We start from the raw sequence: 72089 nt of genomic DNA, 5'->3' as shown, positions 1-72089 counted from the left end.
CTACTATTCTATCTCCATGGCTAGTTTTGCCTGATCTTGAACCTCATAGATATGGAATCATTCAGCATATGCTGTTTTGTGTCTGTTTTCTTTCACTCACATTATGGTTTTGCAATTTATCCATGTTGTTATGTGTAGCAATAGTTCATTCCTTTTTGTTGCTGGTGATATTCCATTGTGTGAATTCATTCTAATCTATTGATCTATTCTCTTACTGAAAATCACTTAGATTGTTTCCAGTTTGGGGCTATTATGAATGAAGCTACTATAAGCATCCTTGTTCTATGTGTTTTGGTCGATATAGGTACTCATTTATCTTGGGTAATTACTTAGGTATGAAATTGTTTCATGCTGACTGCATGAGGTAGATGGGAGTTTATATACATCCATGAACAAGAAATGCAGGGTAGCAACAATCACCACCCAAAAGGAAGGAAGTGCCAGGCCGGGCAGCTCAGTTGCTGATTTTAGCTCATGTGTTCTCAACAGGTAATATTAAGTGTACGAAAAATATTTTAGCTATTACATTGGTTTGTGGCCCTGACATATGCTGACATACAGTAATGTCATGGAGAAAAGGGCAATTAGGAAAAAATATCTGACACGTCTCCTTAGGGGGGTGATAATGAAAACAGCTTAAGCATATTGGTCGAGCTAAACCTGGACGATGTTCTCATATCTCCAAAATCTGGAACCTAAGGATCACCTTGTCTTTTGGTCAAGGAGGGTAACTTGAGAGTAAACACTACCCAGAGATACCCAGAGGAAAACACAGCTAAGTTCCTGTGTGCATGTGTTGGGAGGTGCTGGGGCTTGTAGGTACAAGGATATAATCATACTCTGAAAGAACAAGTAATTCACCTGAGTCTATACAGCTCTTCCTCTAATCAACACAGCAGCTGACTGGCCCATGAGAGGAAAAGTTTCTTTTATTAGCACCTTTTGTTGAGGGAGGAAGTGATGAATGTCTCCACTGGCCATGCTGGGCGTCATGTAAGATCAGCTCTTGCGTGGAGGAAGCTCAGGAACCACAATACAGCCACCACACTCAAGGCTTCCTCGGCACCTCAGCACCCATTGTTAGCCTCTAACCCGTGCGTGATGTTTCCGCCCTAGCAGACCTTCCCTTGTGAGCAAATGGAAAGAAAGTAAAAAATCTGGAAAGAATGAATGCATCAAAGAGAAAGCAGACACCACGAACCAAGCCAGGGGGTGCAGCACGCAGCCCCTGGACACCAGGCAGGAAGAGGGGGGGCTTTGAGAGAAGCCCCCGGAGTTCTCCTTCACCTGTGTTCTCTGTAACCCAGGTTTCTGGTGGGCAGTTCACCTACACTTGCACCTCAGATAAATGTGGTCGGTGTGAGAAGCGTCACTGGGGCGGCGTACCCCACTAAGCCCAAGGCACTGACTTCAATCCTGAGTTACACACAGGCAGTGTAGTACAGGAGCCAAAACCACTTATCCTGTGTGCTTGTCATAAGTTTTATACCCTTTCTTAAGCTTTCTGTGCCTCAGTCTCCTCGTCTGCAAAATGGGGGGTGGAGTGGGGTGATAATAATGGTACCTACCTCATAAACTAGTGAATATATGTAAAGTGCTCAAAACAGACCTTGGCACACAGTCTCTTCTGAGCTTGGCCTTTAATATTACTTATAATTGATACCTGCCCTCAAGCTGTTCCCATACTAGGAAGGGTACCACCTTCTATTTTCCTATTTAACTAAAAGGCTGACAGGCAAGTATAATTTGAATAATTCTTACCTGTTCCTCTCTAGACTTCAGGCAGGGATATTGCTGCCCCCTTGGGGTTGTCATTTCGTGATTGACTTGCTTTCCCCCTCCTTCTTCCCTCCCACTCAGCAGCCATGCTCCAGAAGGGGGAGGTGGTGCTAACCACTGTCCTTGGGGTGGGGGTGTGGTACATAGCTAAGAGGAAATTCTGATTGAGCTGATGACTCATGAGTCACTGTACATTTCGCTCAGCTGGTGAGGTCACAGCACAGATAGGGAGCCCAAGCTCAGGTCTGCTTGGTCAAGAAATGGCGCTGCTTTCCCATGAAGGATGCTGCAGAGCCATGGAGGTGATCACGGGCCATACACACCACATTCTCCTCCTTTCCATTTAGTTAAAAGGGATATGATGAGACGGGCTCATTCCAGCACAGGTAGGGTCGGTTCATCGGGTTGTTGGCATGGCTTTCAGAGGCCCAGCTTATTCTGTGTCCACTTTCCCAAAGATCCTTCAACATTTCTGGAAAGCCGTTGGATGATTTATTCTGAGCATCAGGTTGAGCTGCCCAGGTACATGGCTCTGCAGTAGAGATTTGTGTGGACAAGGTAAATTGGGGTGTGCTCTCAAGATCAACACCTGTGGGGGGTGGGAAGGAAGCAGGTTGGACAGAGGGGAAACTTGAACTTTAGATGCTGTCACAACAAAGGCTTCGAGGCACTCTGGAGCTAGGATGACCCTTTAAAATTGGAGCCTGAGCAGGCTTTATACCTCCTGACCACTGGATACAGGCTGTTCCACAAAGGGCCAGTGTCCTTGGGTGAGGTGGCTCTCCTTAGGGCAGGGCAAGCCCTGCAGAGGCAGCTGTGAGCCACTGGCTGCTAATACTCCCAGCAGCTGGGTAATGAGCACCCCGTCCTGAGGGGAGATCTGGGCAACATTCCTGAGCATCTACCACACTGAGCATGCACTTTAGACCTTCCTGCCTTTTACCATCTGTTCAAATTCTTCCTGTTCTCTAAAATCTGAGAGTGTAATGGCTGAGGGTATAGGTTTTGGAGTCTGACAGACTCGCGTTTAAACCTATTTCTGCCATTCACTTGACAATATTTATAGCATATATCTCAGGTGCTGTTCAAGGCACTGAGGGTACAAAAATGATAACATGCCAGCCTTTGGAGCTTATATTCTATGCGGGGCAGGGGAACATTGACAAAAAAATAAATAATACATATTTAATATATATTATATATAATTATGATCTGTAGGATACATATAATATATAATGACTAATGACACGGAAAAGATCACACAGGCTGCAGGGGTAAGGAAATGGTGGGAAAGCTATTTTGGGAGGAGGTCAGGGAAGGCTTCCCAGGGAAGGCGGCATCTGAACAGACATATGAAGAGTGGAACGTGTGGCTGTGCAGAGATCTGGGGAGAGTGGGTGTTACGTGGAGGGAACTGCAGTGCACAGGCCCTCAGAAGGGGGTGTGCTGGGAGTGTTCAGGGGGCACCAGGAGGCCAAGGTGTGACGTGTGGGTGGGGGAGGAAGAGGAAGGAGGGGTGGAGAAGGCGGTGGCTGGGCAGCGCAGGATCTCCTTTTGAAATGATGACAGTGTTCTGACGTTCGTTGAGGTGATGACTGCACAACTCTGAGAAGATGCTGAAAGCCACACAATTGTACACTCTAAGTAGGTAAAGTGTATGCTATATGAATTATATCTGAAAAAGCTATTTTAAACATCAGAGCAGTGACTGACAGGAGACTGAATTATGCCGGGCCTGGTACGTCATCATCAGGATTTGTGCTTTTACTCTGGGGTGGAGCACTCCTAGGAGGGTTTAAGCAGAAGAAGGAAAGGATTGGATTTACGTTTGAAAAGACCCTCTCTGCTGCAGTGAGGAGAATTGGCTGGAGGGGGGGCAGCTGTGGAAGTGGGGAGATGATAAAGAGCTTCCCGTGATAATCCAGGTGAGGGGTGCTGGTGGCTCCCAGCAGGTGCTGGAAGCAGGGCAGCAGGTGGTTGAATGTAGACACCCTTTGATGGCAGAGCCAGCAGGAGGTGCCAACAGAACGACCGGTGTGGGTGTATGAAAGAGAGGAGTCAAAGGTTTTTAGTCCTAACTGTAGAGTGGAGTTGCCATTTGCTAGGATGAAGACCACTGTGGGAGCAACACAATTTGGGTTTTGTTTTTGACTACATGAAGCTTGGGAGGTGTATTAGAGGTGCCACATAGGCAGGTGGGAGTTCTGTCTAGATTCAGCAAGAGAACAGTCTGGGCAGGAGATGAAATCTGGGAGTGATGAGCATATTCATGGAATATAGTCTTGAGACTGGTTGAGACCCTAGGGAGGAGTAAAGACACAAGCCATGGCCAAGTGTCTAAACCTTAGACACTTAGTTTTCCAAACTATGCAAAATCTACCTTGTGCAATTGTAGTGAATGTTGGCAGATGCACTGTGGGCAAAGTGCTCAGTGGATTGTAGCTCTCCCACTGCCTTTTCATCTCAGAGTTCCTCAGTCAGACTCACTGTCCACTTCACTTATTCAGTCTTACTATTTAACTATTTTATCCAGTTCAGTACAGAGCACTGACTGCTGGGAACATCAGCTACCTAAAGATCCTGGCTCACACATTTTTTTTTAAAAAACGTTATTTATCTTAAGTGTGTTTTTCCAGGACCCATCAGCTCCAAGTCAAGTAGTTGTTTCAGTCTAGTTGTGGAGGGTGCAGTTCACACTGGCCTATGTGGGAATTGAACTGGTGACCCTGGTGTTAAGAGCACTGTGCTCTAACCAACTGAGCTAAACAGCCGCCTCTAGCTCACACTTTCTATCCTCCAAGGATGTACCTTCCAACGGAGAAAACAGAAAACCCCATCAACCTAATGATAACATGTTAAACAACAGGACTGTAACAGGGGCGGTAACTGGCAGGGGGTGGGGAGACATTAATTCAGGCTGGAGACATTTGTGAGGACCTCACTAAGGAAGCAGAACATGAGCTGGAGGTGGAGAGTTGAAAAGGAATGTGTTTGGGAAAGATGAAAGGAATATGTTAGGGAAAGATGGGGGTGGAAGGGAGGGTACCCCAGGCAGATGTGACAAAAACAGAACCATTGGAGTCCTCTGTGGCTGAAGCATAGTATTCGTGGTGATGGGATAGAGGGAGCTCAGCCTGGCTTGAGTCAGACTGGAGGAGTTGGCAGAGGGCATGCCATTTTAGAAAACCACACCCATAGTCACACCCTGAGTTGTCTGGTTACCCAGAACGGCTCCCCTCTGAACATAGGCCTGGGGCCTTTCGGTTCCTCTCACTCTTAAACCCATCACATCAGCTCATCAGTTTCATTAAGACTGCCATTTTTCTGCCCATGCAACCATGACCTTCTAACCACCTCGTGTTCCCTTCCTGTGGTTCCATCACTATAGCCTGTCTCTTACTAGCATCTTCAACTGATTTGCCTCCTTGGCTCTCTACTGCATCATCTTACAAACTCCCAATCCTGGTCATTTCAACAAACCTTTCTCTTCTATTTCAGGATGTTGAGGTAGCTGGACAACAATTCCGTAACTGCATATTGCAGTAGTTTCGACTTCGTTGTCACCAATCTCGGTTGGGTCTTTAAGAGTCCTGGTCCATAAATTTCCGGTCTTCCACTGTGGCCATGCCAAACCTTTGTTCCTCTTTTCAGCTTATTCTCAGTATGGAACATGGAAAGCTTTGGGGGACATTCTCCCTCAATGTTTACCCTCCATGCATGCAAACTTATCTCCTTCTTATTAGTTATCTGCGTTCAAATTTTCGTGGCTTAAAATAACACACATTTATTATCTTACAGTTCGTGGACTCTGGATGTGGTTTAGTGGGGTACATCTATCTCCTTCAAGGTCTCTCATAAGATTGCAATCAAGCTTTTGGCTGGGGCAGCAGTTGTCCCAAGGCTTGACTGAGGCTGAAGGGGGCACTCCTAAGGTCACTCTTGTGGCCCTTTGGATAGGGCTGCACTACAACATGGCAGCGACTTCCCCCAGAGGGACTGAGTCAAGAGAGAGCAAAGACAAGAGTATCCAGGATGGAAGCCACAGTCCTTTTATAACCAAATGTCAGAAGTGGCATACCATTACTTCTACAGCATTCTATTCATTAGAAGTGAGTCAATACGTCCAGCCCCCACTTATGGGAAGGGGATTACACAGGGCATGAATTCCAGAGACAGAGATCATTGGGGGCCAACTTAGAAGCTGCCTCCCACCACTTTTCTCCTTCCTATATTCCTGCTCCTCGTCTAGGCTAGCTCCTCAAAATGTGCAAATGTTCCTGTCCTCTGGATCTAGCACTAGAAAGTATCTACCATTGTTCCATTGGCTTCTTCCCCTCAACTTTGAGGTACGTTCAGAAATCTCCCAAATTAAATATAAACCTTCCTTCCACCTTGATCTATGAGCCCTGAGCCCTGATCTCTCCCTCCTCCCCCCGCTGCTCTTCTTGAGAATGTGACCTTTATTCCTTGCATTCACTTCCACCTCCACAGCACTGCTCTGCTAAGGTCATCCTAAATGCCAACTCGCATGGCTACCTTTCAATCCTTGTCTTAGTGGACCTCTGCTGTATTTGATGTTGTTAATTTTCCTCTTTAGCATCTCTCGCCTTGCTGATTTTACCTTTTCAGCCCCTTCTTTTTTAACCTACCCCTAAATCTGAGATTGTGTAGACTTTGCCCATACTCTTCAGCTTCACTCCCTCTGAATTCCCACATTCACTCCCAGCACCTCTAATGTTCTGATAACTATTGTTGGAGCCATGAATTACTTAGCCTTCCACATCTCAAGTGAAGGAAATAACACACTTCTTAACTTTGTTTAAATCAACTTTAATCTGACATGGAGTCCCCATTCTACTGAGCTGACAAGAAATTAATCTCAGGAATCGTTGAACGTCCCGCTTCAATCCAGGGCTGTGCCAACATCAGCTCCTCCTGGGAGGCCCCTCTAGGCAAAGCCATTGGTCTTTGGTTCTGGCTGATAATTACTGAGACACTCCCTGGTCTGGCCACATGGTCCCTTCAGGTCCAATGGCCTTGTTTCTTGGAGCAAAGGATTCTTTGGCAAAGTGAGTGCTCCTGGGCCTGGGGTCCAGCCTTTCTAACTATCCTGATCAATCATCCTCTTTGAGGACTTATCACCTCCCTTGAGAGTTGACACAGAGTGGCATCCAGAACCCAGTCCTTGGGGGACCTGCTGATATTTCCCCTTTATCCAGTCCCAGGGTCAAATCTCTTCTCTCTCCTCTTGCAGCTCTCAAAGCCCCACCCCACGATCACCAAGCACAGACAATCAGCGATTGCTTTTTCACCTGCAAAATCATCTTAGGAAAGGAATTACTACAGGCCTGACCACCTGCTTGGAAGGCAAAGGAGGGAATAGTACAGCAAACCAAACATACATTAATATTGTTGGGAGTTTGGCAGTGGTTTCAGTAACTAACACTTTCTCCCTTGTGAGTTTGTAGGAGACAGATGGAGATCAAAACATTTGCTTTATTACTGATAAAGTTGGTTGGAGACCATAGCTTTGCGACTGCTGCAAGTGGGTCACTCTACAGACCAACCCACTACGGTCCCAGAGGAGCCACTCAGCCCAGGGCGGGACAGATCAAGAGGGGATGAGCCCCCAGGGACAGGGCTGTGCACGCTCAGTTCCTTCTTCTAGCTGACTCCTCCCTGTTTCTCTAGTAGGAGAACCTGTCTCATGAGGCTAATCTCCTCCCCACTTCCCCACTAACAAATATCTATATAGACAACACTGCCACACTATGAAATCTGGATTTCCAGCCAAGGCCTCTCTCCTGAGCTTCAGGACATTATTTCCCACTGTTATTGCACAGCTGCACGTGGATGAACTTGAGGCAATCCAAATTCAACACTACCAAACCTGAATTCATAACCCTCTGACCCAATCATCCCCTTATATTTATAGAGGTGATTAATGACAATGCACTCTGTCTTCCAACCCAAGGAAAGTGGGAAATATTCTCTACTCTTTCCTTAATCCAGTTTGTCAGCAGATTCCATCCATTCTACCTCAGAAACCTGTCGAAACATGTCCCCTCTCTTCCACCTTGTTTTTCTCTCTCCCCATTTCTTAGCTGTACCCTAACAAGAACCTCACTGTCTCCCTGCCTCTGCCCCTTCCTTTCCCATCCACAGAGAGTGTGACTCTGCCTACAATTCCAGCTTCTTACACCTTTTCCCTAAATGCTGCCAATACCCCTTCCACATGCTCCTACATCTAATTTTCAGAACCTCTATCCTTTGCACATGCATTTTCCTCTGCATTGCTCTCCACCCTCCTGCGTCTCCCAACCGTTTGTCTGTCGGGAAACCTCCTAATTTCCCTACAACATTCAACCCTGAGGTTATTCTTCCCCAACACCATCCCTGACAAAGGCAGGGGTAACCAAGATGTCAGCCAACTTCCCACCAGTCTGAGGGGTCCTCAGTGTAGAGACAAACCTAATTCTTGTTTGTGTCCTGGGTACCTACCTCAATGCCTGGTGAATGTTAGGGGCTTGATAAACATTTATGGAACGAATGACCTCATGGCTACTGTCCCCCTGGCCCCATCAACTTAGACTTCTCAGACTGATCTCATCCTTTTTTCCATCCTTCCCTTCCTTCCCCACCATCCCCTTTACCTGGTGACCTTGGTGCAGCTAACTGGCTCAGAGCTCACAGGGAATTTAATGGTGCTTTCCCTCTGGTGTGCTCAGCTGGAGGCAGGCAAAGCGGGTGTCTCTGCAGGCTGTGAGTGGGCCTTGTTGGAGGAGTGGCTGCTTTGTGCAACCTCAGGGCCTCCTGCAAATCAGGCTCAATCGCCTTCATTTCCTGTGCTCAGGGAGATTAGATACTGCCTAATCAACGCTGATTTTTTTTTTTCTTAATATTTGAAACTACCAAGTACCAGTTGCCATCCTAGTGGGTGGCTTTCAGAAATCCCCTCTTTTCTGGTGTTTGGCTTCTTGTGAGTTTCAAGAAACCGATCTATTTGGAAAGAACCTGCACTTAGAAGTTCTTTGAATTGTTGTGAAGCCCTGGCAGGAAGTGACTTGGGATCTGGGTTAGACAGTCTTGTCTCACTCCCAGGAGAAGTGGGAGTAATGAGGTATATAGGTGATCTGGGAATGGGTGTGGCTTTAGATCATTCCTGTGGCCGTTCCTCCATTGTGTGGAGTTACAAGGATGCATACTGGTGGTGCACTTGCTCTGCTAGGCATTCTGGGAGTTCTGGGCGGGCTGGGACAGCCTCCACAGGCTTCCTAATCTCAGCCTAACCTGTTGTAACCTTTAAGTAGACTGAAGAACAAGCCAGTGAAACCCTCTTTAAGAATTAGGTGAGTCTCTCCAAATAAAACTGTTCTGGGAAGTATGTTTGGAGAAGGACTTGGTGGCAGGGCAAGAAACACTATTTCCACATCATTGCACGGAAGGTAGTGATCTATTACTTCAGTCAGACTGGGGAGACAGACTCTGGCCTTCTTCCTTGATTCTCCCCATGTTTTTAGGAGAAGGGGATGCCCAGTATGGATCAAGTGCCATGTACTTTGTGTAAACCTCCTAATGCCTCAGAGTTATTTATTGAACTCCATTATGTGCCAGGAATTTCTGGATTATCTCTTTTAATCCATTTAGCAGCTCTTTGAGATAGGTTCTGTTATTATAATCACCTTTTTTTTTTTTTTTTTTAGCAGAAAAATGGAGTACTTTCTACAATTTCTCATAGTAAGAGCTAGAATCTGAACCTAGGCAGTCTGACTATGGAGCCTCTTAACCACTTTACTATATTTCTCTTATGAAATAGATACTGGTATTTCCACTTTACAGATTAGTTATCTGGATCCCAAAGAAGTTAAGCGACTTTCCAAAAGTCCTACAAGCATTAAGAGATGTACCTGAGGGCTATCTGTTCCAAAGTCTACAACATTCTTTCTGTATACTGGTTAGATAGTGGATACACTAGTTTAAAAGTCGAAATGTTCTACAAGTCTTCTTTTAAAAAAGAAAAATGTCCTTTCCTTCTTTCCTCCCCCCATTCTCAATTTCGGCTCCCTAGAGGCAATTATTTTCATTTTAAGACTTTTCTATTATTTACTCTTAATTACAATTTACTTTTCTCCTATTATTTCTAAATAACATGTTTACACTATTCTAGACTTTTCAGTTTTAGAGACTTTTCTATTTACCTCCCCTGAAGATGAGGATTTCGTTTTACCCTGTCCTTCCTCTCTCCATTCCCACCTTCTCAGTATAGTTACAATTTGGGGCTAGTTCAATATTCTCTACTTACATTATTACGACTATGTGAATATTCACAGCTGACCACTGTAGTTATATTTCCTTTTTATTTAGCTTTTTGATTTCCCTGAAATTAATGTGTTATTTTAAAACATTTACTTGGCTATTCTCAAACTCTGACAGAAATGTTAATATCCTTTCACTATGAGCAAGCTTATCAGGTAAACCTTCATTTTTCTTTTTCTTTTCTTGCACTATTTTTCCTGAATGACTTTTCTTCCTGCTCCAACCTAGACTGAGGGCTAAGGAATGTTATATAGCTGTTAACTTTCTATCCATCCTATCTGTAGAACCCTGCTAATCTTTTGGCATACGCGTACTTTCACATCACTGCTTTCTTGTAAGATTTGAAGAGCAAGTGTTTCAGATGGAAGAAAACAAAGCACAGCTGGGCGGGGGGGGGGCGGGGGGGTGAAAGTCAAAATTACACCAATGTAAGTGGCAGAGCAGGGCTCTAACTGGGCTTTCCTCACTCTTAGCCTTGGGCTCTCTGCAGGAAGCCACAGTGCCCCCTGCAGCCTGGCACAAATGACCATTGTTGCTGCTGGACAGGTTCACCTCAAAAGTTCCAGACCCCACAGAAGAATGCAGGGTGGCAGGGATTTGATCCACACCTCCATCTAACCTCTTTCATAAATGGGAGACATGACTGAGCTCTAGGCTTTGAGTCATACTTCCTGCGTCTGCCAGTTAAGTTATGCAATTTTAAGCTGGTCACAAAATCTCTTTAAGCCTTAATTTCCTCATTTGTAAAAACAGTGCTACCTCATAGGATCAATGTAAGTATTAAGTGCCATGTTTTAAAAGGTACATCAAAATGCTTAGTTAATGTTTTATAATTATGGTCTAGAATTTCTCAGGAGATAGTAATACTTTTATTGTTAGACCTGTTTTCTAATATCCCTGAGTTCCTCGACCATGCTGGGGTATTACATGAGAGCTGTGTACAACAGAATTTTCTGACTACTTTATGGGCCTCACATGAGTGACTCTTGGTTAATATGTCTGTTATTCACCCCCAGTCCACCCTCCAGGGATTGATAACATCCCTTGGCCAGCTGAGGTCAACTGACCGATAGTAAAATACCCCCAAAATGTCCCAGTTCCTGCTCTTTGTTGATTTTTGGTTTTTACATTTTAAAAAATTATCGGTTAATGCAAAGCTATTAAGTTTTCTGGGTAACATTTTTCCTTAGGAGAAAGCAGTATCTAAATTTCATCTACTCCCACATGCTTCATACTACTGTCCTTTCCAGTAGTACTTACTGTACCCGTTTACATTCTAGGACAGACTGAATAAAGAAAGATGATCCAAGTTTGAGATGAACTTTTGGGGACAGAACTAATGTCGTGTATTTTCAAACTGTAGGTTATGACTCAGGAGGTTGTGTAATCACCTTAGTGAAATCACAACTAACATTTAAAAAGAAATAAAAAGTATTAACCTGTATTACAGTAAGGGAAAACACTGTTTTGTGACACTTGTTTTATGTATATATACATATATAAATTATACACACATATTTGTGTGTATAAATGTGCTGACTTGCAATTTAAATGTATTTCACTAAGAGTTGAAAAAGCTCGAAAAACATGTCTTAATGAGTTTCACTAAGTTTTGTACGCCTCTGTGTCTTAGTTTTTTCATCAGGCCTCTCTTCTAGGTAATCTATTCAAATTACAAAAAAAAAAAAAAATCAACCAACCAACCAAACAAGACTCATGCATTTCCCTCTTCAGCATTTTCTGGGCACCCACTCATAGATTCTAGGATAAACTTACAACCTCGTCAGGGGGAACAAATAGGTAAACTGAACATTACAAAAATTAGAATTGAAATGTTAAAAGGTACAAGTAACATGTTAGAAAGGTAAAATGATTCACTCTGGCCAAGTTATCATTGAAGGCTTTATGCAGCCACTAGGCCCAAAATGCCAATAATCAGATTGTTAAGGAAGGGCTTGAAAGTATGTCTTTTTAAGGACTTTTGGCTGGATCACATGGTCTGAAAGATAGTTTTAGAACATGTGCTTTGAAAGCAATGAATTCTATTTTGCCCTTAATAAGTTAATGCATTCAGATCCACAAAGAACCTGTTATGATGTTAATTTACTTTAAAATATTTCAGCACAGTGTGATAATTGTGTTATATCGTAGGAGCGGTGAGTTGCCCCAACCAGAAAACCACACTTGAGATGGTCCGTGGGCAATCCAATCAGAAAGACCATGCTTCACAATTACTAGGGCCCCTTTTTTATCCATAGCTCCATCAACGTAGGCAGCTTTGCTAATTAGCTTAATACATGTCAAATGTGTCTCACTGGTGCTATGAGTGGCTTGCTAATAATCTTAATGATGTAGACACAGGCTCTTATTCATTAGTTCAATACTAGTATTCAAGATATGTGGACTGGCTGAGAAGTCACTGTTCATTAACAAGAATGAAACAAGCTCTGTACTTGTTCTTCTGTAGATGGTACCACAGGCATGACTGCTTCAAGGGACCTCTGTCTAGCCATTAGAAGAGGATTCTGGTCACCTGATGTTGACCACAAAGGTGACAGAATTTTGCCCTGAATACTTGAGGCAGATGCTATTGTGCTATTGCTTGCTAATGTTTAATACATCATTCTTGTGAGGCAAACTGAGTATGAGTTTTGCTTTCATATTAAGCAGGTAGTGGATACCATCATATGCCAAAAAAACAGTCTGAGTGGTAAATGACCAAACTGGCTGTCTGTTTGAAAAATAAGTAAAGACGTCTGGTACATTTAAGCTACTCCCAAATAACATCAATCATCAACATCTATTTATCAAAGCAAGTTTATTTTATTACTTATTCCAGACAAATAATGAGGCTCATGTGTACAACTAAGAAATAAGACAATCCAAATAAAAGGCAGGAAAAATTAATATGAACTACACAAATAGCTATCTAGAAAGGAAAAGCAGCTGCATTCATTTTACATAACACTGTGGAGTGATGTAGCACCATTTACTTCAAAGATATCCTAAGTACTTTATAAGGTAATTATGTGGGTCTGTGCTAAAATGTAGCAGTAGCTTAAAAATTATGTTAAGTTTGACGATAATCTTATGTTCAACTAACTTCAAATACAAAATTATATCAGAAAAATTATTTCAGAAAAAATAGGGAATTTGGGAAGGATCTGACCTTGTACAATTCTTTTAAAAAATCCTAAGGAAATACATAATTACCGTAATTGAAACTGGTATTCTTCCGTCATCTGCACTTACTTATCACTATCATCATGAGCTAAATGCTAAGCCTTGGAAGACTTAATAGGTAGTTATTTAAACATACACACAATTTTATTTATAAAAAATATTTTTTAAACCAAAGTTTTATTTATTGGTCTGTTCAGTCTGTTCTGGTCTGGACCACAAACGTGGAGGAACAAGAGAACTTCAAAGCTGCTGAAATCAAAGGATCAGATCTTTGATGATTAATTCTACTTTTTACTATTTCTAATGATCATTCTAAGTTATTCTATTCTGATCAATCTTAGGTTGAAATTTGTTGAACTGAAGTTTGACCCTGCTGATGAATCTAAATTAACATGAGAACATTTATAAACCCAAGAGTAAGCATTTTTCTAAAGACTGATGAAGTTTCATCTGAAAAAATATAAAGAAACTTGGAGAGAAATTTGGTGTTCCAGTGTCCTCCATCAGCCACTTGTTAAGAGCCACAGTACATTTTCAGAAATATACCACAGAAAAATTGTATGGAAAAAATTCCCAAGGGTCCGGGATTATTCAATTTTGGAAAGCTGTGGTTCCTACCTCCCCGCCCCCTTTTTTAGTCATGAACCACTTTGAGAAGATGAAATCTATGAACCCCCCACCCCAAGTAAAATGCATAGTAAACAAAAACTTCTTATATACATTTGCAAAGATTTCCCTAGGATCCATGACACCCAATTAGGAATTCCAATGTGAAAACTGTGGGACACAGTGGAAAGTTTAGCCCATTTCAACATTGTCTATCTTCATTTCATTGCTTCTACAGTAAGCATCTTAATAATTTACTAAACTGCCGTCTTAAGACAAAGTTATTGTTATCGCAAGCACCTAGTCTTTTAAAATTCATTCTCCTGCTCCAGTTTTACAAGGTTTTCAGCCACATTCCCTGTCTCTCAAAGTGTCCCTACGGTTAAACTAGCAGGTAATTGTTTTCCTTTGATACACACTATTTTTCAGAGCCCATCACTGAAAAACGAGATTAAAATCTAATACCCTTGTGAAAGTGAACATGTGTCTACAAAATGAAGAACAGGTTATCTGACTTTATAAAAATGTATTTCTAGGTATAGTTTCACACCTGAAACCAAACATATCTACTTAGTGCCTCTGAACATAAACTACAATCCCAGGCCACACTTTGCCTTTACTTACTTGGAATCGGTACAATGGGAGTCTCCTAAATAGTAACAAAATGTACTAAACATTTACCTACTGTTCAGAATAGAAAACTTCAATTCTGACCAAACTCACCGTCTCAAAAGCATCTCATCAACTCCCCAGTTACCAAACAGGCTGAAGAATGCTGTATTTGAGAAGTCTAACATGAACCACTGGCTATGTCTTAAACCCACGATGAATGGACCCTTAAAACAAGATAAATGACTACACTATAGAGTACAAGGGTTAGGCTTGTTGTTTTCTTATTAAAGACAAACTCTTCTAGTCGCTCCAAAGAATCTTTATATAATAGGGTAAACATGTATATAGAGGGGATTCTTAAAGAGACTTTGAAAACTGATAATGGAAGGGGATAATAGCTAGATATTAAATACGAAAATGCAAACACATCACATATATGAAATTTAATAAAATCCTTTACTAAAGAATTTTTCAAAGTTTGAAGTCAGGTGACAGTTCTCCAGTCTTTTCATCATCTTTCTCTTTTGCTCAAGTAGAGTATTTGTAGAACAACTCTCAAAATATCGGAATAAAGGAGAAGGGTCAGCTATAAGAACAGCTTTGCCAAGGAAGCTAAAACTTGGTTGTGGAATTTCATTCCTGTCTTTTGCTATGTAAACAGTGAATAATGGAACCATTATCCTTTCCTTGCTCTTCTTTACTTCTCAGAAGTTTTCCTTTGTATAAGTTAAACACTAGAATTTTCATTTCAGAGACTTAGGGGTCATAGCACAGGAGTGGGAGGAGAAGAATACTGTTCTCTGACAATCAGAATTCAAGTAGTTCAAATCAATAGCAAAGGGCTCACAAGAGAAAATGGACTGCTATTACTCCACTGGCTAAGAAGTGTCCCATGAGTTATAAAATACACAACCAAATATTTTCCCTGCACTATTCAAATGGACCATTTTGTGTTTTTCCTACTGGGCCTACTAAATGCTGAGTGAAAGCTGAAGAAGGTAACATATACCAGCATTTCTGGCTGTGCAACCTATACATTTTCATTTTAAGAATAATTCAAGCATAATCCATATTTAAAAAATTAGACTAAAGAGAGACAGTAAAGGTTTTAAAGTTTTCTCTTTGAAAAGATGGTATCTTACAGTACATACAAAAATACTCTGAAAATACATATGACTTCATTTACAAAACACTGAATCAACATATTACAAGAATTACATGGTTATGGATTTTAATAAACTGAGCATGCAGTCATGAAACTTAAAAAATATTAAGAAATGCATTGAAAAAAGCAGTGTAAAAAAAGACAACTCATATAATTAAATAAAAATTACAAAGGTCCTGAGCCAATTAATGGTTGGTAACAATGTCATTCAAAAATGCCTTCAGGTTTCAATAAAACCCACTGCTGACTTCTGCATGCCTAATTCGTGAAGAAAATGTGTGAAATTGTGGGGTAAGTAATGGTCAGGAATTATCATGCCAATTTAATTTTACACCTCAAAAATACAAGTTTGCCATACTTAAAGGTATCTTATTGTTGATGCTGGAACAAGTTGCTCCTCAGTAAAAAATACCAGTCAACTAATAAGAATGGCATGAGATAGAATATGTAATAATTTCACCATTCATATACTGACTTTCAGTATCCTGGTTATATTTTGATTCTTAATAAAGATGCATTTCAAAGGCCTCCATGGGAGGCAAAATATAGAGAATTTATGGTGCCCAACTCTTATGTAATCACTGGACTAATCCTCTCTGGTAACTATGCAACATTTGGACAGAAAGGCACAAAAAAATAAAAATTTAAATATTCCATGTGCCATTCTGGAAAAAAATAACTTAAATCAACAGAACAGACAATAGGTACATCTACACAAATGAGGAAATCAGAAGATACCTCACATTCATTAATCTCAGGTTTCACAAAGTGGCTTCAATGCTAAAGTAAATGTGTTAACATTTGGAAAATTACAAGACAATTTTTTTTCAACTTTTTCAGTTCTATACAATGATTACAATATAAGACAAAAAAAAAAAAAAAAGTTCAGGACTTGTTTTATCAGTGTCCAAAGACTCAAGAACTGGTTCCCATAATAGAGAAACAAACATCAAAAGTTAAGGCAGTAAAACCTCCAACACAAAGCCATAATATTATAGGTGACAAGTTGATAGCAGGTGATCCTCAGAGAAGTATATGTAGCAATCAATGAGAGAATGCTACAGCATCTGCAGGTCAAAGTGTGAAAGTTCTAAAACCACTTCAAGGTTAAGCCGATGACTATATCTTTCACCTGATTTTATGTATGAGTGCCACTTCTGTTTTTAAAAAAGTGGCTGTACCTGTGTCACTAAATGATTGCATATTCACTTAAGTAAGGAGGCACTGCTTTTACCGATTAAGGGTCAGTCGAATAGAATTTTTGATGACACGGATGTTATTTGCTGGAACTGGAGACGATGAATCTGGTAGTTCTTTACTGGGTAGTCTCTAGTAGAAAGAAATAGAAACAAAGGAAAAGCAAACATAAGGCCCAACTAGTAAATCAGTCATGAAACTGAGTTTTTCTCTGAATCCCTTAAGTTCCTAAACACTCAAGTATGTGTTGAGTATTTTCTCTCAATGTTCATAGGCATTTCTTCTTTTCGGGAATTCTTTTGTTTTAATTTTATTTTTTATAGTCAGGTGAAAAGCAGCGGGGTAAGAAAAGGGTGGAAGTGTGAGGAGTGTGAGTACAGGAAAGAAGACTTTGTTAAATCAATCGCCACTGCTGCACTCAGACATGCATAAAGAACACAGTCCTCTTCGAGTCAGGCGAATAGTAAGAGAAATTGGCAGAACACGGTCACGAAACAGGAAACTCTTGGGGTACGAGGTGAGAAATGAGTGTGTGTTACAGAGGAAAATTTGATATGTAGTTATATCCCTCAATCAATTTCTGTAATACATTCAGGAAGAACACTGTGAGATACTTAAGTTTTCAGGAAAACTGACTTCGTAGTCAGGCTAGGTAACTTCCATAATGGTGAAATTCAAGGATTTCTATATGAGGGTTTTTGAGGATACTAAAAATTATTATATAATAAAGGCAAAGTCTAAGAAATTGAGAAACAAAGACAGACACCTAAAATACAGACAGTTGTCAACCGAATGGGAGAAGATATTTACAAGCAACACCTCCGATAAGGGGTTAATATCCGAAATATATAAAGAACTCGTACAAGTCAACAACAGAAAAACAAACAATCCAATTTAAAAATGGGCAGAGGACCAAAACAGACAGTTCTCCCAAGAAGACATACAAATAGTCAACAGACACATGAAAAAATGCTCAACTTCACTAGCTGTTAGGGAAATGCAAATCAAAACCACAAAGAGATATCACCTCACACCTGTTCGAATGGCTATTACCAATAAGACAAATAATAAGAAGTGTTGGAGAGGCTGTGGAGAAAAAGGAACCTACATACACTGATGATGAAAATGGAAATTGGTACAGCTGCTAAGGAAAACATTATGGAGGTTCCTCAAAAAATTAAGAATAGAATTACCTAGCAATGGTATGACCCAGCAATCCCCCTCTTGGGTATCTACCCCCAAAAATCTGAAAACATCTATCTGTAAAGATATATGTGCTCTGATGTTCACTGCAGCATTATTTACAGTGGCCAAGACATGGAAACAACCAAAGTATCCATTGATAGATGACTGGATAAAGAAGATGTGGTATATATACACAATGGAATACTACTCTCCCATAAGAAAAGATGAAATAGTGCCATTTGTGACAACATGGATCTTGAGATTATTATGCTAAGCGAAATAAGTCAGAAAAAGTTGAGAACCGTATGACTTCACTCATATGTGGGATATAAAACTGAAAGCAACAAAGGAACAAGACAAACAAAATCTCGCAGACATAGATAATAGTTTAGTGGTGACCAGAAGGAAAGGGGTAGGGGGAATAGTAGAAAAGGGCAAAGGGGGTCAAATATATGGTAATGGAAAGAGAACTGACTGGGTGGTGAACACACAATGTGATATATACAGGATGTGTTATAGAAATGTATACTTGAAAACTATGTAATATTACTAACCATTGTCACCCCAATAAATTTAATTTAAAAAATACAAACAAATTTATTAATGAAAATAAAATTTAAATAGCAAAAAACAAAAATACAGATGGTTGTGTGACAGGAACAGTATATTAGCTTATTGTCAAGAGATGACTCAAGACTTAATTCTCCTCTCATGTTACCTTGGCTAAACAAATTAGCTACATCATATCCACATCTGCCAAAAATTTCACACACATAAAAATAGAGAATAGGACAATGAAGACTTAGATGTCACAACCAAGACTCAGACATTATCAACATTTCGCTACATTTGTTTGGTTTATGTACTTAACCTTTATACTTGAAATTTAAAGCAAAACGCAGACATGTCATTTCATGCTTTCATACTTCAATATCCATTTCAAAGTTTTTTCTTTCATTATTGCACATAATTATACACATATATTTTTTATAATCCTCTCTTATGCTAAAAGAAATTTTACAAATTCTACAACTAGTAGAATGAGGACACTTTCTATTTTGCTTTAGAATGGCTAATACATCCAGGGGAACTTGGAAGGATGACAGTTGATTATGATGAGACTATTCTTTAATGGGGGGTGAAAATAAGCCATTTTGTTCTTTATTCCCTATAAACTCTCAGAGAAGGGATTTTTCTGATTTACACAAGGCTGATTTTTGAGCAACTGTTTATCAACTTACCATGCTTTGCTTAATAATACTATATTATTAGTTTCAATGGTAATTCTTTGAAAAATAAAATTTTAAATTGACATTTAAGAGCTCTTTAGTTTTAGCTCTTAGCATGTACACTGATACATTTGGTTCTTTTAAAATATTAACTTTGGTTCCTAATTATCAAACCTAAATTTTGATAGTAAACAGTCATACACAATAAAAGATATAGTATCAAGTATTGGTAAGAAATTACTGTGCTGAGCATTAAGCTACTTCTTTAAAGATAAATACAAAACAAAGGTTGAACATAATCTGAATAAGTCTTAAACTACTTCATCTTTAATAGACTTCTGAGGTACGTACACTTAGGATCACACTTTGCTTGCTATTTCCACTTCCAACTCCCAACTATACTGCTGGTCTTTCAGTTTCAGGATAGGGACAAAATCGTATTACGCTTTTCCTTCACCCAGTGCTAGGCTCTAAATAAGCTTTTTGTACCTGTACATTAACTACGCATTTTAACCTATACATACTACCTATGAATAAAGTGTTACCTTTTTCCGTGATGTATCAATAGTTGGAATAGGCATACATTCTCCTCCAATGGCATCCTAAAAACAGAAGAATTATTTACAAGTGACAACTTTCTCTCCTACATGCAAATGCTCATTTCTACATAAAATAAGACACATCAAAAAGTTGACAGGCAGATCTAATCTGATTCACTTATAAGTACAGTACTTTCCTGATACATGACTCTAAAAAGTAAGTATTCTGAAGCACACTATTAATATATTTACCACTGATTTTCTTTTTCTGTTTTCAGCAGCACGCGATTCCTTAAACTTTGATTCAAGTCGAATAAACTAAAATACAAACATTAAAATGATTGCTATTATTACCTACAAAAAAACCCTATGTAAACTGAAACACTAATTAGTGATTACACTATCATCAAAACTACTTACAAACATGGGTTGATTAGAGAAGAGAATTTAAATTAGACTGAATCTAACTGCCACCCTTAATTTCTACATTTTGATCTTTTTGGTTAAATCAATTCAGTTTATAACAAAAAAATAGTTTTACCACCCCCTACTGGAGGCAGAGGAGATCGACATTACAACACAATAAATATGGTTAGTTACCAATAATGACTTCTGTGAAAGTCAAGAAGAAACTTAGACCAACCATTCAAGTTTTCAGACACACACATTAGTAATCTGAATTTAGGACGAACAATTAATATTGTTCTTTTAGGGTTAGGGTAAATATTCTTTTTAAACAGTCAAATCCTAATAGAACACTAAGATAGCTATGGAGAATTGTTTCTTTAGTACTCTTAACTTTTAAAAACATCTACTACTGAATCACGACTAAAGTTGTAACTTTACCTTTTCTATGTCTTTCAACCTCTTCGAAGACCCATCTATGGATGGGGAATGGGATCTCTTGGGCATAACATTCTTAGTCAGGTTTGACATTCCATTTAGATGTGGTTGTCCCTGGGCCGGGTTGTGGGGTGTTGTGATCCTAGGAATAACATTTCGTCCTACTACAGTAGGAATGGTGCACACAGCTGGGGGTGACACAGCTTTTACTACAGAGTCAACTTCTGAGAAGGAAAAAAGAAAGATTTTAGTAATTAAATACCTATTTATATATATATGTAGAATCATTAGTAAAAAAGTATAGACACCTACTTGCACCAATGACTGGAATAGATAGTCCTTGAGCTGGCGGGACACTCAGTGGCTTCTCCACAATTACAGCAGCAGGCTCAGCACTAACCCTATTCAAAGTGTTAAATTGTCATCATTAAATTATTTAAATATTACTTATTTAAAACACTTTTAACACTTAGGATTGCTTCTTTCAAGTATTCCTACTTTAATATTTCATTGAAGGAAGAAAAAGGGAGAAAAAGGCAGAGGACCCAGTAAGAATTAAGAGAAAAAATTAAACAGAAATCATGTTCATTTCCGTGTACTAAGCTATTCCCACATATTCATATACCTAGGCCATGCCCCACAGCATTACCACAAATTGTCCAGTATTTTGAAACAAACAAACTATCAACTAGTAAAATAAAATTACTTAACAATTAAAAAAAAGTATTTAGCAAAGGTAGAGAAGTTTTCCATTATCCTCAAATACACTGAAGACTGAAAGGACAATTTTGAAATACAGACCTTTCCGTTTCTCCTGAAGAAGGAATATCAGGCTTGGAAGCCTTGTTTGTAGACACTGGGGAATTAAAAGGTGTTCCATTATCAGTGTCTCTGGAACTATCCAAACAATTGCTATCCAGAGATGATCTTTTGGATTGAGGTCCACTTGAACTTCGACTGACATCAGAAAGACTTTGCTGAAAGAGAGGAAAGCTTTCAGGATTTCAAAAAGCAAATGAGAATAATGACTGTTTTCAATTCTGAAATATTAGGTTGGTGCAAAAATAACTGCGGTTTTTGCAACTATTTTTAACCTTTTAAACTGCAATTATTCTTGCACCAACCTAATACATATAAAACACATTATCTTTTGTGATTAATGAAGGTGAGATTTTGGTCCCAGATTGAATTGTCTGTACTGTCCCTCTTCTCAATATTTGGGAGATGTACACAAATTTGTTCCCAGGAACCATACTGGAGTTAAAATTATAAACTCACCTTTTTCTTCTTTTGAAGAATCTCTGCTGGAAGATAGTGATGAAGTTGTTTTTTTTTAACATGAGTTGCTTCAATTTTCATACCTTCCTTTAGCATGTTTATATTGTTTGCCTGTCTGTACACTGTAAAAATGTCAGTATGTTAAATGGAAACTTCTTTCTGAACCAAGGGTTGTTTTCTTTTTTGAAATGCATACTACCCATCACTACACAAACACAAACACACACCCCTCTTACAGAATAAGTATTTCTAAAAAGGTCACAAACCTATTCGAGTACCAACTAGTTTTCTCATGTCTAACTTCTAAGAATTTCCCATAATCAAATCTCATTAACAAAATAAACGTATGAAAAAGCTTTTTTTTCCAAATCCTGTTTTCTGCTGTTTTCCCAAAATGCAGTCTCTTCACATAATTACTTGCCCAAGTCTAAGCTAATCCTTATACCAAATATCCAAGATGCAATTCAAGCTCTCCCTCTCCATGAAACTTCTTTTACTATACCAATCATGAATGTCAGATGTCAGAAACCTTCTAGAAATACATCCTTATTGTACGGGTGGGGAAATGAGGCTCAACAGGTCTGAACATCTTTTCCCGGATTGGAATACACACAGCCCTAGATTCCCATCCTAGTACTTTTCATACCTTGTAAGTAAATCAATTTTATAAATTATTTAATGTATTTTAACAGTGAATACCCGATTAGATTATATGCTTACTAAAGACAGGGTTGGGGGGTTTCTTTTACAGTCAGTACTGTGAAATGTGGTGAATTATCTCTTGGGGCCTCTGTATTTATGTGGCAAACATTTTATAAATTTATAATCAACAGTTTCCCAACCTCCTCCTTTTTGAAAAATGAGCCCAAATTAAAATGGAAAAATTGATATCTATGTTTTCATTCCAAATTGCTTATAAAAGAATCACCAGGAGTGTCTGTTCAACTTGCAGATTCTCTGGCTCCACTCCCAGGGTGATTCAGTAGTTCTAAGGAGACACGCAGGGATCTGCACTTTCATGATTAACATGAGCACCAATTCTAAAGAATTCAGAGAACTCAGATGAGCCAAATCAAGAATATTAATAGTATGAAGGTACACTATTCCAGATTATTAAGATAACTCTAAATTTGTAATGAATATACAAGCATATTAAGATATTCCAAAAAGGTATTATTAGGGACCTAAATGTGAAAGACTCTTTTTACTGATTTTGCAACATTCAGCAAGCTTGTGTTTACTGATTATTTATTTCATGTAAAAAACATAAAAATCAAGTCCTCTTTATGACTGTGATTACAAACCCTGGCTGTGCACACTAAGAATCACCTACAGAGTTTCTTTACTCTTCCCTCTTTTTGTTTTAAAAGATAACAAACATCGTACCAAACTCAGAGTTTAAGAGCATTTAGGAAAGTCTCTTCACCACTGTCCCCTAGACACACCTGGTTCCTTGACGTAGAAGCAACCAGTTCTGCCAGTTTCTTTTTTTAAAACTATATATTGTTCCAGAAATATTCTGTTTATAAGCAAACATGCATATATTCTCTTTACTGACTTATAAAAATGGTAGTGCACTATACACACTGTTCTGCAATTTTTCCCTCTACGTAATGCCGTGGAAATTGTTTCATCATACCTTTGCTTTTTAAATAGCAGCCTGGATTTTTATAATATGGATGGTACCATACTCATTTAATCACTTGTAGAACTTGACGATACTGCGTTACATCTAGGGTTGAGAACCATAGCACTATGAGGACAAAGTCTTACCTGTATCAGTAAATGACTGTATATCATATGTCAAGTCTATGTTAACACTTTCTGCATTTTCTACTCTCCGAAAAATTATTCCAAGGAACCACATTGATACGTAATTGTTGCTATAAAATAAAATTTAAGAATTTCTATTAATTTTTTTTTACAATTTTACAGATGCTATTTGGTAATTAAAACTTGGTCTCTAGGGAAACATAAATACAAATTTCAATGGTTTGGTCAAATTCTTAAAACTGACACCAAGAACACTGGTAAGTTATATTGTGTTGTTATAGAGGATTAAATGGCTTTGAAAATGACTTACTAAATATATACTTAAAGATGCTCCAAATATTTTTGCTGGGCTACCAATATAGCATGTACTTAGTTTCAATGCACGACTACTCAAGTTCAAATACATAATGTACCACCCCCCCATCAATGCCTGTTAATGACAATGCTACAAAATGCATACGTCAAATAACATTATTTAAGAAATACAATGTTAATAAATAATTAACTTACTCTTTATGATATTCCTTATTTCCTGGGAATGACTGGGGATTTACATGGGCAAGAGTAATAAATTCATTCCGTTCCAAGTTTCCAACAAGTACACGGATTTTAGATTCTACTAATCCAACCCTAAAATAAAATAATGGACAATATTTTTTCCATATTAAAATTGGAAACTACATACAAGTAAACTAAACAGTGTATCAGCTAGATGCTTTACATATTCATTTAAAAAATTCAGTCCACTACATATTAGTGACCCTTTAAAACACCATTCAAGTAAATGACAAGTTAGTGAATTTCTGTTTTGCCCCCTTTTAAAAAAACTGATCTATTTAATGCATTGCTGATCTAAAATACTCTGCCTGTTAAGACCATAAAATAATTATGATTTGAGCATAAACAAAAACTATTGGTTAATCTGTTTCTAAATCTTTTTGCACTTTCAAATTTTATGTCTAAACCCTAAGGCTAAGATATGTTTAAATAATGTGACCCAATAAAAGCTAATAATTAGCACTTAATTCATGAAATAAACATGCTCTGATTTTCACAAAATTGATACTAGATATTGCATTTAAAAATTTACCAAAATCAGATCAGATACTACTAAAATATAGTTTCATCAGATTTCTGAAACTGTTCTACCTCACTTAAAAAATGTGACTGTAAGATATATTAACTTAATGATTTTGAGTTAGAAAGAATAACTACAAGAACATTTTTACATCTTTTAAACACTTGAAAAAGCTTAACACATTATAACTGTGTGCTTTAACAGCAGATACACAAAACACTGAGATATTCCTCAGTGTTATCTAAATGAGAGGTTGGCAAACTTACTCTGTAAAGGGCCAAATAGCAAATACTTTAGGCTTTGTAGGCCACACTGTTTCTGTTGCAACTGTTTAACTCTGCTTTGTAGCAGGAAAGCAACCATAGACAATTTATAAATCAGTGAGAGTGGCTATTTTAAAAACACGTACTTATAAAAACAGGTAACAGACTGAATTTGGCCCATAGAATAGCTCCCTGACCCCCGATACAGACAAATTAAATACTCTTGTTTTAGTGAAAGGTTTCTTTTCACGGTCCCTTTTCTTATCAGTGAAATAAGCATTAAACACTTGAAGCAAAAATAAGAGAATATTGTTCTGTTTTCCTTTTCCAGAAGTCAGACCTGAGGAAAGCACTACTGTCTCTGGTGGCCTAATAGCTTCTGGCTGATGGAGCTAGGGATGTCAACACACTAGAGGAAGATGAAATGAATTTAGGTGCACTAGAAAGAATGTACTGCTCTTTGACCAAAAATATCTCCTCTCAGTTGACAGAAGCTTAAAATTCTGAAAACTTTCAGGCCACCATCCCCTAAATTAAAATATATAAAATGTCTTTTTCCTTCTAGTTTTGATGGGGAAAACATGATGGCAAGGATGGAAAACTCAGTAAGAGTCTAGTATCAGAATGATTTTAAACTGCCTCAAAATTTTGCTTAAATCTGACTCTAAGAAGCAACAAAAGGCCAAGATATGTATATATATCCTTATCTTGTATGACTTTTGATTCTGAAACATTAATTTGACAGCATTTTTAAAAAAAATTAGTTTCAGGTGCACAAAACAAAAATACTTAGACGTTTATCATTTATATCCCTCACACTGTTGACAGCATTTCTTAAACAGTGATGCTCCATGGTCATGTGCAACAGTCACCAATAAGATTTAATAATTTTGAAAGGCGAGAGAGTGTTTTATAAATGATAAAGTATCCATAAACATGTTATCACCACACAGTAGGTAGAAAACTTGAAATATAAGTCTTACCACTCTAGATGGTTTTCTTCTGTTGATGCACTGGCAGTCAATACTATATAATGTCTAGGAAGAATTTTCAGCAACAATTAGGGAAAAAAGCCAGAAACATTGTTAGTGTCTGCTTTTTCATCATTACTTTTTCTTTCTCCCTCCCAATGAACAACAGAACTAATACAGGCACACAGTTTATGAAAATTAAAACATGCTCTGATATTCACAAAATTAATTCTAGACCCTGCAATGAAAAACAATTTACTAAAAACAAAAGACAAAAACCACTAACACTGGGTTAGATACTACTAGAATACAGAAACTCGTTAACTTAGGATTTCTGCTAACCGATTCTCTACCTCACTTGAAATGTGACAACTGTCACCCAGCATATATTAAGTTTAACATTCTCCTTCTTTAAACACACACACACACACACACACACACATACACACACACAAATGCAAAATTTCAAATACCTATATTTTTGAAAAAAATTTGGTGGCTCCAGCAGTTTCGACCAGTCTGATTTCCCTTGAAGAATTTCACCTGTGACTGTGAGACCTAAATTCAAAAAGACTGATTTTGAACAGTGACCATTGTATTATCAGCCCCTGTCCCACCCTACCCCAAAACCTCTAATACCACCAAATTCTTAAGTTAAAAAAAAAGTAAATTTACTATGTTCTTTCTCAGAACACAAAAATCAATTTCAACCAGATTGGTGGGCTCCATTTTTTGGCCTTAATATTATATTTTGGAAAACCAATTACTGAAAAAATAAACACACGTTTGAAAGAATTTTAAGAAATAACAGGCATAACTGTGACAGAGTAAAACTGCTGTCAACTAAAAACTTGTGGGAATATGTAAAGGGCAATAGGGCCAACAGGTTTACCTTGTTTAAATTCTTCTACCATTACTGTTCGAGTTGATGTGGACACATTATACGTAGAATTCTGTTGTGGGTAGGCAGGGGTGATTATGGGCATGAGATGATACCTATCTGATGGATTTACCTGTGAAATTAGAAGCAGAATAATAGATCTATTCTCCTATTTCAGTTGTCCTCACTTCATTTCCCCAAAAGTCTGAAGAATATGAAATATAAATTTAATACTACATGTTCTCAAGTCTAAGAAGTACATTCCCCTCCCCAACTACATTTATTTCTGAAGTCAGATGAAGTCAAAGAAAACTCTGCAGAAGTTTATTTCTCCCCTGAAAAGCTGTTAAATCTATGGTACATCTTATAAACAATGGTCTTTTGAACCAAGGAAACACAATATCATAGCTGCAAAAAGCATTATGTGGTCCAATGGTTCTCAAGCCTCTTTTTGCACCTACTCAGTGGATGATTTCCCCTAGGTTACTCTGAGAAATGAGCACTCACTCTAAAAGCAAATTAAAATGCAAGGTGAGTGAAAGTAATGCTATCTTGGAACCATGAATCTGTTTTAAATTGCACTGCAAAACATTTATTTTACATACTTCAGCACTTTATTATTAGTAACTACTTGTAAAATAGTTTTTAACAATGGATTATGACATTTTGGTTGATACATCTACTCATCTAGTCTTATATGGGTGATTTTTAATGACATAACATTTGGATCATCACTGGAGATGCACATCAATTGCACCAAAAAACCACTGCAGGGGAAGAGAAAGGACTAGAATTACATGGAAGGAAGATGAGCAGGCATAAGAGGAATTTAACTAGACTGTAATTTAGGGAATAGTCCTTTTCATAAAAGGTTTAATGAAATTCTATAATAAGTCACATACCCGAGGATCCCAAACAGGCAAATTCAAATTGCTTTCTTCTGGTTGTTTCAGCAGCACAGGATTTGGCCATTCCCTAACATGAATAAGACAAATTAACTCACATAGGACCTCACTTCAGGAACTATAGGAAATGTGAAAATCATAAGACTTTGTTTCAACTTTCATACAACAAATGTTTTGGTTATTTGATATTGAAAAAAAGAAATGGGAAAGGGAAGGAAGTATACAAAGGAAAAAGCTGCTTATTTTAAAGCAGTGTTCTCTGAAAGGGCAAATACTTCTTTGCCCATTAGCTATAACTAATTTAAATCTGAATTTTTCCCTTCTCATTTGCTTTCATGGATTTGACAGGTAATTTAATAACAGCGACTACTTACTGAGAATACTCCTAACAAATCCATTTGGTAGCTATGATTATCACCTCCATGTTAGAGATCTTAAACAACCTCTACATTGGCAGAACAAAATCTACTGTAACCTCTCTCTCAAGCTAAAGGCACACATTTACAGACCCCCAAGAAAAAAAGTGCCATCTGGTGTCCCATCATTGCCTCAAATTTGATGTTTTTATACTTTTAACTTAGAAAAGGAATGTTAAGACAACAGAAAAAGTCCATGTATAGCTCTTAAATTTCCAAACAAATTTACATATAGGCAGAGATTAGTAAATAGTTCAAGTATGCATATGAATACTTACCATTTGGAAAAAACTAAAAAGAACTTATGAACTAAAGTAGATGCTGCTGCATTTGGATATAATTGGCAAGTTCTTGCAACTAGCATTGCCCAGGAGACACCACCAAGGAATCCCAGCATGTTGGAATAAATACCACGTCCTATAAAATTAATACATTTGTTAATTATTGTTAGGACCTACTATCCATGCCATTCAACTGAAAGGAACAGGGTAATTTCCTTCTTAAGACTGTTGCTTACAACTCTTTTTCCCTTATAGGAACATTAAAATCAACAAGCAGACCTTATGCTAGGCACACCTTCTTATTAGTAAACCATAAGCTGCTCACCTCATCCCCCCACTTTGCCCTCCAATACAGACACCTCAGTTCCCTGCCTCAGTTCTGACTGCCCAACTGGGCTCTGCTGATACAACACTGGAAATCTCCCACCTTTCAATATCTACAGTTGAGAGAGACATGAAAAGAAGGAGGAAAGATATCTGAAGGGTCTATTTATTTAACATTTCATATTCTTCCCTATCTAAATAGGGAAGAATAAATATTTCATTAGTTATTATATTCATTGACATTTTAAAACCAAGTATAAAGTTCAGTATTCTGTATTCAGTACTCTGCATAATTTAAATATCTCTCCATAAAGTACAATACACCATTGACATTATTCATTTCTCACATGATTGTCTGTTACAATAATCTATAAAAGAGCACTACCATATTTCATCAAACCCAAGATGCTCTCAACTGTATAATATAGCATGATTTTACATCCCATTAAGCAATCAAGAGAAAAAATACAAAATATCAATTTCAGATGTTAAATATGAAAAATATGTCTCTAAGAATTAACAAAACATGGTATTTAATCTATAAGGAAACACAAATTGTTCATGATAGCCCTTCACTGAAAATTACTTGATCCTGACTATACAAGATAATTGAGCCCAAGGACAAATTCCACTTGCTTAAGGTCTTTTTAGATGCTACAAGTCACATGTAGCTATACATATATTTTTTGGTAACAGCTTTATTGAGCCATCATTCAAATATCGTAAGTTATCCATTTAAAGTATAAAATTCAATGGTTTTGAGTATATTCACAGAGTTGTGCAATCATCACTAGTTAATTCTGGAACATTTTCATCACACCCAAAATAAACCTTTAACAGTCACACCCCTCTTATGGTCCCCGTAATCCTCCCAGGCCTAGGCAACCACTAATTGACTTTCTGTCTCTATAGACTTGCCTATTCTGGACGTTTGACATAAATGGAACTGTATAATATGTAGTCTTTTATGACTGGCTTCTTTCCCTCAACATAATGGTTTCAACGTTCATATATATTGTAACACGTACCAATACTTCATTCCTTTTATATTGCCAAGTAATATTCCACATTATGGACATAATCACCTTTTGTTTATCTATTCATCAGTTCAAGGACATACAGGTGTTTCCACTTTTTGACTATTATGCTTAATGTTGCTATGAACATTTGTATACAAGTCTTGTGTGGACACATCTTTTCACTTATTTTAGATATTATTTAATTTTAAAATGAATTACAATTAAATAAAATTGAAAAATTCAGTTCCTCAGTTGCACGTTTCAAGTGCTCAGTAGCCACAGGGTTACCGTACTGGACAGCACAGATATGAAACTTTCCATCATCAGGGAAAGTTTTATTGGAGAGCCCTGTTTTAGACTGGTGTAACATCTGGTGCCAAAAGTGTACGCTACTCCAATGTAGTTACAAATAATACAAAATGTGCTGTGCAAGCTTAGGACTGGGCATTTTATGAACCATATCCTAAACATATAAACTAGTGCAGTTGCAGGTTTTATTAGAAGAGTGCTATAATGTAAAAACAAAAACAAGTTAAAACTATCACTGTAGGCTCTTCATTTAATAAATGTACTGAACACCTACTAAAAACTTTATTGGTGAGGGGGAGACAAAGATAAGATGGTCCTGCCCATAGAGCGCTCAAAGGCCAGTGAGGGTTCACTCTTCACGTTCTAACTCATTCTGACTTCCTGGATGAAACCTAAAGTAGAAAGTCAGGGGCTTTTAGTTTTCCCCCAAGGGAAAAAGAGGTAGAGTCACACCATTGCACCTGAAAAAGAAACAGCCTCTCCAAAACTTATTGGACCTTAATACCCCCAGTATCAATAGGCTGAGGAGTTTCGATGTATGCTTATCGTTAGCAACTGAAAATTATAATTTTATAATATAAACATAAAATAAGAGTTGGGATACTTACGTTTTGCCCATAATTTGACTGCTCTTAGGGTGAGTCTAAAAGTTTCTTTATTTGGCACTAAATGCAAAATTTCATCAGTAACTCTACATCCTGAAAAAGATAAAGCATTCATTTTTCATTATGTAATAAAACCCAGTTAATTCAAATGCCCCTCTAACCTCCACTCTCAAATGCTAAAAATATAAAAAATAAAATGTGAGGGTTTATTTTCTCTATGTATTTGAAATTTAGGACTTATACAAGTATATATATGAGAAGTCACTTTGCTTTTAAAGAATTCAAAAGCACATGGGTATGCAATCCAACATTAAAACAAGCGATGGTTCTGACATTCTTTATAGCTTTCTTCAACTTCTGCCTTTACTGTTAATCAAATGCCCTCGTTATAAAAATGTTATTTCTTTATGCAAACCTTATCCATAAATACTATGATTTACTGTTGTGCTCTGGAAGTACAGCAAAACACAATGCTTCAGTTAAACAAAAGATACTATAAGCCAGTGATTCTCAAAGTGTGGTCTGTGGACCCCTTGGAATCTGTTTGGTCAAACCTATTTTCATAATAATACTAAGGCTTTGCTTGTTTCACTGTGTTAACATTTGCACTGATGGTACAAAAGTAGTGGTGGGTAAAATTGCTGGTACCTTAAGCAGTGAATTAAAGCTGTGGCAACAAACTGTACTAAGTAGACAATATATATCTACTGCCACACATACACAGAAAACAGGAAAGGAATGTGTGTGGGTGTTTAAACATGTTTGAGGTAGGTTGAACTACCTGATTTTTTTCAAGGAACACCAGTTTTACTTGAAAGAATGATTGACACACAAACTATGGTTATTCATACTTAGGTATTTAGCAGACATTTCCTGAAAACAAAACAAAGTGAGCCCCTCACTTCAAGGAAAACAAATGACAAAATTTGTTGCCAATAATAAATTTTGAGCTTTCAAGTAAAAATTGGAATTTTAGATAGCTTTCCAATACTTAAAGACTATTCTGATGAAACTGGTGATGATATTAATGAATGTGATTTATTTTTGATGTTCTATAATGAAATGTGTGTTAACATTTAGAAGATCCAAATAAATTTGTGAATCAGTATTTTTCAAATGACCAAGGCATGATAGTACAAAGTCATGTATGGGTAAAAGATCCACTCAAAGAACAAGACAGACCAATGGATTTTAACGTAATAGAGTATAAAAAGTTAACTGATATGGTTTTAGATTTGCTATTCTAACTAACCTTTAAAAAATGATCACTTTTCCTTAGGAGTGAAAAGGAACAAACTACTGAGATATGCTATAAACATGGATTAACTTCACAGACATGAGGCTAAGTGAAAAAAGCCAGACACAAAAGACCACATATTGCATGAACCCACTTATATGCAATGTCCAGAAAAGGCAAATATATAGAGACAGAAAGTAGATTAGTGGTTGCCTTGGACTGAGGTGTTGGAAAGGAGAATGACTGCAAATGGCTATGAGGGATCTTTTGAGGATGATGAAAATTTTCTAAAATTGAACTATGGTGCACAATTCTGAATATTCTGAAGACTACTGAACTGTACACCTAAAAGGGATGAATTTTACTGTATAATTATACCTCAATAAAGCTGTGGAAAACAGAAATTATTACTGGTCAAGTTTTAGTGTAGTATCAAAGAATACACAATTATCTGAAAAGGCTGTTAAAATATTCCTCCCTTTTCCAATTATATATCTTTAAGAGGCCAGATTCTCTTCCCATGCTTCAAAGCAAAATGAAAGCAGACATGAAAATTTAGCTGTCTTCTATCACGTTAAATATTAAAGAGATTTGCAAAAATGCAAAAAAAAACCAAAAACCATTCTCACACAAAAATGTATTCATATTCACATATAATGGGTTTATACTGTTATTTTAAAATGAACTAATAAATACTTCAAGATGTTCTGTTTTTATTTCTAACATGGTAAATATTGACAGATATAACCCACATAAACAGAAGATCTTTGGGGTCCTCAATACATTTTAGAGTGTAAAGGGGTCCTGACACCAATAAATTTGAGAGCCACTACTAAAAACATAAACAACATTCAAATAATTTGCTTTCTTTTTAAAGATGCTTAAATGTGGTCAGATTACCTGTATAAAGAAAATTACATCATCATTTTTAACTGAGTACAATCCATTAAAAAGTCCATTAATAGTACTGCAAAAAGATCTCTTATTTGTCGAATTGTTTTCAAGCAGGTATCTGAGATTTCTTTTTAGAAGCTTACCATTTAGGCTGCGAATACACCTTATATCAAGGCTTCTCAGTCGAGAGTCGTCCCTTAGGTCTAAATTATCTGATATGGTTTGTATTGCCAGTCTTGCAAAGACTAGATCAATCTTTGGAAAGATGCAAAAAGAGAGAAAAATATTACCTTTTCTCCTTCTAGTCCATTCTCCCCCCTCCCCACCTCAAAAATGTAAAAAGTTGTAATTATTAGTTTTGGGAGTTCTACCAAAACTTCAAAAGTCCTATCTAGGCAATCTCACATGGGAAAATCACCGAAAAGTTTTGTGAGGGCAATTAAAATTTCAAATTAAGGGAAAGCATTTTAATTTTAGCATATATGCCAAGCATTACAAAAAAAAAAAAAAAAAAAAAAATCAAAACCTTATGAGTGAATTTCTAGATAAAGATGGCTGATCCAAAACACGTTTACATTCACTTCCTCTTGAAACCTCTTGCTGGTACTAAAATATCAGCAAACATTTTTTTTTTTAGTTTGTTTTTAAAGGCATAACCCACTAAGACAAAGAAAAATAGGAGATAACAGCAAAAACTATGAGAGCTGGAAAGTAGATGGGCAAGTGGTACACAGTCAGCAGATCTAAGAAAACATAAAAAATATTGTATCTAGGAAATAAGGACAGGAGGCTGTAAATACATACATACATACATACATACATAAGAACTTTTAGAGAATAAAAAGGTATTCTTAGAAATTAAAGATATGACAGCAGAAACAGAAAACAATAGAAAGTTTGAAAGATGAGAAAACCACAAAAAGCAGAACAAAAGTATGAAGATATGATTAGTAAGTGGGAAGGAAAAGATTTGGAAAAAAAAGGACAGTTCTGGAGGTCCAACATACAAATATTAGGAGCTCCTAAAAGGAGAGAGAAAACAAAGGCAGAAAATTCAATAGAATTCAATACAATTTCCAATACCTACAAGACAGGAGTTTCCAAACTGAAAGAGGACTACTCAGTGCCTAGAATTATTTGATTGAAAAGGCACATACTAAAGTGCATTACCATGAATTTTATAACTGTGAAGACTAGGGGGAATTTTATAACTGTGAAGACTAGGGGGAAAAAAATCATATAAGCAATTCAAAGAGACAAAACAGATCACATAAAAAGGATGAAGAATCAAAATGGCACCACACTTCTCAACACAGCACAGAAGCTAGAAGACCATGAAGCAAGGCCTTCAAACTTGAGAAACATTATTTTCCATCTAGAACTCTATACTCAGCCAAAATCTACCAATTTGGTGTGAAAATAGAACAAAGACATTTTTAAACATGCAAGATCTCAAAAATATGTGCTCCTTCTCACGAAGCTAGTGGGTAAGTGCCACTAAAATGAGTCAAGAAAGAAAACTCTCTAGAGAAGGAAAAGGAAATCTATGATAGTAAAAAAACATGTCAGGATGATAGTGTATCAGTCATGGAGAATAATCAATGTGGATTGCAACAGGTGAGAAGACTCGGTGAGCTTTTTTTTCAGGATGATAATGACAGAACACTTGAGAAATCTAAATCTATAATATTTAGAGGAGATTTAGACAACTAGGAGAGGCTGGGTTTGAAATAGTCTTAAGCATAAAGCCCAAGCAAACAAATCACAAAACAATTGTTAACTCCCAAGAAAACAAAATGCCACTCAGCAAAGAATGGTAATCCAGTATCCTTTATGCTCAGTTTTAACATTATTAATAAGATCATAATAATATAAACACCAAATATTGCTCCAACCAAAATTATGATATAATTGTTCAATTATGGGAATGAGAAGAATGGGGTGGGTGTGGAGGTTGCTTCATTTTCTATATAGGAGAGAAGAAGGAGAGAGACTATTTAAAGACTATCGGATTCTTTAAAATACGTTTCTATTTAAGTCTGATTAAAAAAAAACTAAAAAAAAACACACAAAAAAACCTTATGGGTTAAATAGTTCAACTACAAAGCCAGATAAATATTAAACACTTACTTCAATTCCATCAAATTCAAATTTTATAACAGGTACAAAGGCATCTTCTACAGCCTAAATGAGAAGAAAACAATTAGGTAAGCTGTAATCCTTCCTCCATCCTGCCTAACTGCCAATAACGTAAATACCTTTGCTCTCAATCTGTATTTTAACTCAACAGAAAAAGTGAAAATGTCCTTGATCTTACATTCTTAGGTAAGTACTTCTACTTGGTGACTGTGTTATTTAAGGCAAACAAAATGTGTATGACAGTAGTTATCCAACTTATTCTCCTAAAAATATTCATCAGAAACAGGAAGGCAGAACTGCTATCACCTGGGTACCATTTGTTGAGATTAAATTGAACTGATAATTTAAAGACAGCACTAGTGTTAGAAATCAAAATATAATCAGAACTCATGACTAACCTATCAAAATAAATAATACATCAATATAGTTTGGATTTAGCAGAAATGTCTTTCTGAGCCTTCTTTAATATCCCAACCTAACATACTCTTCACCTCCTTCTACACTGCCATGCACCCAAATACAGGTCCTTTGAACTTCATCTTATCCTAGCACTTCAGATTGTATTACAACTACCCAATCGGTTAGTCTCCCCAATTCCTCCCTCCCATAAACTATGTCTTGTTCACTATTGTATCTGTCAGACTAAGGCCAGTATCTGGTGAGTCATTGGTGTTTAAATTTTATTTGCTCAATGAATGGATAGATACCTACATACAAGTTACTAACTGAACTTTATAATAGCAGCCACCATTTGACATACATCGACCATTTATCAGACATTATAGTAAATGTTTAATGTAAATTATCTCATCAATTCTCAGAAAAACCTTATAAAAAAAGTTTATTACTCCATCTACATTTTACAAGTGAGGAAACTAAGGCTCAGAGAATAGGTAACTTGACCAAAATCTATGAGCTAATATGTAGATTTCTAGATTCAAATCCAGGTCTGTATTAACTATAAAGCCTGTGTTCTTAATCATTATTTATTATTTTAACAAGATATAGCAAATTCTTAAGAAATATTTCAATAATCATAAGCCCTAGCATTTATAGCTATTTGTTAACAAGTTCAAAATATTAAACACCAGAGGATACTTACTCTTAAATTTCTAATGCCATCTTGATGTTTCAATTTTTCAAAAAAAGACTGAAAAAAATCAGACCTCTCCACGTGTCTTGGAGCCACACAAAGTGCATCAATGTCAGCTCCTGGAAGTCAAAGTATTTCTTATCAAGAAGAGTATATTATGTATTATATTTTTGTTAAAATACACACAAACACATGTACACAAGAAAGAATGTAATGAGTATAGGAAAATGTTAACTGATTAGCTCTGAATAGTGAGATGAGAATATTTTTCTTCTGTATTTTTAAATTATGAACACATAAGAGTTTGTTATTGAAAGGTTTTATCAGAACATAGACAAGCTGTTACCTTTGGTGTGTACTCCAAGCCTATAGGAGCCAAACGTGAAAATTTTACCACCAACAGTAGCCACAACAGAAGGTGGGAGATTCTAAAATAATAGTAAACAAAAGACATTGAATTGTTCAAATTATTTAGCATAAAAATTGCCTAAATGTTATAGATATATACGGTATTTGTCAACTTTGGTAAACTGAGATTTGTAAAAGTACTTCAGTGCTCTTTTGGTTGCAACTTGAAGAAATGAGGGTAGTCCCAGAGAGAAGACAAAAACTCATGCCCACTCACATGCACACATCTCTATCTTAAGAGAAACATATTTTATCACTTGACCCTACTTGTTTCCTCCAACTGCCTGTCTTTGGCTCCATCATTCGTAATAGTCACCAACAACTTTACCAAACTAATGTGGCTTTCAACTCTCTACAGCATCATACTCTTGACTAATCCCATCTTTGTTTTTTGCGACAGATATGCTTAATTTCTTGATTCTAGCTCTGCAACCTTTGCAAGAAAGGGGTTCATTCCTGACATGAGTTCCATATGAGAACTAGTATAACAACTTTAATTAACATCCTTTTGATTGTATCAGAATTATAATGCTACTTTTCACCTCTCTAGAGCCAATTCTAACTGCCCATCAGATATATTCAGACAGTAGGATCCACTCCAATATCCATGCCTGAAATAAGAAAAAAACTCTTCCTATGCTAAACCAGGTATCCCTCCTGATTTCTCTATTTCTAGTCCTCATTTTCCTTACTGCCCATACCGACAGTCATTATTTTTCTTCTTGGCTTACCAATTCTTAGTTTATATCCCTCACACCATCTTTTCTATTCAACTACCACCCACCCTAATTTTAGGCTGTTTAATAGTATCATAAAGCTACCTTTCGCCCTCTTTATTTATTTTTTTCTTACTCCGTTTTGTATAAAATTCACTGGCTGACATTTTTAAATTACTCTATTATAACTCTTCTGCCCCAAACTTGCCAATGCATTCTTCCCTGACTACTGAGGTAAAGGTTCTTGGATCTTATTTTCCCAGTATGCTCCTACGGGTCTTTCTTGCATTACTTCCTGATATTCCCTTCTGAAGCTCCAGCTGCCAACATGTTACATAATTCAGTCTTCTTCCCATTGCATTTGCCATTTTCCCTGCCTCAAATGCTTGCCCATCCTCTCTGGGTATCTCAATACCATCTATTTTTTAAAGTTCACTTCAAGTTCCTCCTCTTTCATGAAGCCTTCTCTGATTATCTCCTCCTACATAAACAGCTTTTTTTCCCTTTCAGGGCTCTTCTACTATTACTACGGTTAACCCCTTTTATACCATATTTAGTGACCTTTCTTTTTCTGTAAGTCCCATCTCTTCGACTATATTTAAATTCCTTGGGAGGTGAGAACTGTGTCTCCTACTTCTCTTATTTCCCATAACGCCCACTGCAAGTTCCAGAGAATAATATCCACTGATTAACTTCAATAAAAGTATCTATATAACAGGAGACTTACTGGTTGTTACTTCCTCTGCTTAACAGACATTAATGTTTCAAAAGTATCAAAAATAATTTTACAGCTAGAAAGGAGTCACTAAATTTATTGATGACTAACATGAATCAAAAGGATACAGAAGCCGGGACCTTTTAGTTTACCTTCCTACTTTGAAAAACATGATTCTTGCATGACGTATGAGAAAGTGACATACTGAATCACTGAGTAAAATATTTTTGCCACAAACCATAGTATTTAACTAAAATGATTTGATTTATAGTTCTAGACTGTTTAAGTATCCCAATTGTATGTAGAATATTAAAATGATCTTTAATCTAATTCAAATCCTTCAGATATTTTCCAAACTAAAATATGCATAAATCAAAGGGAATTATAATTGCCATGGAAAATGACCAATCACCTTCCACGTAATGGAAGATGTTAAAACCGATTTACATTTTTTTATAATTAGATATCTTATTTACTTTGGTTTTTTAAAAAAGTCAAATTGTGGCAAAGTTTCAAATTTTTAGCAATGGTTTTATGGCTAGAAATTAAACGGAAACCAGCTACTGGTTTTTGCAGATTAAAGCACTAATGTGATTAAAATGGGCTAAAAAACATTTTATTAATTTTTAAAAACAATCTTTTTGACATTGGAACAGAATTCTATTGGATTCTTCTTTTAAGTGCAAAGAAATGAGGCAGTAAGAAAATTAGGTGCATCTTCATAATTAATGTAGCTATTTTTGCAAATAACACATGACTTATCTTGAATGCATCCTTGAATGGGGATGGAAGCAGACCTCTGCACAACCATAATAACTGACATAAAGATCATATGCAAGAAGTCATAAAGCTAGTTACTGACTTTAAAATAATTCTAGCAAGTTGACTATTTTGTTTGCACATCCACTGCAATTATGGGCCGATTAGACGTGGACAACAGGGTCCCCTAACCTTTATTTAATGCCTGAGCCCTGTTCTGGAGTTGTGCAGGTGAATGAGTTGATCACCTAGTAGCAGAGAAACGGAGTTGATCACCTAGTAGCAGAGAAACAAATATGTATTTTTTTATTCCTCAAGACGAGCATTTCACCCGTTCACAATTCAACTTATCTGAAAAACTCAACTATTAATAACCCTCTGAGAGCTTAGAAATGAGTCAATTTGACAGCACAAGTAAATAGCATAAAGACCATTTATTTAAACTGAATGACTACAGACTAATTAGTAGAGTCCCTCATAGTTTGGTTTAAAAGAACCAATTTTAAAAATGTATCATAGATACAGAAAGAAATAAAAAGTTGTAAAAGAAAGAAATCTAACAGGTGTTTTTATATAATTTCTAAACTCATGCAGATTAAGGGGCAGAAAGGGAGTTTGCAGAGAGGCACACTGAATGCTATGAGACACTAACTTTTGGCTAATTGCTGTTAAGAGATGGGAAAACTACAAGAAACAAACAATAAACAAAATAAAACAGTTTGGGCCACTTAGTCAAGGGGCAAATAGACCCAAATGAACATGCCGTATTTCATTTTAGTACAGCCAGTAAAATAATATTCATAGTGATGATTCTCAGACAAATGAAAATTCAATTATATTCAAAATAAGAAAGCAAGAAACATGTAATCGATTTTAGAAGAAAAATAGTTAAGTTACCACTGCAGGAGAAAAAAGTTGTATAATTATAAATTAGGGTTTGCAAACTCCTGTGTCTCAGGGGCCAGTCAGATATGCAAACGAGGGAAGTACACATAAGAAACACAGAAACCAATCCATAAATGACAGTTGCTTGTGTCAGAGACCAGGGAGTGGTGGAACTCACAAGACATTCCTGGAGGGCAGGAGCCCAATTCCATTCAAGCCTCTTCCTGCCTTACACAAAGGCAAGCCCAGTATTACCAGATCTGGTATTTCACAAGAAGTCTGCAATCTGGCTTTTTAAGTAAAATCTCTTGATATTTAAATTGTGGTCCACTACATGTGAGTTAAGCAAGACATTTATGGATAACTGTAGCTAGACATTGGCTACCTCTGGGGTAAATCTTCATTTATTTAGAGACTCAACTGTCTATACCAATTCACTACCAAGCATACCAAAGACATTATTCTCAACTCTTGCAACTGATTGCCAGGATGTAATAAAACTATGAATTCAATGTTTAGAGTCTTACCTTACTCTCACTGACATCAGAAATCCATTCTTTCACTAAATTGTTCAATTTACCAAGGACAACCAGCCTATAATAAAAAACAGTACGCGTTAGATTAAATTAAAAACACAAAAACAAACAGTATTTTAGAAAGTAATTAAACATACAGGAAGTACCTCTGTGTTGGTGTTTGGGTAAAAGCATAATAATACACATGTTAATGCTATCACATCTGTTGATACATGGCATATTTCTTTGGCATTCTTAGGTCCCTAAGGATTCCAAAGAGACGATAAATGTGATAATAGTATTTTGGTCTTTGGGCTATTTTCAAAATTCAAAAAGCCTAATACAAAGTCAAAAATACCTTCAATCAGGCTACAAAGGCCAAATGAATTGTCAACTTTTTTGGCTTTACTATGGTTTAAAATCAATTCAATGTAATAATAGAGATTAGCATTCTCTCACTGAGAGTCATAGGTCTTTGGATAATTAAAATGGGTATATTAATTATTGGCTGATTTTCATAAAATGACATTACTTAATAAAAGCAATTTGATATTAAAACAAATTTGCAACCAATGGCATATCCAAATCCATACTAATAAAAGAGAAGAAAAGTAGATTTCAGGCATCTCAAAGATAACATGAAAATGGAAAACCAAACTCCTGATCTGTCCAAACTTGCTTCTCCCTCAGCCTTCCCCAAGTAATGGAATTCTGTCCTTCAAGGTGCTGGGACCAAAATCCTTGGCATCATCCTTGACCTCTTCTCCTCCTTTCTCTCACACATCCCATAGTCATTAAACAACCCCACCTTTGAAATATATCCAGAATTCTACTACTTATCATCTCTACTGCTGTCCCCCTAGTTCTGGCCACCACCATTTCCTCCCTGATTATAACTAATTGCTATCTAACTAGTTCCCCCAGTTCTGCCCTTTACCCCTTTATCAGACTACTGTCAATACAGCAGCCAGAGTGACTGTTAAAACATGAGTAAATCATGTCAATCTTCTGCTCAAAACCCTAATAGCTTCCCATTTCACTTAGAGTAAAAGACAAAACTTTTATAATGGCTTACAATATCCTAAGTGACCCTGTTCTCCAAACTCCTTTCCACTTCACTATAAGCCCATATTCCCCTGCTTACTCACTCTGCTTCAGACATCCACCCTACTTTGCTGTGTATTCCTTAAACATAGCATGTACACTCCCACCTCAAGCCTCCTGCCTAGAATGTTATTCCCTCAACAATCCACAGAGTTCTCTCCCTTATCTTCAAATTTCTGTCAAATGTCAATGAAGCCTTCCCTGACAACCTCCATTCCCAGGTTTATTTTTCTCAGCAGCACTCCTCATATATAACATTTTATTTATTTTACTTATTTAGCTAATTGTTAGTCTCCTTCCCTAACTTCCACCTAAAATGTAAGCTCCAGGAGGGCCAAGATTTCTTTTCGTTTTGTCTTTGTTTTAATCCCTAGACAGGGACATAGCAGGTACTTGACATATGTTTGTAGAATTAATGATTAATATACTGTAAAACATTATATTTTGGATTTTTAAGTGACATACCTGTGGTTCAGTTCTTCCTCATCTTCAAACACTCCAAATGGTTTCATGGCATCAATTAACTTCTGTGTGTAAATATGATCAATTTCTTTAGGACATGCCAAGCTAATTGGAGAGGTGATTCCATAATGCTTTTGTTGACGCTGGCTTTCCAGCACGGTGTTCCTGTTCAAGAAGAATGAAACAGCAGAAGAAAAATTTAAAGTATCATATCTTACTGATACATCAATTCACTCATTAATTTGGCTACCTTAAAAAGTTTAATTAGTACTAACAGTTGGGGCAGGGACTTTTTTTTAAAAGGAAAAAGGGTATTTTGTGTTTATGTTGATGAAAGGCTATTCATACTGTCTCTAGCTTTCCTGGTTAGGATGTCTTTTCAAGCCAAACGCAGCATGTGTTGGCATCAGGACAACTGTGCCAACACCACTCAGCTCCAATGCAAAGAGCCTGAATGGGAGCTGGGCCAGGGCCACCTTCACTATACCCTGCAGACTTAAGTCAAGTATCATCTAGATTTAATCTCTGAAAAGCAGTCAGCCACTTGAAAGAAAGCTTTAAGTAAAAACAAAGCCCCTGCCCGCCCCTCCCAAAACATCCCATTAGAAGGTCCTAATGAAATAGTCTGGCTTTTAAAAGGAAATCACAACTAGATTTGTCCTTGAGACACCTAAATTAACATCCTTTGCTTGAATCAGTTTATAGTCCTAACATTTTGTGACTCTAGTTAATTGTTCCTTCATGTAGACTGGAACCCAGACCATTTTCACACTGAATAATTTTCAAATTCTTTACATTAAATGGCAACTTTTTATAAGCTATACGCTACCCTTGAAAAGATCCTAGCCATCAGGAAATTATAGTCTTGAATGTAACAGAATTTCTGAGATTTTGGATTTTCACAGACTGGGCTGGTAAGACTTTTAATTATGCTAAGAAAGTAAAGTGAAAACAAACATACACAATAACCAACTAACCCTATCACCTATCTTCACCATCCTTTCATGAAAGATCATTAACACCTATAGTAAGAACATATCCCAAAGAGCGTTTTTTTAAATGAATAAATTAGCCCTATAAACATTAACACAAAAATACAAGTGATTGTTTTTGTATTTTTACTGGTCAAAACATTGGCTTAGCACATGCTCTTTGGCTAAAAATTTCATTAGGTACGGAGAGAGAATCAAATGGAATCTAAAATAGTCCATATATCTTCTAAAACGACTCAAAGAAACAAGAGAAACATCAATACTAGTCACTTTAATTTCTGTCTGGTATTTACGCGTATTTTTAGAACAAACAAAATTTCAGTCAGTTATTTCAAGTGGTAACTTCATTTTTTTTTTTTTTAAGGAGGGCATAGTTCACAGTGGCCCATGTGGGGATTGAACCAGCAACCTTGGTGCTACCAGCACCAAGCTCTAACCAAATGACTTAACCGACCACCTCTGTAACTTCATTTTAAAGATATAGCTCTTTTACTTCTAAGAGAGCTAGAGAGGCATTTTGGTATTGTTTTTGTGTGTTTACATGTGCATGGTAAATGGATGGGACACGCTAATTATATATGATCATTTAATTAATCTCAACAACAACCCTGAGAGATAGGTATTGAATAAGTGCCACTTTACAGTTAGGTACCCAAGATCTAAAAAGATAGAAAGAGGAAGAGCCAGAATCTGAACTCCAAAACCCAAGATCTTTCCACCACTGCATTCTCCTTTCCATAGACTTCAGTTCTGAAACTAATTATGATCTTGGTCCCACTTTCTTATCTGTATGATGAAAAGTTGGTTATCTAGGTCCCTACTAGTACTAAAATTCCAAATCTATGGCTCTGAACCTCCCTCATCTATACAGGAAAAAAATAAAAGGCACATTCCCTTCAACGGATACATTTCACTTTTAGGTAAACATGTTAGAGAAATTCCAGTACAAGTGTACAAGGAGACACAAGAATGTTCACTGCCAACATTAAAAACTTAGAAACTAAAAATAGTCTCTAACAGGAAAAGAACTAAATTAGGCTGTATCCCCACCATGGAATACATTGCAATTAGTATGAATTATTTGAGCTAAAAATACTACCATGGACAAAGCTCAAAGACACTATGTTGCACTAAAGAAGCAAGTTGCAGAATGACAATTGTGATACTGGTTATATAAACCTTAAAAACAATGCCTATTATTATGAACACATGCATATGTAGTAACAGCATTAAAAAATATACAGCAGTTAACATCAAATTCAGCACTGTGGGGAACTCGGGGGAGAGGCCAGTGGGGGTAAGAGATCAGGTGGTAGGAGAATCCCTCAGATGTATTTGGAATGCATGACTTCTTTTAAAAAGGTATGTGTGTACACACACTCACACATATATATGTTATGCCTTGGGAGAGATGAATGGTGGCTACACAAATGATGCTCATGTTATTCTCTGCATTGTTCTGCATGTTTATATTATTTCCCAATAAACCAAAATGTAAGAAGCTACAACAAAATCTTCTGCCAAGCACGGAAACCGTTTCTGACTTATCAAAAAAGTGTGAGCAGGAGGTACAGACCGATAGGTATGTTGTGGGTAGGTGGGTAGGCCGAGGGAGGGCGAAAAGACCACAGCCTTTATTGAAGAGACACGAGCTGGGATAGGTCATTCACTCCTGAAGACCTGGAGAAGCCGGGACCGAAGGGAGGAGGGGGAAGTAGGGGGATGGTATTTGCGCCAATGCAGACAGGAGCAGAGACCAGCTCAGACAGTGCTGGGGGCAGAAGAGTGACCGACAATTTCTCCCCACCGACACACGCGCCTCTCTCCCGCCGCATCTTCGTCTAGAGGCGCCCTCGGAGGCGGGACAGCCGAGGCCAGATGGGGACTCCTGAAGTCCCCGAGTCTGTGCAGAGTGCAGGGGGCGGCCAGGTGAGCCGCCGGGTGTAGGGGAGGTGCCCTTGCCGACCCTACGGGAGCGGGGAAGGAGACCACTTGGGCGAGCTCCGGGCAGGACATGGACACGGAGTCCCGGGCCGACCACCCCAGCCCACCCCTCTGCGCTTCGCCCCCAACCGCGGCCCCCCACCACTTACGCAGACGTTTCTTTCATCGCTTCCTGCGTCTCCCTCACAAGCGAGTATCTTTCGCTCTGGAGTCCTATTCTCGCTGTTCCCTTCTCCCCCTGTCCACTTTCCTCCGGTCGCTTGTAGCTCGCTTGCTCGCTCACTTTCTTACTTACTACGGCCGAGGCATCCAACCGAGTAGTGAAAACACCACAAAACCGGCTGTATTTATGACAATACAGCGCGGCCGACGCCAATATGGCGCCGCTTCCCAGCCTGCCCCTCGTCCGCCGTGGCCCCGCCCCTGGAAGCCTGGACCCGCCCTCGATCCCGCCCCCTCCTCCTTTGGGTCGCTGGAGGCTCGGCTGTCCCCGCCTGCAGAGGCGCGGGCAAACGCCCGTCGGAAAAGTGCGTTTGGTCCCCTTTGTCTGTGGGACTGTTAATCCAGGCAAACTGCTTGGAAAGTAATTTGGAACATATTTTTCTTGTTTCTATAATGAGAGCCTATAGCATGTATTTTTAAAAATATAAACCTTGCTTGGCAAACACTATTTTAACGCTTCCATTATCCCACATCTTTAATTGAGTCATAGTCTTACATCAGCAGTCCACTCGTGGAGGAGATTCTGTCGTGAGAGGGTCACATCCAGGAAAGTGTAACTTTACAATTGTCCCAGGGAAAAGTGAGCTTGTAAATTGGAAGCTAAGAGTTCATTTCATCTCTAAGTACCTCCCCCTGATTCACGACATTATGGCAGTTGAAGGAGATTGAAAGGAATGGATAGCAGTTTGCAAAGGAGGATAAATGCAAGGCTGAATCAAAACCTCACACTTCAAATAGTGGAGATCATGTTCCATGTGGGTGTGAGGATGAAAATGGCGAAATGACAAATTTTAAAATGTTGAAGTGTAGAAATAAAATACTAAATCATTATAAAGAAAAGGATGTCAAGAAGCTCCTTTTCCTCGAAATGTGACTCAGAGTCACAGTAAATAGAGATTACTTATAGAATTATTCATTTATTCAAAAATATTTATTGACAGCCTAGTTTGTGCCTAACGAGGGTTAGGCTCCAGTGATTCAGTGATGCATAAAACCAGATGTATTCTTTAAACTTGAGAAGTTAAGAATTTAGTGAGGAAACAATGAAATACAAGTGATATTCTTCTGTTGTAGAACTAAAGCGCCTACTGTGTGTCAGACACAGAGATACTTAATTCCTGCCCTCAAGAGTTCACAGTCTAGTGGAGAACAAAAGTATACAGAGATTATTAAAATACAGTATGGTCTATGATACAGATGGCATCAGATTTAGGGAGGACTAAAGAGGGCCACCTAAACTTTAAGGGAGATGTTCAATAGTGCCTTTCAATAGGATGGCATCTTGCCTAAATTAGCAAGATTTGGGAGTAGGGATTGGGTGCAGGTGGTAGGGAGAAGGTAAAACCTATTCTAGGTAGCAGAGTAGTATTAATAGCTAGCTAGTACAGGCTTCAGGGTGAGGCAGACCCAAATTTGAGTTCTAGTTTTGCTACTTACTCGTTATGTGACCTCAGGAAAATTAATCTTACAAAGTCCTTTCTTCATTTGTAAAACACAAAAGAATTCAAGGAGAAGAGTATGTATAACAATATGAATCTCAGTCCAAAAATTCAGACATACAAGAAATATCGCTTTATTTTCTAACACTTAATTTTTGACCCTAAGCCCCTCATTCTTCTGAGCTGGCAGACAAAGACAATCTTGGTTGTCCTGCATCTCGCCCTTCCCAATGCTTAACATGGTGGCAAGGTATTGGGGGATGCTCAGTTTTAGCTGTTTTTCTTCCCATTCTCTTGTCTTTGTGAATCTATCTGGGGTTGAATGCCAGTCCCCAACCCCCATTTCAATAAGGACACTTTCTTTCAAGGGGAATATATTTTGGGGTGTGGTGTTCTATATTGTATCTATATTTTTAAGCTAAAATTTGCCAATTACAAAAGTAACCCAAGCTTATAAATAAAAAAGAAGAAGAAATCTGTTCCTCCCTTTCATCCCTAGCTCCAATTTTCTTCCTCAGGGAACCATTATTAATAGCAGGGTATCTATCCTTCCAGAATGTCTTCAGTATACCCCAAACCAATGTAAACGTGTACCAGAGGGTTTGTCCTTATTGTTTTTTGAGAAAAAAAAAAAGGATCATACTGTACATGTTCTTCTACTTGTTTTTTTTAAACCTAAAAATCATGAACATCTTTCCATGGCAGTAAATGGTATGGACTGAATTGTGTCCCCCCAAATTTCACTTGTTGAAGTCCTAACTCCCAGTACCTCAAAATGTGACTGTATTTGGAGATAAGATCTTTAAAGAGATAATTAAGTTTAAATGAGGTCATCAGTGTGGCCCCTCCTCTAATAAAACTGGTATTCTTATAAGAAAAGGAAATTTGGACACAGATGGTAGAGAGGGAAGAGCACGTGAAGGCACAGGGAGAAGATAGCCATCTATAAGCCAAGGAGAGAGGCCTCAGAAGAAACCAACCCTGCTGACATGTCTCAGAATTCTAGCCTCTAGAACTGTGAGAAAATAAATTTCTGTTGTTTAAGCCACCCACCCCATCTGTGGTACTTTCTTATGGTAGCCCTAGCAAACCAATACAGTCAGTAAGCACCTACTTTGTTCTTTTTAAAGTAGCATGCTATTCTTTGTCATAGATAATATATATCTCATCAAAATCTACTTAACCATTTCCCTGTTATCTCAAATTTGTTTATATTATAAATAGTGCTATAATAAACATCCTTATACATACATCCTCTATACTTGTGTCACTAGTCATTGAATAGATTCTTAATGATGGGATTACTATGTCAAAGGGTACATCTATTTAAAAATAATATTTATATATTCCAAATTGTCCTCTATAAAGGTTATACCAATTTACACTCCAACCAACAATATGTATGGAATGGTCTGTTTCCTCAAACCTCACAAATGCTGGACATTAAAAATACTTTTTAAAATAATTATTATAAAAATTATAAATGTGTAGGAAAGTAGAGAAAATTGTATAATAAACACCATATACCTATCACCTAGATTTAATGCTTTTTTTTTTTTTTTTAGCATTTTGTCATGTTTCACCTATTTTTTTTTTTTGAAATCTTTTAAAGTAAATGCGGATATCATGGTATTTTACTCCAATATTTTGATATGCATATATAAATAACAACATTTTTCTACATAGCCACAATAATATCAGCACACCAAAGTTTTCCCTACTTGTCCCCAAAATGTCTTTTGCAGCAAGCTTGTTCAAGAATCATGATTACGCTTGGTTGTTGGGTCTCTGAAGTGTTTTTTTAATCTATAAGAGACACTCCCTTTCCTGTCTTTCCTCATCTTCCTCTCACCCACCCAGCTTTTAGTTTTCCTATGACATTGATTTGAAAAGACCAGGATAGTTTTTCCTTAATAATGTCCCAATTTCTGGATTTTTCTGATAGCTTCCTTATGGTGTCATTTAACAATAACCCCTGTATTTTCTATTATTGGACGTTGGATCTAAAGGCTTGATTAGATTCAGGCTAAACATCCCACCAGGATTCACATGATGAAGCTCAGGTTATCCCATTATTGCTGATATTAAGACTGGCTACTGGGTTTATGTGGTGACAGTCATCTTGGAACTAGCTAGTAACCTGTGGGGTGATAACTTTGGCACCAGGTGAAGATCTAGCTCTCCATTAACCTTTCACCTAATGGTTTCAGCATTTGTTTACAATTCTTGGATTAATTAATCATTTCCTTAGGGGTTGCGAGTTGTGATTTTCCAATTCTATCTACATTTGTAGCTGGCATTTTTCTGGGAAGAAGGGCTCTTCTTCATCGACTAAGACTATTAGGTCACTCTGCAGTGTAATTCCTACTGCAAAGGAAAAATACTTCTTTCCTTTTCAGAATAAGAACTTGGTATAATGACCAACTGCAAAGAAGTTTTTATTTATGTGCTTGCTTGTTTTAGTCCTCTTACTTTTAAAAAGATTTCATATGGACTCATGGGTTTTTAATAATTAGCATGTTTCAATCAATTAGTCATTTTTTTTTTTTTTAAGATTTTTATTGGGGAAGGGGAACAGGACTTTATTGAGGAACTGTGTATATGTCCAGGACTTTTTTCCAAGTCAAGCTGTTGTCCTTTCAATCTTAGTTGTGAAGGGTGCCATTCAGCTTCAAGTTGTTCTTTCAGTCTTAGTTGTGGAGGGCGCAGCTCAGTTCCAGGTTCAGTTGCCGTTGCTAGTTGCAGGGGGCGGGAGGGGGGTTGCAGCCCACCATCCCCTGCGGGAGTTGAACCAGCAACCTTGTGGTTGAGAGGACGCGCTCCAACCAACTGAGCCATCCGGGAGCTCAGCGGCAGCTCAGCTCAAGATGCCGTGTTCAACCTTAGTTGCAGGGGGCAGAGCCCACCATCCCTTGCGGGACTCGAGGAATTGAACTGGCAGCCTTGTGGTTGAGAGCCCACTGGCCCATGTGGGAATCAAACCGGCAGCCTTCCGAGTTAGGAGCATGGAGCTCTAACCGCCTGAGCCACCTGGCCGGCCCAGTCATTGTTCTTTTGATGCTAAAACTGTCCCAACTTTGACCAGTGGCTATCTCTAGCAAGGTGGTTACTCTGTTAGTATTTAAGAAAAAAAATTTTAAATCCATATGATAGGTTGGAAAGTGATATTTCTCTTGTTTTATTAATAACTTGTATATCCCTGATCAGCAGTGAAAATGATCATCTTTTCATATTTTAGCAGCCATTTATATTTCTTACTCTGTAGATTGCCTCTTCATATTTTTTGTTCATTTTCATTTTGGCATAACCAATTATCAAGACTCATCCCTACAAATAAAATGTTTTCAGTGCTTACTGACAGTCTCTTCAAGCTGCAACTTCCCTATGCTTGATTTTTTTTCTTTTAATCATCTCTTACTCTAGAATGCGTCTTGAAATAGCTTATTCAGAAAAAGGGTAAATTCTCTTAGTGCTGGAATCTTTGAAAATGCCCTTCTACTAAATCATAACATTTCCTTCAAAGCTTGGTAGATGTTACTTTATTGTTACCCTATGAGTCTTGGACACTTGTAAGATTCTTCTTTTTCAACTTTAAGGCCTTTGTATAACAGTCTTTGTATAACAGTCTTTTCCTAAAATGTGTCTAGAACAAAATAAACATTCTAAATATTTTTCTGAGTATTTTTTAAAGATTAGGTAAGTCCCCAGTTTTCTACTTTAAATATTATTATTGCTTCTGTTCCATCAATCAACTCTTTTTTTTTTTTCAGTTTATTCAGGTAAACAAAATTGCAACTTGGGAGGGTGTTAAAATTCAGGAAAAAACTATCTTTATAAATTATTTTTGTTTTTAATATCTAATGGGCTGTTTACTTGCCTGCAAGACAAGTAGGGACTATATCTATCTTGCTCACCAGCTGATCCTTAGAACTTAACACAGGTGTTCAATATTTGTTGAACGAATTTATTTCAAATATTATTCTCTCTTATATCTTTCTTTATCTCATTGTCACTTCATCTTTTTGCCACAATGTATAGGCTGTCTCCATTTTGCCTTCTTCCTCTAATTTAATATTCTGACAGGTCTGAATGTTATACAAGTACTCCATTGAAACTCTTTCATTTCTGAGCAACCTTTCATTAACTCAAAGCACTTCCTTTACCTGGCAGATTGTTGTAGCATGGTATTGTTCACACTGCTCATTAGCAGGTTATGACTAATACTTTTTTAAAAAGATTTTTATTAAAAACATAGCAAATATACAATATTATATTAGTTTCAGATGTAGACCATAGTTTTTCAACATTTATATACCTAAAGAAGTGATCACCATGATAAGTCCTGCAACCATCTGACACTGTACCACACCGTCACAATATTATTGACTATATTCCCTATACTGTACATTACATCCCATGACTTACTTGTTTTATACCTGGAAATTTGGACCTCTTATTCCCCTTCACCTTTTTAATTTTTCAATTACAGTTGACATTCAATGTCATTTTATATTAATTTCAGAAGTATAGCATACTTGTTACACATTTATATAATTTAAGAAGTGATCCCTCAGACTAATCCAGTACCCACCTCGCATTATACATGGTTATTACAGTGTTATTGACTATATTCCCTATGCTTTCTCATTATTTCTTCAAATAGGTTCTCAATCCCCTGCTTTCTGTCTTCTCATTTTGGTACCCCTATGATGTGAATGTTGGTATGCTTGATGTTGTCCCAGAGGCCTCTTAACCTCAGTTTTTTGGACTCTTTTTTCTTTTTACTCATTCAATTGGGTGTTTTCTGCTACCTTTCTTCCAAATTGCTGATTCGATCCTCTGCTTCATCTAGTCTTCTGGTGATTCCTTCTAGTGCATTCTTCACTTATGACTGGTTCATTTTTATGGTTTCTATGTCCTTTTTTATGCTTGTTATCTCTTTGTTGAAGTTCTCATTAAATTCCTTGAGCATCCTTATAACCAGTGTTTTGAACTCTGTCTCTGTTAGGTTACTTGTCTTCATTTCATTTAGTAGGTCTTTCTCTGAAGTTTTTTCCTGTTCTTTCATTTGAGATGTGTTTCTTTGTTCCCTCATTTTGGCTGCCTCTCTGTGTGTCTCTATGTATTAGGTAGATTTGCTAAGTCTTCCAGGCTTGGCTGGGTGGCCTTATGTATTAGTGCCCTGTGGGGCTCTGGCACAGTCTCCCTGGTCACTTGCTCTGGGTGCTCGAGGGTTTCCCATGTGTGGGTTGTATGTGCCCTCCTGTTATAGTTGAGCTTTAATTGCTACTGGCACATCAGTGGGTGGGATTGACCCTCAGGCTGACTAGCTTTGGAGTTTGGCCACATTCACAACTTACGGGCTGCTGTGTGGTGAGCTTACCCCATTGAGTGGGATTCAACCCAAAGGACTCTAGAGCCTGTTGAGAGTGCCCTTTGTGTGTGACACTTGTGGGGCAAATTGAGCAGTGCTCTGCTGTTAACCTCCAACTATGTTGGTTCTGGAGCCTCTTGGGAAGGGCTCCAGAGCAGACCCAGGTCATTCACTGTCTGTGATCTGCTGGGGACTACCTGGTAGGACCCACAAAGGGATCGACAGTTGTTTGCTGCCTGTGCTAAACCTGGAGGCACATGGGAGAGGCCATGTTGCAAACCAAGGATGGCTGCCACCAGTACTAGGCCTGAGGTAGTTTCTTAAGAAGTCAGGACAGCCCAAAACCTGCTACCACCTGTTAGCTCCCTTAACGTTCAGCTGCTGATAAAGACTTGTGCAGTACGCAAGTTGGGTGAGGCAGTGTTTTAGGGAGTCACTAGAGTGGGAAGAGTTGTAGCCACCAGGTTAATGTAGACTCTGGTTTGGTGCCAGTGCTGAGCCTGGAGCTACTCAGCAAAAGTCTCAGAGTACACCAAGGCCAGCCACTGCCTGCCTGGGTCCTGAGACTCCGATAGTTTTCCAAGAAAGAATGCAATGCGGGCAGGGCTGGCTGCTCATGAAGAAAGTGCCTCTGGCGTTGGGGATGTTGGGTGAGGCGGGGTCCCAGTTTATCAGCAGCCTGGAGCCCTGGAGCTCACCCGACCAATGAGAGTCAGATTTGGCTGTAAGCCTAGGGGGAGGGCTCAAAATATTAAAGATGGCGCCCACCTGCTGGCTGCACTGGAGGAAGATCTCTCACAGAAAAATGGAGATTGTCTTCCAGCTCTAGCCCAATGCCACACACCTCAGTCTGCCCGCGTCCCGCCCCCGTATGTCTCTGATGCCCCTCAAGTCACCATCTCTCCGCTAGAGCACAAGGTGAGTAAGTTATTCTGTGTGCAGGCCCTTGAAGAGGATACCTGGGTTTCCCGCAGCCTTTCGTCCCACCTGGACAGTCAGAATCCGCACCGTTTTTCACAGTCAGATGTTGCGGGGGCTCCTCTTCCCGGCACCAGTACTCCAGGCTGGGGAACCTGGTGTGGGGCTGGGGTTTTTGGCTCCTCTGGAGTGACACTCCATGGCCAAGTTTTCCCTCCTGATGCTCAACTGCCACACACAGGTGTGGGGCCGGCCCATTTCGCGTCTCCACCCCTCCTACCAGTCTCATCATGGCTTCTTTATATCCTTAGTTATAAACCTTCTCTTCAGCTAGCCCTCAGATGGCTGTCCAGGTTGAATGTTCTATAATTTAGTTGTAATTTTAAGGTGGTCATAGAAGGACACAGGCACAGTGTTTATCTACTCTGCCACCTTGGATCTCTCTCCTTTATGCACTCTATTTTTTTTTTTTTTTAATTTATTGGGGTGACAATTGTTAGTAAAATTACATAGATTTCAGGTGTACAATTCTGTATTACATCATCTATAAATCCCATTGTGTGTTCACCACCCATCACCATATATTTGATCCCCCTTACCCTCATCTCCCATCCCCCATCCCCTTTACCCTCTGGTAACCACTAAACTATTGTCTGTGTCTATGAGTTTTTGTTTCTCATTTGTTTGTCTTGTTCTTTTGTTGTTTTTGGTTTATATACCACATATCAGTGAAATCATATGGTTCTCTGCTTTTTCTGTCTGACTTATTTCGCTTAGCATTATACTCTCAAGATCCATCCATGTTGTCACAAATGTTCCTATATCATCTTTTCTTACTGCCGAATAGTATTCCATTGTGTATATATACCACAACTTCTTTATCCATTCATCTATCGAAGGACATTTTGGTTGTTTCCATGTCTTGGCCACCGTAAACAAAGCTGCAATGAACATTGGAGCACACGTGTCTTTATGTATAAATGTTTTCAGATTTTTTGGGTAGATACCCAGGAGAGGGATTGCTGGGTCATATGGTAATTCTATTCGTAATTTTTTGAGGAACCTCCACACTGCCTTCCATAACGGCTGCACCAGTCTGCATTCCCACCAACAGTGTATGAGGGTTCCTTTTTCTCCACAGCCTCTCCAACACTTGTTACTATTTGTCTTGTTGATGATAGCCATTCTGACTGGAGTGAGGTGATATCTCATTGTGGTTTTTATTTGCATTCCTCTGATGATTAGTGATGTTGAGCATTTTTTCATATGTCTATTTGCCATTTGTATGTCCTCTTTGGACAAATGTCTCTCAGGTCCTCTGCTCATTTTTCAATTGGCTTGTTTGTTTTTTTGTTGTTGAGTTTCATGAGTTCCTTGTATATTTTGGATATTAGCCCCTTATCGGAGGCACTGTTTGCAAAAATCTTCTCCCATTCAGTTGCTTGCCTCTTTATTTTGTCAATGGTTTCTTTTGCTGTGCAGAAGCTTTTAAGTTTCATATAGTCCCATTCGTTTATTTTCGCTTTTACTTCCATTGCCTTTGGAGTCAAATTCATAAAATGCTCTTTGAACCTAAGGTCCATAAGTTTAGTACCTATGTTTTCTTCTACTCAGTTTATTGTGTCAGGTCTTATGCTTAAGTCTTTGATCCATTTTGAATTAATTTTGGTACATGGTGACAGATAGCAGTCCAGTTTCATTCTTTTGCACGTGGCTATCCAATTCTCCCAGCACCATTTATTGACGAGGCTGTCTGTCCTCCATTGTATGTTTTTTGCTTCTTTGTCAAAAATTATCTGTCCATATTTATGTGGTTTTATTTCTGGGTTCTCAATTCTATTCCATTGGTCTATGTGTCTGTTTTTCTGCCAATACCATGCTGTTTTGATTATTGTAGCCCTGTAGTACAAGCTAAAGTCGGGGAGTGTGATACCTCCAGTATTGTTCTTTTTTCTTAAGATTGTTTTGGCTATTTGGGGTCTTTTGTGGTTCCAAACAAATCTGATAATTTTTTGTTCTATTTCTTTAAAAAGTGCCATTGGGATTTTGATGGAGATTGCATTAAATCTATATATTGCTTTGGGTAATATGGCCATTTTAACTATGTTGATTCTTCCAATCCATGAGCACAGAATGTTTTTCTATTTCTTTGTGTCTTCTTCAATTTCTTTCAAAAATGTCTTACAGTTTTCAGCGTATAGGTCCTTCACATCCTTGGTTAAGTTTATTCCTAGGTATTTTATTCTTTTTGCTGCAATTGCCAAAGGAATTGTTTTTTGTATTTATTTTTCTGAGATTTCATTGTTAGTATATAGGAAAGCAATGGAATTTTGTATGTTGATTTTGTAGCCAGCAACTTTACTGTATTCGTTGATTGTTTCTAATAGCTTTTTGGTGGAGTCTTTAGGGTTTTCAATATATAGCATCATGTCATCTGCAAAGAGTGATAATTTAACTTCTTCATTCCCAATTTGGATGCCTTTTATTTCTTTCTCTTGCCTGATTGCTCTGGCAAGGACTTCCAACACTATGTTGAAAAGCAGAGGTGATAGGGGACAGCCCTGTCGTGTTCCTGAACGTAGAGCAAAGGGCTTCAGTTTTTCACCATTAATTATGAGATTAGCTGAGGGCTTGTCATATATGGCCTTTATTATGTTAAGGTACTTTCCTTCTATACCTATTTTATTAAGTGTTTTAATCATAAATGGATGTTGTATCTTGTCAAATGCTTTTTCTGCATCAATTGACATAATCACATGATTTTTGTCCTTTATTTTGTTTATGTGATGTATCACATTGATGGATTTATGGATGTTGAACCATCCTTGTGCCCCGGGATGAACCCCACTTGGTCGTGATGAATAATCTTTTTAATGCATTGTTGTATTCGATTTGCTAGAATTTTGTTTAGGATTTTTGCATCTGTATTCATCAGAGATATTGGTCTGTAGTTTTCTTATTTTGTGCTGTCCTTACCAGGTTTTGGTAACAAGGTAATGTTGGCCTCATAAAATGAGTTAGGGAGTACTGTCTCTTCTTAAATTTTTTGGATGCGTTTTAGCAGGATTAGTATTAGATCCTCTTTGAAGGTTTGGTGGAATTCACTAGTGAAGTCGTCTGGTCCTGGACTTTTCATTTGGGAAGGTTTTGGATGACTCATTCAATTTTGTTACTGGTGATCGGTCTGTTTAGATTTTCCAGTTCTTCATGATTCAGCTTTAAAACCTATATGTTTCTAAGGACGTATCCATTTTTTCTAGGTTATTGAATTTGGTGGCATATAGTCCTTCATAGTATTCTTGGATGATCCTTTGTATTTCTGTGGTGTCCGTGATAACTTCCCCTTCTTCGTTTCTGATTTTGTTAATCAGTGTCTTCTCTCTTTTTATCTTAGTGAGTCTAGCCAATGGTTTGTCAATTTTGTTAATCTTTTCAAAGAACCAGCTCTTTGTCACATTAATTTTTTCTATTGTCTTTTTGTTCTCTATTTCATTTAGTTCTGCTCTGATTTTTGTTATTTCCTTTCTTCTGCTGACTTTGAGTTTCACTTGTTCTTCTTTTTCTAGTTCTTTAAAGTGTAACATGAGGTTATTTATTTGGGATTTTTCTTGTTTCTTGAGGTAGGCCTGTAATGATATAAATTTCCCTCTTAAAACTACTTTCGCTGCATCCCAAGAATTTTGGTAGGATGTATTTTCATTGTCATTTGTTTCTATGTATCTTTTGATCTCTCCTCTAATTTCTTCTTTGACCCAGTCGTTCTTTAAAAGTATGTTGTTTAATCTCCATGTATTTGTGTTTTTTCCTGCTTTCTTTTTGCAGTTGATATCCAATTTCAAAGCCTTGTGATCAGAGAATATGCTTGGCATGATTTCAATCTTCTTAAATTTGCTGAGGCTGATTTTATGTCCCAATATATGGTCTATCCTTGAGAATGTTCCATGTACACTAGAAAAGAATGTATAGTCTGATGTTTTAGGATGAAGTGCTCTATATGTCAATTATGTCCATTTCATCTAATATGTCATTTAGGACTGCTATTTCGTTATTTATTTTCTGTTTGGATGACCTATCCATAGCTGTCAAAGATGTATTTAAGTCCTCTAGTATAATTGTGTTTTGTTCAATTTTTCCCTTTAGTTATGTTAGTAGTTGCTTGGTATATTTTGGTGCTCCCTGATTGGGGGCATAAATATTGATGACTGTTATGTCTTCTTGTTGTATAATCCCCTTTACCATTATGAAATGTCCATCTTTGTCTCTTGTTATCTTTTTCACCCTAAAGTCTGTTTCATCTGATATCATTATGGTTACTCCTGATTTTCTCTGGGTACCATTTGCTTGGAGTGTCAATTTCCACCCTTTCACTTTGAGTCTATGCTTGTCCTTGTAGCTGAGATGTGTCTCTTGGAGACAGCATATGGTTGGGTTTAGTTTTTTGATCCAATCTGCTACTCTGTGCCTTTTTATTGGTGAGTTCAGTCCGTTTACATTTAGGGTGATTATTGATATGTGAGGATTTCCTGTCATTCTAGCTTTAGTTTTCTGGTAAGGCTGTGTCTCCATTGTTTGTTTGCCTTTTTGTTGTTTTCTATTATTTCTGTGTGGTGGTAGTCTATGATGTTTCCCTCTGTTTCTTCTTTTATTACAGTATATATTTCAGTTCTGGATTTTTTTTGAGTGGTTACCCTTAAGTTTATGTAAAAGAAAGTGTAATATTTAGAGTATTCCATTTTCTTCAGCACGCTTACTTTCTCCATTCCCATATTCTCCCCCTTTTTATGTTTTCGGTTGCCACAAATTGTCCCTATTGATGGTGGTCGAATAGCCTCCTTTAGTATTTCTTGTAGTGCAGGTTGTGTATTAGAAAATTCCCTCAGCTTCTGTATGTCTGGAAAGGTCTTTATTCCTCCTTCCTATCTAAAGGATATCTTTGCTGGATATATATTTCTCATATATGGCTCATAATTTCTCTCTTTCAATAGTTTGAATATTTGGTTCCACTCCCTCCTGGCTTGTAGAGTTTCTGCTGAAAAATCTGATGATAATCTAATGGGCTTTCCTTTGTAGGTTACCATCTTATTTTCCCTGGCTGCCTTGAGGATTCTTTCTTTGTCGTTGATTTTAGACAGCTTCAATACAATGCGCCTTGGAGAAGGCCTGTTGGGATTGAGGTAATTGGGTGTTCCATTTGCTTCTTGTATTCGAGGTTCCAGTTCTGTCCACAAGTTTGGGAAGTTCTCATCGACAATTTGTTTGAATATATTCTCTGTTCCCTTCTCTCTTTCTTTTCCTTCTGGTATGCCCATTATTCTTATATTGCTCTTTCTGATGGAGTCAGAAAGTTCTTGTAGAGTTCTTTCACTTCTTTTAAGTCTCAAGTCTCTTTCTTCTTCCATCTGTGTCATTTCCAGGTTTCTATCTTCGATGTCACTGATTCTTTCCTTTATCTGGTCAATTCTACTACCTAAACTGGCTATTTCATTCTTAATTTCTTCTATTGAGTTCTTAATCTGCAGAAATTCTATTTGGTTCTTTTAAAAATTTCAATCTCTTTCGTATAATGCTCATGTTTTTCTTTGATTGTGTTTCTGAGTTCATTAAACTGCCTTTCTGTGTTTTCTTGCCTCTCGTTTAGTTTTTTCAGAACTGCAATCTTGAATTCTCTGTCATTTAAGTCACATATTTCCATATCTTTAAGTTCCTTTTCTGGAGACTTTTCACTTTCTTTCTGAGCTGTCTTGTTATCTTGGTTATTCATGGCAATTATTGATTTATTATTTCTCTTCCTAGACATCTACAGGAGTGGCTTCTGCAACAGGTTGATAGGAAGAGGTCTTTCTTTTGTTTTCCAGCATTTGTTGGTAGAATGTTTTATTTTCTCTCCGACTGCAGCCTTTTTTCTCTCTCTCACATGGTAGTGCTATGTTTTCTCTGCACGATTCCAGCTTCTCACACAATGGGGGGATTCCCTGGGAGATGGGCTTCTCCTCTGTTAATAGTTCACCTGGGTCACAGGGCACAGTGTCTGTGTGGGTATGCGGAGAGCTTTTGAAGTTCCAAAGCTCTTCCTGCACCAGATTCAGAGCCCGTATGTTTCAGCAGTTCTGTTTACTCCTGCAGGGATCCGCCCAGATAGGTGGGGCCAGGGGCGGGGTGAGTTGTGAGAGGTGGCCCAGAGCAATGGCAGTGACTACCACCACAGCCAGTCCTGCTTCCACAGCTCCCTCCCCTTTGCCGGAACTAGTTTGGCTACGAATCTGTGTCTGCGGTTTACAGTTCTCAGAACAGCAAATATTCTGTTATTTTGATCTGACACTGCTACTGTTCTGCTTCTAGCACCGGGCAGGTGGGGGCGGGGCGAGCTCTGGGAGGGTAGGGAGGGGGTGGCTAGTCTCAGTGCCTACGGCTTCCGTGCTCTGCTCGGCAGTGAGGGCTTAAACCAGCGTTTTCAGCCTTCTTCCCTCAGTCTTTTCTCCGAGCTATGGGCCATAAGCAGCGCCCTAGCAGTCCGAGTTCTTCCCTCTCCCGCAGCTGCGGTAGTTCCGGGAAGAAGCGAGCTCGGAGCTGAGCTAGGTCTGCGTCCTGTGCCTGAGCGGCTCTGTCTCCGCACTTCTCCCTTCTCTCCTCCCCAGCTCGCGCGATTCACCCACCTTTAGGTGAATTCAGTAGTGGGCCTCTTCGTCTTGCCTGTCTGCTGTGCAGGGAGTCCTTTGTGGAGTTATTGTTCGATTAGTTGTAAATTTCAGTGGAGCTTTACAGAGGCTCACCTCACGCCGCCATTTTGATGACGTCTCCTGCACTCTTTTTGACTAACACTTTTTAAAGAATGAAGAGTCTGGTGAATCAGGTAAGATCATCCAAAAATGACTTTGGGAGCGAATGCTGGGGCTGCCCACATATCGTGCCAGGAGGGACTAGGGTCTCCCCTTCTGCCAACAGGAGAGGCTGTGCCCAAACTTTCTACCCATAGCAAAAGGGGCCATAACTTCGCAAAGACCCCTGAGACAGCCATTGCAAACTAGGAAGAGGGCTCTCACCAGATACAAATTGTCTGACACCTTGATCTTGGACTTCGTAGCCTCCAGACTGTGAGAAAAAAATTTTTTGTGATTTAAGCCACCCAGTCTATGGTATCTTATTATAGTAGCCCAAAATGGCTAAGACAGGTCCCCAAACAAAATTTTAATAGTCGGACATCAGATACAGATGAACTAATGAGGAAAAAAGCTGGCAGTAATGACATTTCAGAAATGTAGTAATATTTTGTTACAGAATTGTGGGGGAGGAGCAGAGTGGAATTGGGGAGGTGGTCATAGAGAAGCCACATCGCTATCACTGTGCATAGGGTCTCCGGGAAAGGACCTTACTCTTTAAGGCTTTATGCTTGGATGGCTAATTTGCACCCCACTGGAACCTCAGTCCATCTCTCAGGTTGTTGAAGAGGGAGGGGGGCCCACGTTTTACAATTGCTAACAGGCCTCTCAACCTGCTTAGCTTTTCTCCCTCTTTGACAGAGTGGCCGATACCACTCCATGTTAGGGTGTCAGAGGGCACCTCCTGTTTATACCCATAATTTGTGGTCTCCTCTCAGAATTGGGGTTGCCTTTCATGGCTTGGTTTTATTTTGCTACATGGTTCATTAAGCATTAAATTTAAGACAAATTGTCAATGTTTCTAATGTGAAATTTCTATTGATGCAGATATTTCATTTGTACATATTATTGCTTTTTTTTTTTTTTTTAAAAAAAAACACCATGAATTTGGTGCAAAGGGGGGGCAAGGCAAGTTCCTATTCACTTATCTGTATCTAGAATAATACGTAAAGTCCTGGACATGCTTTAAGCAATTCAACAGCCCACTGATTAGATGAATTTGCCCCTGAGAGCAACTGCAACTCCAAATACCTGCCTTTCCATAGTTTATGTTTGTGAGTAAGGCCCCCTGCATCTCCGAGTATTTTCTTGCATTAAAAAAACCTGCTAGCCTCATTGGACGAGCCTTTGCTCTGTGCGCTTAGAAGCATCAAACCTAGCAAGGTAGCAATCGACATCTTTCCTGGGAGGCATCTTAACTGCCTGAAGTTAGGGAACTCAGCAACCCCTCCTAACTGTTTCTTCTCTACACATACAGAAGGGGGGAAAGTCTTTATGCCAATTTAAAAACTTTTTCCCAGAGCATGGGGGATTAACGCATAAACTCAGTGGACAGAGCAGGTAGGTTCCCCGCTTCCCTCCAAATTGAAGCCAAGATTAATTACGGTATTCACCTGTTCCTGAAACAGGCTGGGTAATGGATGCTGGCTGTGCGCTCCCCGAAGCAGCACTAATCCCACAGTTCTCCACAGACTCACTGGCTTTGATCAGCTCATTCCCTCTCAGCAGGCCAACATGGTAGCCACAGGACACAAGTGCTTAGTTTACAATCATGTTAATTTTGTTTTTTGTTTGTCGTTAGCAGTTGGAGATTAATGAGTAAAAAGGGTGTTTAAATTTTCAACCAGCCTTCTTCTAATCACTTGGCCTCACTGTTGCTGGTAGTGTTATTACTTTGATTTCCTGAATCAATCAGGTATACAGTTTCCTTGTCCAATATCGGTTATGGTGCAAGAAAAGACAGTTCTACTAGGAATTGTTGTCGCTCTGAATTCCATGAAATGCTATTGTGAAAATCCTTTCGCACCTTTCTAATGACTTTAGAGGATTTTGTTGCCGAATGCATCCCTGACATTTTTAATAAATCAGAGAGGTTCCCAGAGTATTAAAAATGATTTTACTATGCCTATTTTTCATAGCTCGGGAGTCAAATTAACCTTTATCTGTTGGTATGGTAAAGAATAATTCAGCACTTGGAGTAAATTCATTAGAAGATAAGGTCATTGTTACTCCACCTCCTAATTTTGTCTTCTGAAGCAAGGAAAACAAACTCCATTCCATTGCAGGTTTTCTTCAGTTTGTGCTTCCTGGCATGTGTGCTTTAACAGTGATGATCTTTCTAAGGTGCAAAACTGAGCATGATACTTCTTGGCTTAACATCCTTTAATATTCCCTATATCCTGTGGATCATGCTCCAACAAGGTGATACAGGCATCTCTCCACTGTGAGTTCCTTCTTCCTTTATCATTGTTCTGCCAGCTCCTAACAGGAGGAGGCCCTCGCCGAGGAGATGTTTGAGGCATTGAGGGAAGAATTTCATCTTAGCACATTGACATGAAAATGCATTCAGGGGTCTGTCCAGTTGTCCCAAGTGCACAATGACGTTTCTCAGGACCTCTAACCTGGGTGACATGTGATACCGATTTCTCAAGCCCACTGGGGCTCTTCCTCACCCTCCAAAACTCTAGGGAAAACATATGGGAGATTGGCCTTACAAGTGAGTTTGTAGGACTCCAGTGTGTGGCTGTGCATGAAGGACAATGAAGTAAAGATTGGGGCACTATGTTACTGGGGGAAGAGATAAGAAAGGAGGTATGGGCACTAATGCAGACAGGCTGGACTCAGGTGTAATGGCAAGATGACTGTATAAGTTGGCTGTGGGATGTGTTGGGTGCTGCTATCGCAGGTTGCGTTTTATAAAGATGGCCTCACCAGTATATATCTGTTCTCCTTACAATGTGACTTGACACTCCTACATTAAGTGAAGGGCCTATGTTCCCAACCCTTCATCTTGAGTAGGCTTTTCTAACTTCTTCAAGGAATAGGATGGTGGAAAGATGCTGTGTGACTTCCCAGACTAGGTCATGAAAGTTAACACAGCTTTCCTTTCCTTCTCTCTCTTGGGACACATGCCTTTGGAATCCTGAGCTGCTATATAAGTCCAACTAGCCTGAAGCTGCCATGCTGGAGATACCAAACAGACTTAGATGGCAATGTTTGTGGAGCATCCACAGGGTGTTCCAGTAGCCAGCCAGCTGTTGGAGTCTCTCCAGCCTAGCCCCCAGGGATGTCATAAGGAAGCCTTTGAGATAACTCCAACTCCAACCAATCTGACTTGCAACCTCATGAGAGAACTTGAGCAGACCTGCCCAGATGAGCTGCTCTGGAATTTTTAAACAGGATTTTAATTAAAAACATAGCAAATATACAATATTATATTAGTTCCAGGTATAGACCATAGTTATTCAACATTTGTATACCCAGAGAAGTGATCACCATGATAAGTCCAGCAACCATCTGACACTGTACTATGTTATCACAACATTATTGACTATATTCCCCATGCTGCATATTACATCCCTGTGATTTATTTGTTTTATACCTGGAAATTTGGACATCTTACTCCCCTTCACCTTTCGCCCCTTTTCAAATTTTTCAATTAGAGTTGACATTCAATAGTATTCTATATTATTTTCAGGTGTGTGGCATAATGGTTAGACATTTATATAATTTAAGAAGTGATCCCCCTGACTAGCCTAGTACCCATCTGGCACTATACATAGTTATTACCATATTATTGACTATGTTCCCTATGCTTTACTGTACATCTCCATAACTGTTTTTTAACCACCAATTTATACTTCTTAATCCCTTCACCTTTTTCAGCCAGCCCCACCAACTCCCCTCCCATCTATCACCTCAACAATGCCAGTACCCATCTGATACCATACGTAGTTATTAATATAGGTATTGTTGACTATATTCCTTATGCTATACCCCATAAAAACTTTGTAACAACCAATTTGTACTTCTTAATCCATTCTCCTTTTTCACCCCTCACCCCACCCTTCTGCCAACCATTAAAATGTTCTCTGTATCTATGAGTTTGTTTCTGTTTGTTTATTTTGTTCTTTAGATTCCGTATATAAGCAAAATCACATTACATCTGTCTTTCTTGGTCTGACATTCCACTCAGCACATTACCCTCCAGGTCCATTCATGTCGCCACAGAGGGCAAGAACACATTCTCTTTCCTGGCTGAGCAATATTCCATTATATATATATATATATATATAATATATCTCCTATTATTTATCCATTCATCCATTTGGCTATTGTAAACACTGCTGTAATGAACATATGGATGCACATGTCCCCTTGAAGTAGCGTTTTGGGTTTCTTTGAATAAATATCCAGAAATGGGATTATTGGGTCTCTTTTTGTCTGTTATAGCCTTTGTTTTCAGTCTATTTTGTCTGGGATAAGTATTGCTACCCCAGATTTCTTTTAATTTCCATTTTTATGAGCTATCTTTTTCCATCCCTTTCCATCTGTGTGTGTCTTTGATCTGAAATGAGGTAGCATGTGTAAGGGTTTTGTTTTCTTATCTATTTGGCCCTCCTATGTCTTTTGATTGGAGCATTTAATACATTTATATTTAAAGTAGTTGACAGATATGTAGCTATTGCCATTTTATTATTCATAATTTTGATTTTTTTTTTCTTCTCATCATAAAGTCCCTCTAACATTCTTTGTAATACTGGTTTGGTGGTGATGACTCCCTTATCTTTTTCTTGTCTGGGAAGCTCCTTATCTGCCCTTCAATTTTAAATGATAACCTTGTTGGTAGAGTAATCTTTGTTGTAGGTCCTTGCTTTACATCATGTTGAATATTTTGCACTAATCCCTTCTGGCCTGCTAAGTTTCTGTTGAGAAATCAGCTGACAGGGATCGCCCTTATAAGGTACTAGTTGCTTTTTTCTTGCTGCTTTTACGATTCTCTCTTTGTCTGTAACCTTTTTCATTTTAATTTTTATTGGGGAATATTGGGGAACAGTTTGTTTTTCCAGGACCCATCAGCTCCATGTCAAGTTATTGTTTTTTTTGTTTGTTTGTTTGTTTTCTCAATCTAGTTGTGGGAGGTGCAGCTCAGCTCCAGGTCAAGCTGTTGTTTCTCACTGGCCCATATGGGAATCGAACCGGTGACCCTCGTATAATGAACACCACACTCTAACCACTGAGCAAACTGGCCGCCCCTCCATTTTAATTATAATGTATCTTGCTGTGGGCCTGTTTGGGTTCATCTTGTTTGGGACTCTCTCTGCTTCCTAGACTTGTATGTCTATTTCTTTCACCAAGTTAGGGAAGTTTTCACTCATTATTTCTTCAAATAGGTCCTCAGTCCCTTGCTTTCTCTCTTCTCCTTCTGGGACCCCTATGATGTGAATGTTGTTATGCTTGATGTAGTCCCAGAGGTCTCTTAAACTATCCTCATTTTTCTGTATTCTTTTTTCTATTTTGCTGTTCCAATTGGGTGTTTTCTGCTACCTTTCTTCCAAGTCGCTGAGCCAATCCTCTGCTTCATCTTGTCTCTGGTGTTCCTTTCTCGTACATTCTTCATTTCAGTTATTATATTCTTCTCTTCTGACTGGTTCTTTTCTATGGTTTCTATGTCCTTTTTAATGCTTGCTGTCTCTTTGTTGAAGTTCTCAGTAAGTTCCTTGAGCATCCTTATAACCAGTGTTTTGAACTCTATTTGGTAGGTTGCTTCCCTCCATTTCATTTAGTTCTTTTTCTGGAGTTTTCTCCTGTTCTTTTATTTGGGGCATAGTTCTTTGTTTCATCATTTTGGCTGCCTCTCTGTTTGTTTCAGCACATTAGGTAGATCTATGTCTCCCAGTCTTGGCTGGGTGAGCTTATGTAGTAGGTGCCCTGTGGGGCCCTGGCAGTGTCCCTGGTCACTTGCTCTGGGTGCTCCAGGAGTGTCCCTTATGTGGGTTGTTTGTGCCCTCCTGTTATAATTGAGTCTTGATTGCCATTGTGCATCAGTGGGTGGGATTGACCCTCAGGCTGGTTGGCTGTGGAGTTCGACCATATCCACAGCTTATAGGCTGCTTTGTGGGGGGTTACCCCATTGAGTGGGATTCACCCCAGTGGGCTTTGGTGCCTGTTGAGATCGCCGTTTGGGTGTGCTGCTTGTGGGGCAAATTGGGTGGTGCTCTGCTGTGGCCTGAAGCCAGCCTCCAAGTATGTTGGTTCTGGGGCCTCTTGGGAGAGGCTCTGGTGCAGGCCCAGGTCACCCACTGCCTGTATCCTGCTGGGTATTACCTAGTAGGAGCTCCAAAGAGACTACTGTTGTTCACTGCCTGTGCTAAAGTTGTAGGTGTGTGTGAGAGGCCACACTGTGAACTGAGGACGGCTGCCACCAGTACCAGGTATGGGGTAGCTGAGCAAAAAGCCAGGACACCCTGAGGCCTACTGCCACCTGCAGGCTCCCTTAAGTTTCAGCCACTGATAAAGGCTCGTGCGTACACAAGTTGGGTGAAGCAAGGTCTCAGGGAGTCACTAGAGTGGGAAAAGTTGTGGCTACCAGGTTAATGTAGATTCTGGTTTGGTGCCAGGGCTGAGCCTGGAGCTACTTAGCAAAAGTCTCAGAGCACACTGAGTCTAGTCCCCACCCACCTGGGTTCTGTAGACTCCAATGGTTTTCCAACAAAGAGTACAATGTGGGTGGGACTGGCTGCTCATGGAGAAAGTGACTCTGTCATTGAGAAATTTGGGTGGAGCAGGGCAGAGCAGTGGAGCTCACCATGCCAATCAGATTCAGATTTGGCTGGAGGGGGAGGGCTCAACAGAGGAAAGATGGCACCTGCCTGCTAGCTGCATGGGAGGTAACCCCCTCACAGGGAAAATAGCGACTGTCCTCTGACACCCCCTGAGTCATCATTCTTCCACCGGAGGCCAGGGTAAGTGCTTGTGAGTGAGTGAGTCTGTGTGCGGGCTGTTCAAGAGGATGTCTGGGTTTCCCGCAGTCTTTTGTCCCACCTGGATGATCAGAATCCCCACTGTCTTTCACAGCCAGATGTTGTAGGGACCTCCTTTCCTGGCATCAGCACTCTGGACTGGGGAGGCTGATGTGGGGCTGGGGCCCCTTGCTTCTATGACGGGAACCTCTGTAGCTGAGATATCCTCCTGATTCTCAACTGCCACATGGAGGTTTGGGACTGGCCTGTTTTGTGTCTCTACCCCTCCTACCAGTTTTGACGTGGCTTCTTCTTTATATCCTTAGTTATAAAACTCTCTTCTGCTAGTCTTCAGAGGGTTCTCCAGCTTGATTGTTCTGTAATTTAGTTATCATTTTAATGTGTTCATGGAAAGAAGCAGGCACAGTGCTTTTCTACTCCACCATCTTGGATCTTTCTGCTCTGGAAAGCTTGACATATAGATACCATAAGAGATAAAAATAATTATTGTTGTTGTAAGCCATTAAGTTTTGGTGTTTTGTTACACAGCCATAGTGTCTGGAAAAGGGAGCCTGAAATATTTACCAAAATTGACCATGACCTAGGTATAAATTCAGTTTTAAAAATAAGTACCTAGCAAAAACCATAGCAAATATGTATGACTAGGTTGGGTTTATTCCAGAAATTCAAGGTTGATTTAACATTAAAAAGTTAATCAATGTAATAAGCTATATTTACAGAATAAAGGGAAAATATTATCAATTTAATACAGAAAAAAAGGCATTTGGTGAAATTCTACATATATTTATGATTGAAAAAAAAAGTCTTGTTCCTATGGATGAAAAAGATCTTTCCTAACCTGATTTATAGCAAATATCATATTGAATAGTATTAGATTGGTGCAAAAGTAATTATGGTTTTTGCAATTATTTTTAACCTTTTAAACTGTAATTACTTTTGCACCAGTCTAATAAAATATCAAAACCTTTCTCCCTGAAGTCGGGAACAAAACAAGGATGTCCACCATCACCATTTTTATTTAATACTGTCCTAGCCAGTACAAAAGGCAAGAAACAAAATATAATGAGTAAGGCTTAGAACAGAAGGAAAAAACTATCATCATATGCAATTGACATATTTGTATATGTGGAAAATTCATAAATAATCTGATAATTTTATTATCAGTATTTAATAATTACTGGAATGAAAAGAATTTTTAAAGAGTTAAAACATTAAAAGTTATAAAGAAGTTAGAATCTAGCGAGGTTGCTAGATACAAGGTAATATACTATAATCAACTGAATTTCTATATACCATCAACAATCAGGTTTAAAATACCATTAAAATCGCATCAAAAAACACATCAAATAGGGAAAATAGCTAACTTTACAGTTGAGAAACCTGGCAGATCCCACATTAACTAAATGAACAAAGGTGACATTACAAGCAAAGAGAAAAATTAACATTGTGTACCTGCTGATACGGTGTACCCAGAAAGACACAATATCACTTTCATAGTTTTTTCTGCCCCAAATGCATAATCTATATCTAATCATGAGGAAATATCAGACAAACTCGAATCAAGGACATTCTACAAACTGGCCTGCGTTCTTAAAAATACATGAAAACAGAGAAAGATGGAAGAACTGTTCGGATTAATGAAGACTAAAAAGACATGACAACTAAGTGCAATACATGGTCCTGGATTGGATTTTGGACCAGAAGAAAACCCAAAAACCAACACTTTTTTTTTTCTTTTTGCTACAGGGGACATTAGTGAAAGAATTGATGAAACTTAAATAAAGCATGCAGATTAGATAACAGTATTATATGAATGTTCATTTCCTGATTTTTAAAAAATATGTATTGTGGTTATGCAAGAGGATATCATTCCTTGCACAAACTACAGATTGAACTATTTAGAGGTAAAATAGAATAATTTTACCTGCAATTTACCTGCAATTTCCTCTAAAATATGTAAATGGAAGAAAATACCATGTTCACAGACTAGAATACAATACTCTTTAAATTGATCCAAATATTAATGCAATCCTAGTAAAATCTGTTTTCTTGTTTTGGTGGGTTTTGACAAGATGATTTAAAAATTTATATGGAAATGCAAAAAGTCAAAAATAGTTAAGACAATCTTGAAAAATAAAAACACAGTAGAAGACTTGCTATTGAGTATCAAATTTATAAACCTACAGTTATTAAGACGGCATAGTATCATGCAAGAATAGATAAATAGACCAATTCGATAGAATAGAATAACTGGCAATAGATACACACAGGGACATTTGGTTTATGACAAAGTTGACACTTCAAAGAAGTGGGGAAAGATAATATTTTAAATCAATGGTGCTGGTACAATTGGATATCCATATGGAAAAAAAATGGAGCCTGACCTCTGTATCATATCATATAGAACATTAAATTCCAGAAAATTGCAGATCTAAATGTATAAAGCTTCTAAGAGTAACATGGGAAACAATGAGCATGATGAAAAAGATTTCTTAAACTGGACACAAAAAGTACTCTAACCATGAAGGAAAATATTGATAAATTGGACCAAACTAATATTAACAACGTCTAGTCACCAAAAGACATCATTAAGAGAGTGAAAAGGCAGCCATAGGATTTATACCCAGAATATATAAAGAACTCTTTCAAATCAATAAGATAAATACAGATAAACTATTAAAAAATAGGCAAAATATATGAACAGATTTCAAAAAATGACTACTAAAAAATGAAAAAGTACTCAAACTCATTAGTAATCAAGGAAATTACAATGGAAACAACAAAGAAGTGCACTGTATATTCCTACCAGAATGACTAAAATTACCAAGACTGACAATACCAACTATTGGTAAAGATGGAGCTAGTGAGAATTCTTATACATTGATGGTGGGGATGTAACTTGGTATGACTGCACTGGAAAACTGTTTAGCAGTATATCCAGCTGAGTATTTACACACCCTAAGATCCAGCAGTTTCACTCCTAAATATATGCCCTACAGAAATGTATACAAATATATCCCAAAAGACATGTACAGAAATATTCATATTAGTCCCAAACTGGATTTAACCCCAAAGTAGAATGGATGAATAAACTGGCATATTCATACAATTGAGCACTCTTACCATGAAAACGAATGAACTGCAACTATATTCAGCCACATGGATGAGTTTCTCAAACATAATGTTGAGCAAGATATAAAAGAACACATGTGGTCTGATTCCATTTACATACAGGCAAAACCAATCCTTCCAGAAATTTTATTTTTTATTGAACTATAGCATAAGTAGAGAAAATGTGCAAATCTCAAATGTACAGGATAATTTTTAAATATGTAAATACTCGTAACCATCACTCAGATCAAGATGTGGAACACTGAATATCCCAGCAGACTTGTCCCCTTCCCAGATGATAATTCCCAACATTAACCACTGTTCTGTCCTTTTTTTTTTTTTAACCATGAATTAGTTTCTTCATGGATTACTATTTCTTGACGTGATTGTTGTTTAAACAGCTGTGGCACTTTTTATTATTTATCTGTCTGTACACTTAGGATTTGTATACTTTTCTGTATGTATGTCATACTTCTAAAAAGTCTCTTTTTTTTTTTTTAATCAAATGACTCTATGATCTATGGCCCTTCAAACCCTGCACAGGGACTGTAGAATTTTATTCAGGCATGTTCTAAGCACTAGCTTCTTCCATTTCTGATACTACAGGCATATTTCATGACTTTATGACTATTATCGTTTTATGAGTCTGTCTATTTAAACTAAAGACACATTAAAATAAAAAGGAGCAATAACATTTAAAAAATTATTGTACTATAAAAGTAATCATTTCTCTGTGAGGAGAGGTAATGAATACATGAACAATCTTTTCTCCCTCAGTTTCCCTGGTCTTCTAAAGAATAACCTGAAAGACCCTCTGAAGACATGGGGGAAGGGGCTTAACAATAAGCAAACAAAAGCGTCTTGTTTGTACCTGGTGTCTACCTGAATGCTCTATCCCCCTGTCAGTCCCATTTAAATTAAGGTATGGCCCCAAGTCTGGTCCTCACTATTAAAATCTGACACTGCTGTTTTCTGAGAAAACTTACAGGAGGAGTGGATACCAATAATTATTGAAACTGTGGAGCTGACTGTTTTGTTTTATCTCTTTCCCCACCCCCCTCATGTAGCACAACCTTCCTACTAGGATAATGTTGAGCTGTTGTTATGGCTAATGTTAAATGACATTATTTTGTTTGAGTTATTTCCAATTTAATCTCCATTTCATGAAGCTACTGCAAAATGAATTGATGGCTTTAAAAAAAAGAATCACTTTTATGCAACAATTATTTGAGATACTGTGTTTCTACTATTAGGTGGACATCAAGGAGAATTTTATGTTTGAAAAATTAGAAGCAGTTAATTGCACTCAAATTATGACTCTCTCCTGAGGAAAGTACTTTGAAGACCAGAATTATTAGTCCCACTTTGTAAATGAAAAAGCAAGCATTGAAGAAATTAAGTGCTCTGTGTAAAATTAGAGCCAGGAATGAGACACAGGAATTCTGGTTCTTCTTGTACCAAACCATCTGACCACAGGCAACTTTTAGAATTTAGCTAAGAATAAAGGATTTGTCAAGATAACCTTAATAAATTGTGAAAGAGTAAAAGGGAATCTCTAATCTGTACAATCCTGTTTCACATTAAATTTATGAAATCGTGTTTAATGGATATTGTAAATATGAAACCTTACATGGATGTTGTGGTACTTGATATAGGAGTGAAATTTTGAAGTAGAAAAGTTGACATTTTTCTGTGATTGCATGTCCACAAGATGTAAAGAACACCCAAGTAAGTATTCTTTTCTTGAAAGTCTCTTTGCCAAAATGGAATTAAAGAATTAAAACTTTAACACAGTTCTTACAGGTTATTTTGTGTTGTGAATTCAGGCTAGTACACCAAGTACTTCTACAAATATTAGAATTACAATATAATAGACTCCCCTTTATTCTGCATTATATTATTCTTTAAATTTTATAAATATATTGGCTCAAAAAGAAAAAATTCTTCATAAAGTTATTCAGCTACTGCACTCTTTCTAAATCTTTATATGAAGTGTCAATCTATTTTTCCATTTACTTAACAATTTATAAGTTTTAAACTGATTTTGTATGTCAAATTGTTAGTTTCACAGTCATCATTAATTATTGCAGCATTTTACTCTTGCAATAATGAATATACATTTATACCTATTTCATCCAATAGGTAGAATTTCCACGAATAAAACACTTAAGGAAAATTTACTTGAAATTACATCTAGAATGCTCACTCATTTTAGAAAATATTTTAATACTAACAATGAAACCAAATTACATGCCTTGTGTATGTAATTGTTGCTGTTACACTGATTAGATAGGATGGTGATCTGTGCTTTTACAGGATCACTGATTACACAGGAGGTTCACGGATGTCCAAAATGACATGAAAGTGGGCGCTTGGTCAGAGCCAACGTTAACTGGCAGACTTGTTGAATTCTGAGGTTGAACCCAAATTTCGTTGTATGTCTACTATTTATTTGTTTATTATAAAACATGTCCTATGGCACTAATATAGTATGTACATTATAAAACACACGCAGAAATAAAATAATAAAGCATAAGATAGAAGTTCTAACGTTTTCTTCCTGGATTCCGGTGAACATCCTGGGGTGTGTACAGTTCTCAGTTGGGGACCACTGGCCTATAAAATACAGTTCAAGCTCCCTAACCTGATCTAACAGAGCCCTTCAAGATCTGGTCCCTGTTTTATCTGTCCCCTCTCCCTGTCTTGAATCTTATACTCCAACAACATTGAATGGCTTGTAGTCTCCTACGGGTCCTATCTCTTGCCT

The 72089-nt window shown here is 38.0% G+C and overlaps 1 protein-coding gene across 2 annotated transcripts; it reads right to left on the bottom strand.

Annotated features, from left to right (window-relative positions):
- Positions 1 to 15596: 15596 nt before the first annotated feature.
- Positions 15597 to 45010, bottom strand: PAPOLG (poly(A) polymerase gamma). 2 transcript variants are annotated; one of them, XM_019717322.2, is made up of 22 exons: positions 44769 to 45010; positions 41687 to 41848; positions 40130 to 40196; positions 36466 to 36547; positions 36129 to 36238; positions 35018 to 35071; positions 33031 to 33142; positions 30760 to 30849; positions 28497 to 28635; positions 27800 to 27872; positions 26910 to 27030; positions 26491 to 26575; positions 26030 to 26083; positions 24216 to 24335; positions 23706 to 23815; positions 21933 to 22054; positions 21456 to 21631; positions 20967 to 21055; positions 20658 to 20878; positions 20064 to 20129; positions 19818 to 19874; positions 15597 to 16990 (listed from the first exon to the last, which is right to left on the bottom strand). In XM_019717322.2, the coding sequence occupies exons 1-22, from the start codon at positions 44783 to 44785 to the stop codon at positions 16892 to 16894; spliced, it is 2226 nt and encodes a 741-aa protein (XP_019572881.1). In that variant the 5' UTR covers positions 44786 to 45010; the 3' UTR covers positions 15597 to 16891. The 2 variants fall into 2 exon arrangements, with proteins under 2 accessions (XP_019572881.1, XP_019572889.1); XM_019717330.2 differs by lacking the exon at positions 20064 to 20129 and having other exon boundaries at positions 16746 to 16990.
- Between the last annotated feature and the right edge of the window lie 27079 nt (positions 45011 to 72089).

Source organism: Rhinolophus sinicus, linkage group LG05, assembly GCF_036562045.2.
Source record: "Rhinolophus sinicus isolate RSC01 linkage group LG05, ASM3656204v1, whole genome shotgun sequence".
Classification (NCBI taxonomy): Eukaryota; Metazoa; Chordata; class Mammalia; order Chiroptera; family Rhinolophidae; genus Rhinolophus; species Rhinolophus sinicus.
This window is presented reverse-complemented; position numbering and strand designations above follow the sequence as displayed.

Excerpts from the sequence above, each read along its gene's own strand:
- PAPOLG (XM_019717322.2), bottom strand. Across the intron at positions 27,873-28,496 it reads TTTTTAGTTTTTTCCAAATG|GGAATGGCCAAATCCTGTGC; the intron begins GTAAGTATTCAT and ends TATTCATGTTAG. Across the intron at positions 27,031-27,799 it reads TGCCTGTTTGGGATCCTCGG|GTAAATCCATCAGATAGGTA; the intron begins GTATGTGACTTA and ends CTAATTTCACAG.